Source organism: Arachis hypogaea, chromosome 15 (assembly GCF_003086295.3).
Source record: "Arachis hypogaea cultivar Tifrunner chromosome 15, arahy.Tifrunner.gnm2.J5K5, whole genome shotgun sequence".
Lineage (NCBI taxonomy): Eukaryota > Viridiplantae > Streptophyta > Magnoliopsida > Fabales > Fabaceae > Arachis > Arachis hypogaea.
This window is the reverse complement of record NC_092050.1, coordinates 36,011,267-36,083,355: the sequence shown is the minus strand read 5'-3', so window position 1 is coordinate 36,083,355 and position 72,089 is coordinate 36,011,267. Positions and strand designations below refer to the sequence as shown.

General features: G+C 35.0%; 2 protein-coding genes and 2 non-coding genes across 5 annotated transcripts; 3 read left to right on the top strand and 1 right to left on the bottom strand.

Annotated features, from left to right (window-relative positions):
* Positions 1–9,467: 9,467 nt before the first annotated feature.
* LOC112750178 (protein NRT1/ PTR FAMILY 4.6) lies at positions 9,468–18,655 on the top strand. 2 transcript variants are annotated; one of them, XM_025798764.3, is made up of 5 exons: positions 9,468–9,828; positions 9,922–10,030; positions 10,350–10,567; positions 14,617–15,051; positions 16,881–18,655. In XM_025798764.3, the coding sequence occupies exons 1-5, from the start codon at positions 9,826–9,828 to the stop codon at positions 17,874–17,876; spliced, it is 1,761 nt and encodes a 586-aa protein (XP_025654549.1). In that variant the 5' UTR covers positions 9,468–9,825; the 3' UTR covers positions 17,877–18,655. The 2 variants fall into 2 exon arrangements, with proteins under 2 accessions (XP_025654549.1, XP_025654550.1); XM_025798765.3 differs by lacking the exon at positions 10,350–10,567 and having other exon boundaries at positions 9,520–9,828.
* Positions 18,656–33,357: 14,702 nt separating this feature from the next.
* Positions 33,358–37,243, bottom strand: LOC112750177 (pectate lyase). The gene is made up of 4 exons (XM_025798763.3): positions 36,899–37,243; positions 35,893–36,553; positions 35,574–35,816; positions 33,358–33,693 (listed from the first exon to the last, which is right to left on the bottom strand). Exons 1-4 carry the CDS (start codon positions 37,126–37,128, stop codon positions 33,472–33,474), a joined length of 1,356 nt encoding a protein of 451 aa, XP_025654548.1. The 5' UTR covers positions 37,129–37,243; the 3' UTR covers positions 33,358–33,471.
* A 12,834-nt stretch (positions 37,244–50,077) lies between these two features.
* LOC112752458 (small nucleolar RNA R71) lies at positions 50,078–50,185 on the top strand. The gene has a single exon (XR_003176894.1). It is a non-coding gene; the product is annotated as a small nucleolar RNA R71 (small nucleolar RNA).
* An 8,999-nt stretch (positions 50,186–59,184) lies between these two features.
* Positions 59,185–59,292, top strand: LOC112752457 (small nucleolar RNA R71). The gene has a single exon (XR_003176893.1). It is a non-coding gene; the product is annotated as a small nucleolar RNA R71 (small nucleolar RNA).
* The last annotated feature ends 12,797 nt before the right edge of the window (positions 59,293–72,089 follow it).

The window sequence follows — 72,089 nt, the reverse complement described above, 5'->3', positions numbered from 1 at the left end:
AAATAAAATAAATTAAAATAAAATAAATAAAAATAGGTGAAGATTTTCGAAAAAATGAGGGGAGAGAAAGTGGTAAGGAAGTTTTGAAAAAGATATGATTTGGAAAAGATTTTAAATTTTTTAAAAAAAATTTGAATTTTTAAAAATAATTTTCGAAAATTTGTTTTAAAATTAGAGAGAAAAGATATTTTTGAATTTAGTGAGGAAAGGGAAAAACAATAAAATAGCACAAGACTTAAAATTTTTAGATCTAATGCTCCTTATTTTTGAAAATTTTTAGAGAAAACACCAAGGAACACCAAACTTAAAAATTTTAAGATCAAGACACAAGGAAAACTCAAGAACACTTTGAAGACTCACAAGAACACCAAACTTAAAATTTTTAGAAAATCAACTAAAATTTTCAAAAATCAAAGGGAAATCAACAAGAAAACACCAAACTTAAAGTTTGGCACAAAATTTAATAGATAAAATATTATTTTGAAAAAGATTTTAAAAAGAGTGTACCAAACTGCCACGGACTTAGACCAACGCTCTAGCCAATTAGGCAGTAAATGTAACACTTGTTTTGAAGAAGGATATTTTTAACTAAGAACAATAATAAGAGACTCTAAACCAAAAAGAAAAATTTTCCTAATCTAAGCAACAAAATAAACCGTCAGTTGTTCAAACACGAACAATCCCCAGCAACGGCACCAAAAACTTGGTGCACGAATTGTGAATCACACTTTTCACAACTCGTACCACTGACCAGCAAGTGCACTGGGTCGTCCAAGTAATACCTTACGTGAGTAAGGGTCGAATCCCACGGAGATTGTTGGTTTGAAGCAATCTATGGTTATCTTGTAAATCTTAGTCAGGAAGTCAATTATGTTTATCAGTTGAATTGCAAATAAACAATAGAGCATGGATCAAAGGTTACTTGTTATGCAGTAATGGAGAATATGTTGGAGTTTTGGAGATGCTTTGTCTTCTGAATCTCTGCTTTCCTCTGTCTTCTTGTTCACGCACGCACGTCCTCCTATGGCAAGCTGTGTGTTGGTGGATCACCGTTGTCAATGGCTACCTTCCTTCCTTCCAGTGAAAACTACGCTCACGCGCTCTGTCACAGCACGGCTAATCACCGGTTGGTTCTCGATCCGGTTGGAATAGGATTTACTATCCTTTTGCGTCTGTCACTAACGCCCAGCCTTCAGGAGTTTGAAGCTCGTCATAGTCATTCAATCCTTGAATCCTACTCGGAATACCACAGACAAGGTTTAGACTTTCCGGATTCTCATGAATGCCGCCATCAGTTCTAGCTTATACCACGGAGATTCTGATTAAAGAATCCAAGAGATACTCATTCAATCGGATATAGAGCGGAGGTGGTTGTCAGGCACACGTTCATGGTTTGAGGAAGGTGATGAATGTCACGGATCATCACCTTCATCACAGTTAAGCGCGAATGAACATCTTAGATAGGAACAAGCGTGTTTGAATGGAAAACAGAAATACTTGCATTAATTCATCGAGACACAGCAGAGCTCCTCACCCCCAACAATGGGGTTTAGAGACTCATGCCGTCAGAGAATATAAAGTTTAGATCTAAAAATGTCATGAGATACAAAATAAGTCTCTAAAGGTTGTTTAAATACTAAACTAGTAGCCTAGGTTTACAAAAAATGAGTAGACTATGATGGATGATGCAGAGATCCACTTCTGGGGCCCACTTGGTGTGTGCTGGGGCTGAGATTTAAGTGAGTCACGTGTAGAGGCCATTTGTGGAGTTGAACGCCAGTTTTTGTGCCAGTTTGGGCGTTCAACTCCAGCTTTTGATCCTTTTCTGGCGCTGAACGCCAGAATTGGGCAGAGAACTGGCGTTGAACGCCAGTTTACGTCATCTATCCTTGTGCAAAGTATGGACTATTATATATTGCTGGAAAGCCCTGGATGTCTACTTTCCAACGCAATTGGAAGCATGCCATTTCAAGTTCTGTAGCTCCATAAAATCTACTTTGAGTGCAGGGAGGTCAGAATCCAACAGCATCAGCAGTCCTTTTTCAGCCTGAATCAGATTTTTGCTCAGCTCCCTCAATTTCAGCCAGAAAAATACCTGAAATTACAGAAAAACACACAACTCATAGTAAAGTCCAGAAATATGATTTTTTCCTAAAAACTAATGAAAATAGACTAAAAACTAACTAGAACATACTCAAAACTATATGAAATTAACCCCAAAAAGCGTATAAAATATCCGCTCATCAGCGACGCAATTTCTGTTTGTTTTGTTTATCCTTTGTTCAAGGCTCCTAGTTAAGCTTCTTTTCATATATATATATGTACATATTTTGACTTTTAGAGGTCGTAATACCTCACCACTTTTGATTTATGAACTTAAGCGTAAAGCTCTGCGTGGTAGGATGTTACAACCTATATTATAAATATATTTTCATCTTTTGAACTCATGCACAAACACTCTCCAGACTATTCCTTCCTTGCGTGTTTGGATATGCTATATATCCATGTCTTAATCCATATTCTTCAAATAAATTTGATTTTAAGTCTAATCTTTGTGTATTTTTTGGCTATTCTCCTAACTACAAAGGTTATAAATGCCTCACTATATCAGGTAAAATTATCATAACCAGGTATATTTTCTTTGATGAAAAGAAATTTTCATACAAAAACCCCTTTCTCAATGACAAACCTTCTCAAAAACAATAATTTTCACATGAATCTTTCTACTCAGACACAATCTTTCATTCACACTCATAATTCTAAACCTAATCCTAATCATTCTTTTTCTCAACCATCTAATCCTACCACTCATACTAAATCTGATCTTGATTATCCAAATCTTATTCCCCTCTTAGGGATACAAATCCAATTTGGATCCAATCCCACCACCTCTTTAACTAGTAACAAGTATCCCATGATCACTAGATCAAAACTTGGGATCACTAAACCAAAAGCCTTAAACACTATTGTTGCACCAAATTCTGATTTAATTAATGAAATTTCTTACAGTGTTTTTGAACTAAAATTAGATTGTAAAACTCAAACTTGGTCTATTGTTGAACTAAAATTAGATGCTAAGGTCATTAGCTGTAGATGGATCTTTACAATCAAAAGGCACCTGAATGATACCTTTATAAAATACAAGGCTCGGCTTGTGGCTAAAGAAACCATCAAATTAAAGGAGTGGACTTTGATCAAGTCTTTGCTCTAGTTCTAAAATTTATAACCATTCAAGTTATTATTACCTTAGCTCTTTCCTTTAAATGGTAAATTAGGCAATTCGATTTTAATAATGTCTTTTTCAATGGGGATTTGAGTGAATTGGTTCTCATGAAACAATCACTAAGCTTCCATTCGGGTGAGTTAAATTAGGTTTGTAAATTGCATAAATCTTTTATAGCCTTAAGCAATCTCTTAGAGCTTTGTTTATTAAATTGACTAATACACTTGTTGAGTTTGGCTTTCGTAAAGCTAAGTCTAATCATTGTCTTTTTATAAATCATACTTGTGATTTAAAATTATACATACTTGTCTATATTGATGATATATTAATAACTAGTACTGATCCAAAAGCTATTCAATCCACCATTGATAATTTATATAATGTTTTATCATTGAAAGATTTAGGTGAATTTACATATTTCTTTGGCATTGAGGCTGAAAAACTACCATCAGTAGCATACCATCTCTCTGAAACTAAGTATGTCAAAGACTTACTAATCAAGGCTAGGATGACTGAAGCTAAAGGAGTTCCAAATCCAATGGTTACAATAGTAAAATTGTTAAAAGAGGGAGTAGATATTTTCGAAAACCCAAAATTATATAGATTTATTGTTGGTTCTTATAATATGCAACTTTCACTAGCCCTGAGATTGCTCATTCTATGAATAAGGTTAGTTAGTACATGAAGAATCCTTTAACATCTCATTGGAAGTGTGTTAAGAGGATTCTAAGGTACTTGACAGGGACAACAATTAAAGGTTTGATTTTTCAACCAAGCACTAATTTCATATTATTTGGCTTTACTAATTCAGATTGGAGTTCCGATGTTGATGATAGGAGATCTACTGTTGACTTTCACATTTAATTTGAATCGAAGCGGGTTTCATGGTCTAGTCAAAAACAATTTTTCAATGAGCAAATCAAAGTACAAAGGCTGAATACAGGGGCTTAGCTGTAGCTAATTCTGAGGTTATTTGGATATAAAATCTGCTTCAAGAATTGAAAGTTTATCAATCAACAGCTCCAAGTCTTTACTGTGATAACATCAGTGCAGTACTCTTAGTATCCAATCCTATTCTTCATAGTCGTACCAAGCATTTCAAACTTGATTTTCACTCTGTTTAAGATAGAGTTAATCAACAAAAGTTGCATGTTATTCACATTAGATCCACTGAGCAGGCTGCTGATATTTTTACAAAAGCATTGTCTATACTATAAGAAAAACTCCGAGTACTGTGGGATTCACTGTCGGATTCATAAAATAAATCTGTTGGAAATAAAGTTATCGCCAAATTTACCGTTATCCTAGAGTTGACGGTATAAACATCACCGAAAGTTACTTACTGGCGGATTTTTTTCATCCGACGCTAATTACGGCGGATTTTTTGTCAGTTTTTTAATAAATTTGTCAAGACTGAGTTGATGATTGCCGTCGGATTAATTCGATGGTAACGTTGGCACCATTTCACGTGTTTAGGCGCCAATCTAATGGTAAATCCTATGGTATTTTTATTTTTTTGGCATAGTTAAGCCACAATTAGTAGTCAAATTAAAACTCTTGTTAATAAAATTGTTAGCAAAAATCTAAAATTAGCAGAAATGAACAAATTAACTTATTACAAATAAATGGTCTGAATATAATAAAATGTCACAAAAAAAGAATACAATGAAGTAGATAAACAAGAAAATGAAACCCCTACGGATCCCGGCAATCGTGGTTGTCATCGTGGTCCTCCTGCTGAGGTGGCGGAGTAAGTGCTGATCCCCACCAGCATCATTCTCGTTGGAACCAGTAGTGTTGTTGCCTCCAATGCTGCTGGCTCCAGCTCGTATCTGCTGGGTGTACTCTTCCATCTACTCTCGCAATCGATAAAGTTGCTCCACCTTCTTCGTTAGGTCCGAGCTGATGGCAACGACTCCTCCCACACGTGCAAGAAGGTCATTGTACCTGTGCTCAGACTGTTGTGCTTGCTGGCAAAGCACCTGTGTCAGCTTCTGCAACTCCTCCCTTAAGTCGACAACTTCCTGGGGATCGGCAGGGCCAGTGGCAGAGGTAGAGGAAGCCGCCAACACGGAGGCGGAGGCCGCTGGAGAAGAATGACCCCAATCCAAAGCGGTGATTCTTGTGGGGCTCAAAGATGGTCTCACGCTAAATCTAATCAGGATCTACCACTGAGGTCTCAAAGCCAACTTCATCTCTCCCAATAGGCGGCTGAAATTGATGGGTCGCGGCCTCCAACCTCTGCATGTAATCCTCCTGTGTCACACGCGTCGTGATTAGAATAATAGTTAATTAATTTAAACTCACATAATGGGCCACTAACCGCTCGTCGGCAAATCTCTCCTGGCCTTCAATGTATGGGTATAATTGAAGGTCTTGCCTCACAGTCTAATGACTTAGACTTCAAATTAATATATCAAAGAATAAAATAAATGAACAAATTAAACAACTAATGCAAGTAACTACTAAAATATTAAACAATGACAAAATTCTTACTAGTCTGCTCTTCGTCTTCATGAAGGTCGCTGACCCACCCGTAGACTTTGACGACCTGGGCGAAGCCCTGTTAGCGACATTCGTTAGACGGCAAAGCTTGAGCCCCTCATTATGAGTAAAATAGGCCTTCAGTTCCTTCTTGATGGCTGGACGGATCCACGACGTTAGGTGGTTGCGCCCCTTACGAACATCGCTCTTCATCTACTAAAAACGTTTACCTGTCGGGTGGTCGTAGATCTTCCTGATCATGAGATTATACTCCGCATCCCATATAAATTTTAACTACGCAAAGTGATTCAGCAACATTAGTTAGAATAAAATATAGATCAAATATAGTTAATTAATTCAAGATTATTGGGTTCTTACCACCCACTTCTAAAATCATCGATCTCTGGTCTCAGCCAGAATTTGCGTGTAGGTTGGCCACGGGTGGTCATACATCGACTTAATAATGTTGGAGATCTCTTGTGTGCAAGCATTGGGATTTGGTGTAACATAGCAGAGAAAAAACCTAACATTAACAAACACATAGAAATGCATAAAGTTAAGATTAACAAACGTAAGATTAAAAAATTGTATGTACTCAACCCTACATGCCATCAGGCCAAATCCTCAACTGAAAGACGGGCGGTTGTGGAGGGGCATTCTGCTGTGGGGCACTGGAGGAATCACCCACCGCGGGCCCTGTCATTGCTGGATCTGCAGGGAGAGTAGCAAAAGGAGGTACGTAATTCGAGTTTGGAACCATGATGAAATGTTGATCCGATGGATCCGCCTGTGATGTCATAGGGTCAACGGGGTAGTCAGGATAGATGGCAATGACTGGGCAGTCCTTAAAAATTCGGTGGAAGCCCATCACGACCAAGTGACCTACTGGACCTACCTCTGTTACCTGTCGTCAAGTCTGCATAGCGAATATATTACTAACACTAATGAAAACATAATTAAATTCACCAACTCTAAATATATTAATACACTCAATACAGTAAACATATTAATAACATGACAAACACCAATAAATAATAACATAAGAAAAAACTCAAGAAATAATAAATAATTATAACAAATATGAGAAAATGTATGAATAACAAATAACCCAAAACACTTAAAATAAGAATTTTAAGGAGGAACCAATTCATGTCACAATTAACACAAATATGTATCAACCTTAAACATAATTCTAAGACTTCCAATCTCACAATTTTAATTTTTCAATTTCACTCAAAATCTTATAAAAAAATTCGACTGAGTCTCCTAAAAAATTCGAATTTCTCCACCCCCTTAAGGGTTCCATCCAAACAAAATATCCATCCAAACCAACATACAAGGGTTGGAATCCTAATCTACCCACCAAGAAGCTTCAATCATTTTTACTAATCACTCAAATACACAGTATATTTAATAGATATTCAAAGCAATCTAACTTTGTAAAATAAACAAACACTAAATCATATAATTTATTTTAATTTCTTCTCATTAAACCAATTTTAATAACAAGAATAATCAACACAAATCTAACATAATCAACACAAATCATATTTTATAATAACTAATAACTAAGAACAAATACGGATAAAACCTAAATTATCATTTGATAACCAAAATGTAAATCTTACGTTAAGTTAACCCTAAATCCTAAATTAGCATATAATAATCAAATTCTAAATTCCTAAATTAACATATAACTAATCCCTAAATTAACATGTAAATAAATTTTAAATTATAATTTATATAAGAGGGAGATTCATGAAACTTGATGGCAACCGAGGGAGATGCAGCGGCGGCGGTGCGTTGTTGGACGACGACGACGGTGTGGTGCGACGACGGGAAACTGGCTGATTTCTGTGAGAGGGAGAGGCGGCGGTGAGAGACCAGGGCTAGAGCGGCGACGGCGGGAACGGGTACAGAGAGAAACGAAGAAGATGGCTTGAGAGAGAGAGAGAGAGAGAGAGAGAGAGAGAGAGAGGCTTTTCGAAATGAATTAGGGCTATTACTGTCGAATAAATCCGACGGTAACTCCTTGCATGTCACCAAAACGCAACGTTTAACTTAAATAGCTTATCGTCAGATTTTACCAACAGTAAATCCGACGCTAAAGTTCTCTCCCATTTTTCACCAAGTATTACCCACAAATTTACCGTAAAAAAAGTCAATCCACCGGTAACTCTTTGACGTAATAAATTTTATCACAAAACCTTTCATAAATCTATTGATAAAGTTGACGGTAACTTGAGACGCTAAATTCGATAGTACTCGACATATTTCTTGTAGTATATGAAGTCGTTTGATAAATTCAAATATAATCTTAAAATAACTTCTAAAAAAGTGACATTAAATTTGAGGAAGGCTAATAGAGTAGATAAACAAATTGATCAAGATTAATATAAGATCACTTTATTATCTTAAAAAGTGTTCTTAAGTATAAGAAGTTAGTACTAATAAGAGAATACAGTTATTTTTTAATTGTTTTTGTTACTCATCCGATCCACTTGCTATATATAGTATCAGAATGTAAACTATGGAATAATTTTGACTTATAATGTTGCTTATAATTTTTCTCAATTTCTTTACACTTTCACTATATTTTCTTATCATTCATATATGTTTTCTTTTAAATTTAAACCAACGACCATTAATAATAAAATAAGAATCAATTTGATTGGTCTCAATTTATTTGTTTACTAAAAAAATTATCAACAATTACAATAATTTATTGGCTAACACAAGCTTTTAAATAAAATTTAGATTTGTGATAAATTAATCCAAAATCTACTAAATTTGGAGTAATATAGGAAACCAAAAAAGAAGCATAATAAAATAAGCATATGATGCCCATTATTTGACATGCATGATAATACTCTATACAAATTGATTTGAGTGTTGAATTATTTTTTACAAATATCTCTACTCTTTTTTTGGTACTATATCCCTACTCTGATTTTATTCAATTGTCGTCAAGAACTTACGATTCTCTGATAAAATAAAAAAATAATATTAAAATTCATTTTAATATAATAATATTATATTCATTTGTATATTATTCATGGAGTTTTATTTCTATATTTTAAATTTGATAATACTTTATTAATTTAACTTTCAAACTTATTACTTCACTAGTGTTGAGTCAATTGGAGCAACTTTTCTAAAATAAAAAAATTAATAAAATAATAAAATGAGAAATTAATTATTTTTAAATTAAATTAATAAAATTTATATATAAAAAAATTATAAATTTAATAATAATTAATTTTTTATTTTATTATTTTAGTAATATTTTCAGAGTGATTTTTTTAATCAACTAATTAGTTATCCATATCATGTTTATTTTTTTTTCAGATTTAATTATATCATCTTCAATTGGGTTTGGGTCCCTGAAAAATGAAGCAATACAAGAAAAAAAATATAGAAACAATGAAAATACTAAATAATGTGAACAATAAATATATCGGATATTTATTTTATTAGGTATACGAATAGTTATTTTAATATTAACATTTAGGTAGGTAATTTGGAGATATAATATATTTTTATTTGATTGGTAGTTATTTATGTTATTCAAAAAAGTCATTATTTACCTAGCACTTCCCATACAAGAATAAATCAAATTATTTAATGCCTAATTTAAGGCATTATTCGAACCTCCCAGATGACCATATATATATATATATATATATATATATATATATATATATATATATATATATATATATATATATATATATATATATACTCCCAACCATAATAGAGAAAAATATCTAGTGTTGTGGAATATAATATAAACACTTAATGACGGAGGCACAGGGGCAGAGCTAACAAATTAAAATAATGGAAATACTGTTAGCTAGGTAATGTGAAACGGATGAAGATTTAGAAAGTCAAATTGTTGATTGTTAGCAGTGTTACTTAATACCTAGTGCGTGTAGAGAGAGAGACCACCGTATAGTTCCCATCTTAGCTTCTTCCTTACCCTTTCTTTCTTTCTTCATTTCTTGGTTCCTTCTTTCTCCTCCCACCTTATATATATATCCCTTCTCTCCCAACCACAAAGAAACCACCAACCCTCCAAACTTAATATTCTCTTCCTCTCTATCTCTTTCTAGCCACCCATGGTAACTAACTCATCACAAATACATTATTATGTTAATAGAAACACTGGTTTTGTCATGAATCTTGACAAGTAGAAATTGTTATTGTGGTTGCAGGAACTAGAAGCACAGCAATCCAATACATGGGAAGGCTATGTTGATTGGAGAAACCGTCCCGCTCTCAGAACCCGCCACGGTGGCATGCTTGCTGCTTCCTTCGTTCTCGGTATGTAATTCTTTTCCTCCAATTAAAACAACACTCAAACACAACCAAAGACTTTCATTTCCTTTTTAATTATCTTCCTCACATTAACAAAGTTGAATCACATGGGACATGGGACTAATTTAGTTTATTTTAATTAATTAATTAATTAATTTATTTTTTCAGCTATATATCATCAGCCTAATAATACAAAATTGCTTATATCTCTGCGTACTATGTAGTATATAGTAGTACGTACAAGATGATGTATGTATGATGTAGCAAGCACTGAATCCAAGAAGTATGGATGAAGTTATTTTTTTGTTTAAATGTGCGTATGTAGTGGTGGAGATATTGGAGAACCTAGCGTATTTGGCGAATGCAAGCAACTTGGTGTTGTACCTGAGAGAGTACATGCATATGTCTCCATCTAGATCCGCTAACAATGTAACTAATTTCATGGGAACTGCCTTCCTCCTCGCACTTCTCGGCGGTTTCTTAAGCGACGCTTTCTTCACAACTTATCATATCTACATCATAAGCGCACTTATTGAGTTCCTGGTAATTAACTATTTATTATTACTTTCAGTCACATACTACATATGTCTATGCGTTCCTTTCTATCCATGTGATATCATCATCATCATATCTTATCTCTCCCTTTAATTATGTGACTTTCTCTCACTTCACACTTATACTTTTTGCACTTGTCATTCTTCCCCTTCTTTTTCTCTCTTTCCAACTTACCCCCATACTACTACTATATGCAATTTTGCAGTTTCCATAGTTAAAAAAAAAGGTGGCTACTCCAATGAAGATTTAATGATTATCATCATGTGAAGATACATCATTTTGACCATTGGATGATAGATTGTAGGGCTTGATTTGATTTGAAGTAAAAGTGTTACTTTTATTTAAAATGTTGCTAAATAAATAAGTTACACTTTTTGAACAAGGATCATCATGAGAAGATGTTTTTGCCATCTTCATGGGAGTAGTTGCCAAAAAAAAATGCTCCTTTCTATATAATTCAAGAGTAAAAAGTTCTCTGTCAATTCAGTAATAAATAAAGCATTTTGCATATGTTTTTTAAAATTAAATTAATATAATTTTGTTTTGGAAATTTTAAAAAGGAAAATTAATATATCAAAGAAATTCTCACAAAAATTTGCTTGAATATATCAAAGTATGAGGGCATATAAGAAGGACTTGAATATTATTGGGTATCTTCAAGAACACGTGTCTTGCAAAGAGCATGATATTTTAATAATAATAATAATAATAATAATAATAATAGTCAGAATCAAAGTAAGTTGCAAAAAGTTTAACAACTTGGAGATTAAGAGTGAGGTTGAATAAAATAATGCAACCAAATCAAATTAAAAGAAAGAAATGGTGAAATATGATGATATTAAGAAAGTTCTTAGTATCTGATAGTAAAATTTATATGTAGTTATTGTTTTTATATAAAATTAATAATTAAAAATTATTTAATAATAATTTAATTAAATATATTAAATTATTTAATAATTTTTAAATTTCAACTTCACATAATAATTGTACGTGAATTTCTACTTTTTCTGATATATATCCATTTCTATCTTCCCTTCAATACACATATATGATTCCATCTCCTTTGCATAGCATTCCCTCTTCCACTTGGCCAGTTGGCCTCATTACAAATCCTCATGAATTTCATGAAAGAATGGCCACTAACATACTCCAACAGCCAAGTCAATTAATTAATCTAACCATAAAAGGATAATCATAGAATATTAAGATTATAATATACATTAATTATCAGTATATTTTATTAATTAAACTTGAACTACACAATCTTAAATATTAGTGGTGGTCACTGGGGCAGGGAAGAAAAAGGAGGGGTTTTTTCATAGAGACAGTAAAGTGATTCATGATTCACATAATTAATAATTAATTGCATATATATAAAGTATAAACTATATATGTTGATATTATCTTGTGTGGTCAGCATCTAGCAACATCATTTAAATGGGAAGGGCACATAATATGGCTCTTAATTTCCGACGACTTAATCCTTTTGCTTAATGGAGTGGTGGATGACCTAAAATAATATATATATATATATATATATATATATATATATATATATATATATATATATATATATATATATATATATGTTGTTCGTGGAGGGAGATTTTATTTATTTATTTTTATTTTCATGCAATATATAGGGTTTTCTTTGTGCATGTTACATACATGAAACACAAGAAGTGAGAGAGAGAAATTATTAAACATAATAGAGAATCAAGAATCAATTAATTGATCAAATTAAGGAGGACCCACATTTTTATTTATACATGCAACGTTATTTAATAATTTGCTCAATGCCTAGGACCTCATGTTGTGGTTTAATAAAAACAAAAAAAAAACCGTTCAATTGAAAATTAGACTAAATTGATTTTTACTTTTATATTGCAACAGTACCGCTCCTTAAAGATAAATCATTTTTTTAGTCAAACTACAATACAACACATGTGATGAATCGTTGAATATGTAAAAACAACTCTAACTATATTTATACAACTCATTACTATTTATTTGATGCATCAAAACTTTTTTCATTGTTTTGGCTCCTCAATAATTCTCCCTTTTAGTTAGTTTGTCTCTTATGTATACTTTTTCCCTCCTTAATTTTTTAATTAGACACTTAACTTCCACATAAATAATAGCTTTCTATTATGGGAAATGTTAAAAGAATTACTCTTTTTTATTAGTGGAAGAAAAATAAAAATAAGATAAATATAAAAGACATCTATGATTTTCCTTTTAGTATTATATCACAGTCTTAAAAGTTGTTTGCTTTCTATGAAATTACTATTAAAATAATTATAGGGACTTTTTCAAAAGAGATCGAACGAAAAAGTACAGTTGGCAAGTCAACCCTCTGAACCGATCACTGTATTATAACACTACATGAACATATAGGACAAAATAACATTTGTTTGAGGATTTTGATTTATACAAATTATGACATTTTTTAAACTTCCCAAATTCCAAATGTGTGTCATACCTCTAGTGCGTGGTCCCTAAGATATTGTGGTTATTAAAAAGAACTTCTACTAGTTTCATTATACGCCAGAAGGTTTTAATTCTTTTAATCTGTGATAACTCTAGAAGGCTTAATAAATAACATAAATGGCAAGTTTTCGCATATAATTTAAGTGATTTTTTATGGCAACAAGGGAAGTGAAGGGGGTTCATGAAACCACGTGTGTGGATGTCGTTTTGATAATGCATTATAATTATTCATTCACCGCCACCACCATTGCAAATAGCAATAGGCACATATACCATGCTTAAAATGCCAACACTCCCAATTGACATTTCGATAACAAGCTGTTAAAACTTAAAAGAAAAGAAGTGGAAATAACACAATTCAAGTCCTTTTCTAGGCTACGGTCCAGGGTTTTGGGGTGGGGATCAAGTGATAGACACGTGGCCAAGACCCACTTGCCTGTTTGAATTTGCACTTTTCTCTGTAGGGAAAACTGAACCATTCATTAACTATGGTCAATATTTGAGGAATTGGTAGGGCATGCTTCCTTTGGAACAAAATCCTTTAAAATAAAAAATCGATAAAATAATAAAATAAAAAATTAATTATTTTTAAGTTAAAATAATGAGACACATATTTTGTAGAAATTATAAAATTAATAGTGATTAATTCTTCACTTTATTACTTTATCAACTTTGATTTTTTTAGACATATGGATTGACAAATAGATTTTGTAAGTAAATTAAGAGTAATTTTAATTATTTTATTTTTAATTTATTATATAAGTAAACTAAAAAAGAATTAATTGTGATTACCTATAAATTATGTATTAAATATACTCTAAATGACTAAAGTCATCCTAGGATTCTCCACAGTAATAATGTTTGTGTCATTTTGCGTGATAGTGTCTTGTTGTTTTTGTGTAGTCCAAAAATGAAAAATCATTATCCCCGGCTGGCGAAATTTGTGAGGTTTTATTGGTTAGGATTTCGTTTTCTGACCAAAAATAGAGGGAAAACAAAGGAGCTGAGGAGAAAGAAAAGGATGGGTACTGGGTAGGTGTCACACATGTGTATTTAATGCTTTGTCTATGTGAGTAAAAATTGGTGTTCCCACCACTATGATATTTCTTGCTGCTTAGGTTTTTGGTCTTACATCATATTGGGCCCCATAGATGGCCACAGTTTGGGCCTTAATGGGTAACCTTCTATTACAAGCCCTAGTCAGAATAATTGTTGGACTAGATATATAGTCCGACCAAAAAGAACATGCACTAGGTTATCATGAGATCCTTTCCTTCTTAACCAAAAATAAAATAAAATAAAAATTTAGATGCAGTTAACTTCACATTTGATAGTTGAGAGACGTTAAATGATTTGACTGATTTGACTAAATTTTCATCTAATGACTTTTAGTTATCAACTTCACGTGAAATATTTATTCACGAAGTTGACTGTACTTGAATTTTTACCTTTAGGAGTAATATTTATTCAAGCATGTACACCAAAAGTGAGTTACAAAATCAGAAAGTGACATATAATATACATTTATGGAATGTTACATTGTGCAGGGTCTAATAGTACTAACAATACAAGCAAAGGTACCTTCGCTAAAGCCCCCACACGAATGTGATTCAACGGCAGCGTGCGTAGAAGTCAACGGTGGAAAAGCAGCAATGCTATTTGGTGGACTGTATTTGGTTGCTCTTGGAGTTGGAGGGATAAAAGGGTCATTGCCATCGCATGGTGGTGAGCAATTTGATGAGGCCACACCATCTGGGAGGAAGCAGAGATCAACATTCTTCAACTACTTTGTGTTTTGCCTCTCATGTGGTGCACTAATAGCAGTTACATTTGTGGTGTGGGTTGAGGATAATAAAGGCTGGGAGTGGGGTTTTGCAATATCTACTATCGCCATATTTGTGTCTATTCCTCTCTTCTTAGCTGGATCTTCTGCTTATAGGAACAAGATCCCTACTGGAAGTCCACTCACAACTATTTTAAAGGTAATTTTTCTCACTTGTATTACCAAAATACACTCAAATTATTTTGGCATTCAAAAAAAATGCTTTCAAATTTTATTTATCGACAAAAATGTTTTCAAATTATCTAAAAACACCACAAAAGTACTCAAAAAGAATATTATTCTTAAAGTGACAAACCAATTTGTATTTGCATTGACAAACTACTTATTATACATTTGATTCAAAGTTTTATAAAAATATTTAAATAACTATATAACAAACATAAAAAAAAACTAGATAAAAATTTTATTTATAGATTTTTTTATGTTTTACAAGTATTATTGGTTGTCAACAAAAAATCACAAAAAATATATATTTAGCAAAAAATATCAAATTTTAAAAATCAAAATATCTTATTTTTTAATTATACTTGTAAAAACTCACATCAAAATTTAATTTCTAAAGTATTTTTTGAGAATACATGCATATTTAATGTTGGATATCTTTGTGGCGTTTTTAAAAAATTTGAAAATAATTTTGTCGATAAAAAAATTCGGAAGCAATTTTGTCAACACCAAAATAATTCGACTCCATTTTTGGTGGGTTACCCAACTGCATAACTATCTTATTAGTTGTTTTTTGTTTTTTTAGAGTAAATTAAACTACTAAAATAGTATTCAAAAATTTATGTCGCTGACAAAAATAACCCTAAAAGATGTTAACGATAAATAAGTCCCTAAAAACTTTAAAATGCAACAAAAGAATTAGATATTAAATATATATTCTAAAACAAGATTTTAAAGATCATATTTTGATGTAATTTTTTATAAGTATCATTAGAAAAATAAGATATTTTTATCATCAAAATTTTATAGTTTTATGTCAAATGAATTTTTTTTATTGTGAATGACTAAATTTAATTGAAAAATAAAAAGAAAAATTTAGAGTTTAAATTTTGTGCTAAATTATTTTTGTGCAACTTCTAAATATTTAATTATTTATTTAAACGTTGGCACGAAAATTCAGATTAAATGAATAAGACATGTGTTAAATATAAAATTTGTTTTATTATTTATAAAAAATATAATATTTATTAATTATTTTTGTCACATTTTTAAATCATTCAAGAACTAATTTGTGGTAATCTTTTTATCAATACCTAAATCTTTCGAATATCAAATTGGTGGTTGGTTTTTTTTTAGTATATATGCTTATTGAGTAACCTCTAATCTTCCTCTAAAAAATATTTGCAACGTTAAATTTATTATTTTATTGGATAAATTCATTTTTCAATATCATTTTGTTGTAGTAGATCATGATTCCACATTCAAAAAAGAAAAAAAAAATATTCATATAGTTAGAAGATAGGAATATACTTTCCAGCATTCTAGCTTTAGTAAGAGAGATGGGACACGAAATTGTTGTAGCTTTTCTTGCACCCTGTCGATAAGTACATTCTACAGCGAAAAAATATATGTGAAGAGATGAAATTTTTCTTTCTTAAATTGTTGGATATTTATCATACAGAATTATATTATTTTACTTTTGTTAATTTTCAAAATAAGATTAAGTACTTTTTTGTATTCTGTGCATATAAAAATCTCTTTATCTTAAAATTAGCGGTATTCGTATCGATAAATATAGGTATTTTTATTGATTTTTCTTTAAATTAATAAAATTACTAATCTATGACCCTTTCTCAAGGATAAATTTGTCATTTTCAATTCCAACAAATAACTGAATTCTTTATGATTAAGATCAAGAACAAGATTGTAGTAGGTTTACTCAATCTTATTTATACATTAATAATTAACACCTATAGTAATAATACCATTTTTCTCCTAGGATAACATTTTCTGAAAATTGAGCAGGTTCTTGTTTCTGCAACACTTAACAACTGCATCTACAAGAACTCAAGTAGTGCTGTTGTGAACATGGCTCCAAGCCCTTCAAATACACACTCATCAGGTAACAGAAAAGAATCAGAGGAAGCAGAAACATCAAAATCAGTAACTCAACATGATAATGAGACTCTGACAGCTTCCCTAAGATTCCTCAACAAAGCAGTTTCAAACTCATCATCATCACTACAATGCACAGTGCAACAAGTTGAAGATGTCAAAATAGTACTAAAAGTGCTTCCAATATTTGCATGCACAATAATGCTAAACTGTTGCTTAGCTCAATTATCAACATTCTCAGTAGAACAAGCTGCAACAATGAACACAAAGCTTGGTTCCTTAAAGGTTCCACCAGCATCACTACCAGTTTTCCCCGTTCTCTTCATAATGTTCATAGCACCAATCTATGACCACATTATAATCCCATATGCAAGAAAAGCCACAAAATCTGAAATGGGTATCACTCATCTCCAGAGAATAGGAATTGGGTTGTTTCTATCAATTGTTGCAATGGCTGTGGCTGCAGTTGTTGAAGTAAAGAGAAAAAGGGTAGCCACTAATTCAGGCCTAATTGATGAAAACAATGGAGCAACAACAAAGCCATTACCTATAACATTCCTTTGGATTGCATTTCAGTACTTGTTTCTTGGTTCTGCTGATCTTTTCACACTGGCTGGGTTGTTGGAATTCTTCTTCTCTGAGGCACCAATTAGGATGAGATCATTGGCTACTTCACTTTCTTGGGCTTCTTTGGCAATGGGGTATTATCTGAGTTCAGTGATTGTGTCAATAGTGAATAGTGCAACGGGTAGCTCTAACCATAAGCCATGGTTATCTGGTGCTAATCTTAATCACTATCATCTTGAGAGGTTCTATTGGCTAATGTGTGTGCTTAGTGGGTTGAACTTCCTTCACTACCTGTTTTGGGCTACGAGGTATAAGTATAGAGGGACATGTGCCAATTAATGCATCACATTTAATTTTTCAAATTTCGGTTGTTTCAAAGATAAATGTCATTTTGACCAAGTGAATATATTAATATACTACATCTTCTATTCTTTTTGAAGATATATCAAATCAGTCAAAATGACATTTATTTTGAAACATAAAGATAATATTTTGTTTGAAAAAATGCTGAAATTGAGTTGTTAAAGTTCGTGATATGTCAAAATAAGAAATCATGTCAAGGTATTATTTTTCTGTGGTGGTCTTTACAATTTTGTAGCTACTTAGGTGGTCACATTGTTCGAACCAATAGAAGAGGAACAATGTGTGACACCCTTTGACACTAGAGGGGGATAGGCTGACTCTGTCAATGACACGGTAACTGAACTAAAAAAGTACAATAAAACATTTGATGCATTAAATTAGATTATTAAGAATTGAAAATTCTATTATGCAATTTTGTGTAAAAATGTATGAAAAAACGAAGAACTCATGAGTGAAAAAAACAAGTAGGGTTGTAGTTGCGATTGTGGTTCAAACATTGGAATTCCGAGCCCTGCAAGTCCCGGCAGCAAGTGATTCATTGGCATCTATTGAGGAGAATAGTGGAAGGAGTTGCGGCTGGCTGTTGTCTTAGTTGGAGGTGTGCGATCGGCAGAGGAGCAGCTCACACATTCACACTCGCTTCTTTTCCCCTCCTTCAAGGGGAAAAAATACAAAAACACAGGAGATATGTTATGTATATAACAAATTTATATTGGAAATGAATAATAACATAGGGAAACAAGGAACTTGCATCAGTTTCTGCTATTCTTTTTTTTTTCTTCATTTTTTTTGTTTCTGACGATATTTTTCAACTCAACAATGAAGAACTAATCTGCTACTTTATTGAGATCTATTTAGGGGTTTATTGTTGACCAATGAGTTGCTACATGCACAAGGGAGAATTCGAACCCTCAATACTTATTTAAACGAATTAATGAGCTATTTTTTTTCTTTTTTTTCTTTTTATTCACTTGATATTAATAGTGTTAATTGAGCCCAAAATTTTACAGCTAACTATAAACCCTTTAACTTAATTTCGGTTCACACTCTAACATTACAAAAACATATTTTACAAGGTCTTAACATTAGTGTCATGACTAACAATTAACATGTCATCAACATAAAGCAAGAGAATATAAAATCACTATAAGAGAATTTCTTAACATACACACAATGATAAGAAGTCTTACTATACCCATGACCTTCCATGAAAGAATCAAACTTCGTGTACCACTGTCTTGGCGCTTGCTTCAGCTCATATAAGCACTTCTTCAACTTGCATACAAGGTGCTCCTTTCTTTTAATCTTGAAACCCTCTGGTTGCTTCATATAAATTTCTTTATCTATGTCACGGTGAAGGAATGCAGTCTTCACATCAAGCTGCTCAACCTCTAAATTCAAGCTAGCTACCAATCCAAGCACAACTCCAATAGAGGACGTCTTCACAACTGGAGAGAAAATCTCCTCAAAATCAATACCTTTCTTTTGCTCAAAGCCTTTCACAACCAATCGAGCTTTGTACCTTGGTCGTGAGATATTTTCAACCGCTTTCAATTTGAACACCCATTTATTCTTAAATGCTCTTATACCCTTCGGCAACTTCACCAATTCAAACGTATAATTTTCATGCAAGGATTTCATTTATTCTTGCATGGCCTTCAACCAATCTTCCGTATGCTCATTAGACATAGCTTCCTGGTAGCTCTCTGGCTCCCCAGTCTCAGTGTTCATCACATACTCATGAGGAGAGTATTTCTGAGAAGGATGACGCTCTCTAGTAGATCTTCTCAATTCAGGCTCAACTGGTGGTTCAGGTAGAACTTCAACATCTGGTAGAACTTCTGCATCTGGCACCTCAGGTTGAGGTGTATGTCATCATGCAAATCATCACTATCGTTATTAACTTGTATATCTCTCTCATAAAAAAGAAGTCTAGTGGAAGGACCAGGTTCATCATTAGCAGAATGTCTAATAGGTATTGTTGGCTTATCTGTCTTCTCAAGGTCTTCAATAGTTTGGTCTTCAAGAAAAATCACATCTCGGCTTCTAATTATCTTCTTGTTCACTGGGTCCCATAATCTGTAACCAAAGTCTTCGTGACCATAACCCATGAAGATACACTGCTTTGACTTTTCATCAAGTTTAGACCTTTCATCTCTTGGAATGTGAACAAAAGCCATGCAGCCGAACACTCGCAAGTGACTATAGGATACATCTTTCCCTCTCCAAACTTTCTCTGGAACATCACCATTTTGTGGAACTGAAGGAGAAAGGTTGATCAGATCTACTACAGTTCTCATTGCTTCACCCCAAAAGGATTTAGGCAACTTTCCATGAGAGAGCATACACCTGACTCTATCATTGATAGTGCGATTCATTCTTTCTACAACTCCATTATGTTGAGAGAAGTCTTAGGAACCGTCTTCTCAATCTTGATCCCATGTCCTTTACAAGACTCTTCAAATGGACCCCTGTATTCACCACCATTATCTGCTCGAACACATTTCAATTTCCTTCCTATTTCTTTTTCAACACTTGCATGAAAGTGTTTGAAGATTTCGAGCACCTGATCTTTAGATTTCAAATCAAAAGCCCACACTTTTCGAGAATAATCATCAATAAAAGTAACAAAATATGATGCACCACCTAGTGTCTTAGCATCTATAGTGCAAATATCAGTGTGAACTAAATCTAGAACATGTGATCTCCTATGAGGTCCAGAACTATGAAATGATATTCTAGTATGTTTTCTAACAAAACAATGAGTACAAGTATTTAAAGTTGTACCTTTCACAGAAAGTGAGTGCTTCTTGGCTAAGACGCTTATTCCTTTCTCGCTCAAGTGACCAATACGTATATGTCACAAATCAGAAGAGGAATCAATAGCTACATTCACCTCTTCTTTGCACAACTTTGCTTGCAACTGGTAGAGAGTAGTAAGACTATTGTTTTCTCTACCAACAATGAGAGCCCCTTTGGTAATCTTGCATTTTTCACTACCAAAGGAAGTGTAATACCCCTCTTGATCCAATGCCTTTACTGAAATGAGATTGAACCGCATATCTAGTGCATGCCTGACGTTCTTCAACTGCAACTTGCATTCTATGTTGGTTTCAAGCCACATATCACTCATACCAATGATATCACACACTCCTTTATCTCCCAATTTGATCTTACCAAAATTTCCAGCAGTATAAGAAGTGAAAAATTCATGTTTCGGAGTGACATGACATGAGGCACCAGAATCCATAATCCAAGTAGAATCATCACAGACAAGATTCACATAATTTTCATCATATGTGATAAGAACATCTTCATAAACAATAGTAGCAGTTTCTTTATCACTATATTTACCTTTGTCTTTGTTTTTTTTCCTTGATTGTTCTTTTTTCAAGAACATACAATACCTCTTGATATGCCCCCAACTTGCCACAATGGTGACAAATGAACTCTTTTCTTGGCTTGTACTTTCTTCTTGACTTGCTTCGACTCTCTAACTTGTCAGAACTGTGAGGTTTTCTACTTTGACTTCTCCCCTGTGACTCTGAAACAAGTACTTCTGACTGGGAGGAGGCATTAGTCAAACCTCGTTCTCTTCTTCTAGCTTCTTCATTCAACAAACTCTCTTTATCCATTGTTAATGTCAACTTTCCATTTGGAGCTGAGTTAGTCAGTGTCACAACCAGAACTTTCTAACTATCAAGCAAAGAGCTCAACAACAACAAGGCTTGCAACTCATCATTCAAAGTGATTTTATTATTTGTCAGTTAGTTCACCGTCTCCTGAAAAGTGCTCAAGTGCTCCGGCATTAATTTGCCTTCAATATACTTCATATTAACAAGCTTCCTAATCAAAAAATGCTTTATTTTGCATATTCTTCCTCTCGTATAACTCTTTCAATTTATTCCACATCTTCTCGGCATTTGTTTCGGTATCAACATGTGGATACACGCTAAGATCAAGCCATTGTCTAATCAAAGCAACTGCCTTCCGATTCAGCTTCTTCCATTCTACATTGGATTTAGTACCTTTGGATTTATCCCCTTCCACAGGATCATACAAGTCCTTGCTATACAACATATCTTCCATGAGAGTCTTTCAAATTGAATAATTTTGGGAATCCAATTTGACCATATTCGATCCATGAGTATTTTCCTCCATTTAATCAGCACAGAGATAAACAACCAAAGCTATAGATACTACTTTGTTGGAAAAACTCAACAAAGGTTCAAACAAGAACATATCTAATAGCGAAAGTACCAAAAATAATTTTTTCACAACCTGTGCAATTAAATGGGCAATACCAAAGATACTCCAAACAACAAATATAATGACTGAAATTAAATAATCAGACATCAAAATTTTAACGTGGGAAAACCCCCAAAAGAGGGACAAAAGACTAACGGGACCTAGTCTAGTAAAATCTTCCACTATCAGAATAATGGGTACACAAACAGTCTTCCTAGTGACACTAGGGCATCTCAACAATCAACAAAATACATCATCAAAACTAATGGAATCAACATATTGTGGGTATCTCAAATCAGCCAAAAGAGAAGGCAATACAACTAGCAAGTTATATTCTAATGTTCATCTCTACACTAGGAATAACATATTAAAATTTCATAAGAAATGGAGTAAGTTTACCAGTTCAATCGGATCAAAATGGCATTACTCTTTTCCCCCAATTTTCTTCTTCTCTTCGGTGTTGAAAACCCATTCTCTCCCCTTATTGTTTCTTTTTTTTTCTTTTTCAAAGAAGAGAGCCTTACTCTCGTTCTCTCTCCCTCGTGGCTTTATGCCACTTCTTTTCTTCTTTTTTTTGTGGGCCCCACTAATACTTAGGGACCAAAATCGTACTTAACCCCTTTTTTTCTATATTACAAAAAATTGTATGAATCTCAAAAGTAATACCGGCTTTGGTGTTATACACAAATATTGGAAAAAATCTAATTCGAACAATTTAAATTAAAGGTTAGCATCTTTTAAAATTTGAAAAATAAGAAATAGTGGTCTGTTTTGTGAGGAATGAAAATGAAAGTGAGAGGTGAGAGTAATTGAAGGAGAGATGCAGGTATGAGAGAAGAAATCAGACAGTCTTATTTTTTGGAAAAAGAAAACGCATGGTTCGATTTTCTTAATGGTGTTTTGCAGCACAATAATTTGGTATTACACCAGACACATCCAATAATAAAGGTGCATGACACTACCCTTCACCCCATTCTTAAATTAATTTTTGCACTAATTACGATTGTTGTATGCATCCTTAGCAGAATAAAATTTGTAGAATATGTAATACTTGTAATTACTATATACTTAAACATGACCAAGAATATGAAAAAAGTGAAAGAAAGAATCCTTAAGAAATGTGAGCAAGAGGGGCCAATTTCTATTGTACACAAAAGAAAACTTTTCGAAATGTACTGTATAATAGTGATAATTATACATATAGTTCAACTTGTTTGAAAGTATGGATAATTTCATCATTGGGCCACTTTCTAATGTATTATATAACATCTCAAATTTTAAGAAATAATAATTTTAATATAAATTTAGTATTTATTTATTCTAGTTAAAAATATTTTTTATTTCATTGGAGGAAAATATTAAGCTTAATCTGATATAAATAGAAGAAAAATAATTGTACTTTCGACCTTCGAAATTTTTTATAAATTATAAATAGATCAGCTTATGTTATAATTTCAAATAATTGCTACTTCATGCTTGATGATTAAAATTAAGTGAAGATAAAATAAGAAAAAATTGGCTTAGTTCATTATACGAATTCAAATTCGAATTAGACAATTCGGTTTGTTGAAAGGAGAACTTTTTGATGCCGATAGAACTTCTGCTAAATTTGTCTAAAAGTAGTATTGGAATAAGGTGAGACTCACCCCTTTATTTTTGAATCTTACAAATAAATTTTAGGCATAGTAGAAGAGACTTTGTTAAAAAAAGCAAAATACGATACAAAATATCCAAGGGTGAAGTTTTTCCTCCCTCTTGTGTGCACACATACTCATCTTTTTTCTTTCCTTTATTTCTTCCATTTTCTCCAAGAAGCTAAATGGAGAGTGATGAGTGAGAGGAAACTCAAGAAGGAGCAATAGCCATTCTCACCATATTTGAACTCTCATCATCATCCAAGATCACGTTTTAGCATAACCATCAAGTAGATCATTCATGTCTAAATGTGTTAAGTCATGTGTTCAACTCTAGAAAAAGAGTAAACTACCATTTCCATCCACGAAAGTTGAAAACGCTGACATATCTACCCATAGAAGATGAAAAGTACCATTTGTATCCATAAAAAAAATAATTTTTTGTAAGCAAAATTATCCAAACCCTAAAAAATTAAATAAAATTCTTAAACTACCATTCTCTCCACCACTATCATCTCCTCCCTTCTTTCTCTCTCTCTCTCTCTCTCTCTCTCTCTCTCTCATTTTTCTCAGCCACCCAATTCCAACATCAACCACATACCACCATATCACCCTCCTTATCACTATTCACCCCCTTCTCCGCCAGCAACGTCGCAGACCTACGCCGAGCCCAGGAGCACCGCGCCAGCTTCTCCTCACCACCATTACCATCGGCCTCGAACCAGAGCCTACTGCGTCAGAGACCCTCCTCTTCACGCTACCTTATCGCCGCCATAGCCAACCCTCTTCACCTCTTTCTACGTCGTAGAACCACCACCATCGTTGCCTAATCCCTACCGTTGTTATATCTACCTTTTCCCTGATTTTCTTTTGCTTTGTTCTTCATTACAGGTTCATGAACCAACCCATTTTTTGCAGGTTCCGATGGTGTCTCCCCGCAGGTGGAGCATCAGGCCTTCACCCCCGAAGAGGATGATACCATAATCAGAGTTCACGCTCGGTTCACGGATGAGACATTTTCCAGTGAGTCGCGGTATTGGAGAGTGATTAATAGCGCGATTGTGCTGCCGAGGGATTCGGAGTAGAGAAAGGAAGGAAGAGAAGGATCGAAGCGAGAGCGGAATTCGTCGAAGAAGGCGATGCAGTCGTCGACGACGAGGTTGATGTCAGGGATGTGGGTGATGAGGCCGTCGGAGAAGCCGTGGCCCTGATGGTCAATGGCGCAGGTGGCGAATCCGGCCTTGGCGAAGTAGATGGCGGTGAGCTGGAGGAACCAGCTGGATTCGCCGGTAAATCCGTGAACGATAGCGAGGGTTCCGGTGACGGTTGCAGAGGGTAGCGGGAGCCACCATTGAGTGAAGAGGTTGAGGGGTGGTGGTGGGTGAAGGGAGTGGTGGTGGAATTTGATATTAGAAAGGAAAAGAGGGGTGGTAGCAGGGTGAAGAGGATTAGGGTTAGAAAAGTGATTGGGTGAAGGAGGTGGTGTGGTGGTGAAAATAAGGATAATTTAGGGATTTTAGGTAATTTTTTAGTTTTTGGATAATTTTGTTGTGCGTAACCCATATTTCATGGGTAGAAATGGTAATTTTCTTTTTCTATGGGTAGATATGTTAGCGTTTTCAACTTTCGTGGATATAAATGGTAGTTTACTCCTAGAAAAATAGTAATGTTTATGCTTGCATGTGATGAATATGTTAGTCAATAAGTATAAGTATATTCAAGAAAGGGTAAATTGAATATAAAGGACAATTACAAAAGCTAAAAAGGTTCAATTTGAGACTTATGAAGTTCCCAAACTACTCATATGATCTTAGAAGCAGAGTAAGAATATGAAAGTGAAGAAGTGCTAAGAGATGATCACTTTGTTAAGATCTTTGTAGAATCTAAAATCCCTTAAGCTGATTTGGGTCCCTTACAAAGGTCTATTAATATTTGCATTGTCAATTACTATAGTATAAAATATGTTGAAGTTTTACTTTTATTAACAAAGGAAAGGAATTTTTGTAAGAACCAATATCTTTGAAAATTAAATAATAAGTTACTTATGGCTTATTATATCTATTTAAAATTATATTTTCAGATATTTTTATATATAAGTTGGACGATTTCTTATTTATTATTTAGAGTTTTAATAATTAAAAAAACGAGAATTTTATATATTTTAATTTAAATATTTAACTTTATTTTATGAATAAAAAATTAATTTAATTATCTCTAATTATTGAATTAGAATATTTATTTGAAAATAAATTTTAAGTTGATAGTTAAATATTATTTTTATAAATATTATTATTGGATTAAAATTAGTTTTTAATTACTCTATTATCCCTAATTTTATTAAAATTACCTAAACTACCAAAACCCTAACCCTAAAACTCAACACACACAACTATAACCCTAATTTCCCTTCCTAGCCACTGCCATATCCCCTTTGTTACACCTCCACACGGCAGAAAGGGAAAGAAAGAAAGAAGCGAAGAAAGAAAGAAAAGAATAGGGGGGTCGGAAGGAGAAGGGAGATCGGGAAGGGAGAGGGGGACTGCACCGCGTCCTCCCGCCGCGCCACCATTGTCAGAGAGAATCGAGGAGAGAGAGAGAGAGAGAGAGAGATCCAGAGGGAGCTGCTACGAGCTCACTGTCGGAGGAGTCGTTGTCACGCCCAACCACCATCGTCGCTGTTCAAGCCACTGGACTGTCGCATGCAAGGAGCTTTCTGTTTCATCGTCGTCGTGTCGCGCCATGGGAGAGAGCGCCATTGAGAGAAGAGACGCCATGACAGAGAAACTGTGCCGTAAAGGACGAGACCGTTGTCACTGAGGCTCCGTCCGCCGCTATCTCCGAATCCCGTGACACCGTCGTGATGGTGGTGTGGACTTCGTAGAGAGAGAAAGATGGCTCAGGGAGAGAGGATGCGATGAGGAGGAGCTAGGTCCGTTCCTGCCGTCACTGCTGGGGCCAGCCACCATCGCCGAGCTCCACGCTGCCGCTCTGGTCACCAAAGTCAACGGTTGGAGTTGCGGCTACTCAGTACTAGGTTCCTTCTTTGTACTGGTTGAGCTTTCGAGGTTGCATGTAGCAACTAGAGTTGTTGCGGTTGTTGCAGAAAGGGTATGGAGCTGGAATTGCGGCTGCCGCTGCTGCAGGCCAGTAGAAAGGGGTTTTGATGCGTTTGGTTTTGTGAGTTTCGACGAGTTAAGTTATAGGCGATCTCTTAAACTCAATTTACTATCAAGAATTGTTACAAATCGATATTAATGCGAAAAAAGTATTTTTATGATTTTCGTAACTCTTATGGTTTGAATTGAATTATTTTGGATGACTCTAATCATTTGTTTGATTGAATTATTGATTGGTTATGGTGGCTAGAAATTAAGATTCTTAATTGATTATGTTGAAGTTGGTTTAGATTGTGATTTACTGGAACTGATTTGATTTTACTGGTAGTGAATTAAGATTTGGAAATGATTTGAAAAGAGTTTGAGAAATGGTTTAGATGGGACGCGAGAAGGGTGGCAAAAGTCTGAGTTTTAGAGAAAATGCTACCGAAATTTTATGAGAAATTGGAAGTTTTGTTTTGTTTAATTTGATTAAAGAATTATTTTACTTGATTTTGGTTTTACTAAAGAAAGGAGTATGTTTTGGAGGAGTTTTAGTGAATTTAAAAGTATTCAAATTTGATTTAACAAAATGGAATGGTTTCTGAACTTTTGTGGGAATGTTTGAAATTTAAGAATGAATTTTAAATGGAGAATTATAGAAGTTAGCTCATTATCCTATAAAGTGATTATGATTTTTAAGGATGATTAATATATGAGTATGATTGATATTGTAAGGACGGTGGTCTTGTCCCGCTCACGAATTTGGCAAGTTGAGGATGAAGGATTCTTTCTCTTGTCATAATATAGATGTGGAGAAGGTGGAAAGGCACTCTCCTTCATATTGTTTTCCCCTACTATTGAAACCAAACTCATTGGAGGAAATTAAAAACAAATTTCCAGTGTTCATCCTCAAAGTGTCCTAGAAGATGGTTTTTAGCAAAATCTTTCAACTCTTTCGGAACCTAATTGGTGGCGATGTTTGTAAGGCAGTGCAGAGCTTCTTTACTAGTGGAAAGGCAGTGCATAGCTTCTTTACTAGTGGAAGAATGTTTAAAAATTTTAACCACACTCAGATTTTCCTCATTCCAAAAGTACCTGACGTTACAAACATATCTCAAATAAGACCAATCAACCTCATTTTAGTTGTGTACAAGGTTATCTCCAAAATCATTCCAAAGGTATTGTTGGTAAGCTGATTATTAGCCCAAACTAGAGCACGTTTCTCAAAAAAAAGACTCATTTCCGATAACATCCTAATTGCTCATGAATGCATGCAAGATATGAAATTAAAAAAGTGGATTGGAGAAATCAAGATAAATATAAGCAAAGTGTATGATAGGATTGAACGAAGTTTTCTTTGGTTTATGCTGGAAAAGATGAGTTTTATTCCCAGGTGGATATATAAAATAATGGTGACCACTATTTCTTGCTTTGTGATTGTAAAAGGTCAACCATTTAGGCTTTTTATACTAAGTAGAAGTATCAAACATGACGACCCTCTATCCCCTTACGTTTTCTCTCTTTTGTGCAAAAAGTTTATCAATTTTGTTTTATAAAACAAAACAAAACAAACTCATCAATGGTATTCAGATCAACAGAAGAATCCCCATAATAAACCACCTACTATTCACAGACGATTCAATCCTCTTTTATAAAGCTAATAATGATAGTTGTGACAATATTTTTAATCTGCTTGATTCTTATGAAAGCTACAGTAGCCAAAAAGTGAACCTAGATAAATCAACATTATTTTTCAGCAACAATTCTCCTTCTAACACACAGTTATCCCTTGCTGCAATTCTTAACATTAGGTATATTAGAGCACAGGATAAATATTTAGGATTATCTTCTATTATTCATCGTTTCAAAAAAGGCTACTTTTGCATTGATTAAAGAGAAAGTGAAGAATAAGGTTCAAAGGTGGAAAGACGTCTTCTCTCCACTACGGTAAAGCATATCTTAATCAAAGTGTTTGGTGAAATCATACCTATATACTATCTATCTTGTTTCTTATTGTCTGACATTTTAATTAGAGAAATTCACGGTATTATTGCTCAATTTTGGTTGAAACAAAAAGGAGCTGAACAAAAGATGGTGTGGGTTAGTTGAGAAACAATGTCAAGGCCTATAACTAAAAGAGGTTTGGATTTTAAGGATCTTCACGCTCGGAATATAGTCTTATTGGCCAAACAATTTTGGAGACTCAATACTAAACCAAACTTTCCAGTAGCTAGAATGCTTAAAGATAAATACTTCAGATATACAAATACTCTAAATTCTAAGGTAGAAAACTCACCTTCATGTGGGACTAGAAGAGTATATTGGAGGGGTGCAAAATTATTAAAAAATGTTTGACTTAAAAGATTGCGATTGCAAACACTATCAAAGTCTTATCCTCGGTTTCCATCCCTTCACATTTTTCAGATTCCGCTAAGTGCAATCCATTTTCCCAAATGGTATTAATTAGAGAATTTTGTCAAAAAAGATTGGGAGAGGGAAAGATGAAATTATTTGGGTGCATAATAAGTTTGAAAAGTATGATGTTGCTGGTGGGTACAAAATAGCTTACTATTTTTTCGATGATCTAATTGAATTTTGTTTTGATTTGCTTTAAGACCAAGCTTTGTGGAAGGAACTTTGGAGACTTTAGCTTCCCCCAAGGATCTTGTTCTTCATTTGGTGGGCCACTCATAAAAAACTCCCTGTTTTCCAAATGCTTCACCAACGCATCTCTCACATCCATCCGAACTAACCCAAAGCGTCGAAGTGAAGTGGAATTAATACATCATGGCTTCTTCCTCTACTCAAATTTAACTGAAGTTTGGAGAAAAGCTAATCTCCAGGACATTAATATTAGGTCCAATCAATAAAACTTCTTTCAAGTTTAGAATCATACCAAGTTAGTCTTCAACTTTTAGTTAGATGGTGCATACTCTCAGCTTTTTTTCGCTGTTCTCAGCTAGAACCTGTGGAAAGCTTGCAACAACTCCATTTTCCAATAAGAGTCGACAACACTTGAAGTCATAATAGCACCCTCGTTCAAGCTTATCCAGGAACTAGGCTTTGCACTGCCTAATGAAAACTCAATTTTCTTCTTCTTAATTATGTCATGTTCATTTACTCATGTTTGAGTGTTTTAGGAGATCTCCATTATTTTTGTTACATATCCTTTTTTAAGGGTCTGTCTAAAATCAGCTAAAGTCTTTTGAGCTTATCTGATACACCATGAAATTTAAAGCATTGGATTAAATTAATAAATGGTCTAATGGTTTAGATTTAATTTATTTATAATTTATTAAAAATTACAATAAAAGATACAAAATTTTTTATATTTTAAAATTGCCCTCCTATAAAATTTGAGAACTAAACCTAACTGCATGTTGCCTTCTTCCTCTTCGTGATGACCCTCTACCTCTCATCCCTCAAATCCTTCTTCATCCCTTCCTCCTTCGCCTAAAACTGTCGATGATGTCTGGAAAGATATGATCCTAACCCACCCTCACAGAGACTTACCTCACCATAATCACCACCCGTTCGAGAAAATGACCCTTGAGGCTTTCTTCTAAAAAAACGCTACCGTTACTGATGACGACGCGTCACCGCTGTTGCTCCTCTTCATAATCATCATCCGATTTCTCATCAGTTTTCGTAGGTGCCCGCCATTGAAGGCTCATCGTCCTCCACAGCTGATCCTTTTGCCAATGGGATGCTACGGTGGCAAGTGGAGTCCCAACACTCTCGTTATTATCAAGAGGAGGCAGTGGTGGTGGAGGAAGAGGGGCAGCTACGGTGGCAAAGGAAAAGAGAAGGGCGGTGGAGGAACCAGTGGACAAGGCCACTTTTCAGAAGCAGAGACACATGATCAAGAATAGTGAGTTTGCTGCTAGGTCCAGGGAATGCAACAGGTACTTACCCCCTTTTTTAAATTTTTATTAATAAAGTTTCATTTTTTATATATTTTTATTTGATGTTTAAAAAATGGAGACTCTTATGTGGTAAGTGAGGTTTACTATTCCTGGAAATCTCACTATTGTGGGCTATAATTGTTGAGTTGGAAGGAACAGGAACTGAATTAAAGTTGATATTTTTCAATCTTATCTCTATAACTTTAAATTTCTTGTTGTAGCTTCTTGAGTTCGTCATTCTAGTATCTAGTTGTGAAAGTTGGTACAAAAGATCAATCTTTTATTGACTCTGTTACGGTGATGTGAAAATTGTTAGTTGGATTTAGATCTAATTGATTATTGAATACCCGTGAGCTATCAACAGTGAGGGAATAGATCCAAAATGTATGTTGATGATAATATATATAATATTGATGTGACACTGAATGTGCAGGAACCAAGGTAAATTACATGCTTTCTTTCACTTACTTTTAGCTGAATACAAATGGTTAGTCAGGGAGGAATAACTCCTCATGGGATTGTCTAAAATCAGCCCACCTCTTATGAGCTTATCTGATGCACCATTAAATTTAAAGCGTTAGATTAGATTTACAAACGATCTAATGGTTTATATTTAAATTATTATTAATTTATTAAAAATTACACTTAAACATAATAATTGTTTTAATATTTTACAATTGCCCACTATAAAATTTTAGAATTAAACCCTGCTTGCTACAGTGATGTGCCCCCAACCTCTTCCTCCTCCTACTTCCTCTGTCTTCTTCGTCAAACGATGAACCTCCGTTTTTTCTTCTACCTTCTTTCCGTCTGCCTTCTTCCTCTTCGCGTCGTCCCTCCGCTTCTTCCTCCACCCACTATCCTCTGCCTTTTTCACATCACGATGAACTTTCTTTTTTTCTTCTACTCCCTTTCCGTCTGCTTTCTTCCTCTTCGTGGTGTCCCTATGCTTCTTTCTCTACCCACTGTCCTCTGTCTTCTTCCACAACGACTCCATGACCTACTTCTTCAAATCATGGCTCAAACTCTGTTGCTCGTGTGTTGTCTTTCTTCTCAAATTTCCCAAACCTTTTTAGGGTTTTAGTCAAAAGAGGATGACCTTTAATGGAGCCTCCAGTTGGGAACAAGTTCCGTATCGGTCGAAAAATCTGTGGCGGATCCTTTGGAGATATCTATCTCGGTGAGCTTTCTCTTTTTAGGATTTTTCAGATTAATTTATTTTAATAATTTTTGTGTGGGTACCAATATTCAGACAAATGAAGAGGGTGCGATTAAGCTTGTAAGTACTTTGATCTAACTGTGTTAATTTTGAAAAAGAAATAGTAATAATCAGGAGAGGCAGCTGCGATGGCAAAGGGGAAGAGAAGGGCGGTGGAGGAACCAGTGGACAAGGCCACTCTTCAGAAGTAGAGACACATGATCAAGAGTCTGCTGCTAGGTTCAGGAAACGCAAACAGGTGCTTACCCCCTTTTCTAAATTTTTGTTTAATAAAGTTTCTTTTGTTATATATTTTGATTTGATATTTGAAAAATGGAAATTCTTATATGGTAAGTGAAGTTCATTATTGTTGTGAATTGTTTCTTTTTACTAATTTTGTGTAAAAGGGCATTGTTTCTTTTTACTAATTACTGAGGTAGAAGCTATGCAAGGGAACTGGGAATTGGTAATCCATTGAAATGTTATGTAACTAATAATTAGCATATAGAATAGTGTGTGAAGCAGTTAATAGCATGTTCATTCTCACATTTCACATTCTTACTTCAATCAAATAGTGCCTGGAATATTGATCATGCTTCCCATTTGATTTCACCTTTCAGACATACATTCCAGAAAGCTTTGCTGATGCTACCAGAAACTTGTCTCAGCAGAATCTCAACTTCTAGAAATTTCTATTGAAGGAGTTGAGTTAAAGCCATGAATAAAGAGCTAGAAGATGCAAAATATGAATTGAGCTCAAAAGAGTGTTCTTCCTGCTGCTATAATGGCTAGATTTAGCATAGAAGTCGAATCAACATTTGGTTGGCAGACAGAAAAAAGCCATAGGCATTGACCGTTTTGGAGCAAGTGCTCTAACAGAAAAGATATACAAGGAATTTGGTATCACCAAAGAAGTTGCTGCTGCAAAAGAACTTTCATAAATCCTCTGACTTTTCTTAATTTTTATTTTTTCTTATTCAGAACTTTTAAGTTTCAATAGTAGTATGAATTTCAATTTAAATATATTTAAATATTCATGATATTCATGTTTGATTTATCCATCCTTAATAATCACTGAAATTTTAAAAGATTTATTATATAGATTATTATACTATCCTAAATTCTACTCGTAACTACTTTAAGATACTTTTTACTATTTTAGAAGAATTACGCTGATTTGAATTTCTTATTGCATGTATCTCGTATTTAAGTCAATGAGCGACGATAGCAATAGAAATTCCAGCATATGGCATATGCTTTTTGAAGCGCAAGTTTTTTTTTTTTTTTTTGGATGTCCGAAGCGAAACTAATTTGATTAACAGTAGGATTATATTTAATTATTGTTAAAATAATTTGGAGACGAAGAACCAAAAATAAAATGAAGCTAGCTCTGAAGCCTTTATTGTTGTTTTCCAAATTTATGATGAAGCATACAAGAAAGTTAAAATGGAGCATCATCTGAATACATGATTTTCACAGATGGTAAGGTTAACAAGGTCGACCATACCTACATCTAAGTGCCCCAGCAAATTCTGTTAGGGAACTCACAAATCTGCCAGGTATTGCTTTCAATATGTCTTCAGGTTTGAATAGGTGGCTTAGCACTAGATCAGGTCCAGATTCCTTAAAAAATGCTCCATTAATAAATTCATCGTTGATTGATTTCCATTGCCATAAATTTAGTCCAACTAGTCCGTTCCTCTTTGTTACCTTCATCAATTATCCAACAAAATGTTTTGTTATGTAGTAAAAAATCAAATATGTGATTAGTGTATATGACTAATAAAATTTATTATTTTTTATTAATATTTTAAATTTTAAGTATTAAATTTTACATCTTAAATTATAAATTCTATTCTTAACAATATAAAATAAAATGTTGGTTTAAATATTAACTAATATTAATAAAAAATATTAGTCTCCTAACATTTTTCAATAATAAAGCTGCTTCAACTTCTCTCCTTTTCTTATTTGAAACATGTTAACTAACAGTTTTTTTAAAATAAATAATTGAATATTTTATTTATAAATATAATTAATTATGAAAGTATTTACGAATTTACACCTTGTTATGAGAGTATTCAAAAGGTTGATATTTTAAAAATAAATTGTTATAAATTAATAATTGGAATAGGCAGCAAGAGTAAACTACTTAATACAAATGCTTGTATAACATTAAATTATTCATAAAACTACATTTAGTATGCGATTTAAGAGAGAGATAGAGAAAGTATGTGTAATACTAGCAAAATAAGTATTTATTTGTTTTTTTTTAAATAAAATACTTTTATAAAATTTTATGCATGCTGAATACATATTTTAAAAAAAGTATTTTTATAAAAAAACAAATTATTTATTTTTTTTAAAAGTTAAAAATATCTTACTTTTTTAAAAAGTAGAAGCAAAAAATTTTTTTAACTAGTTTTTACTAAAATATCCTTGATTATAGTAGATAATTACAATTATACCCATAATCCTATTTTTTTAAAATATTTTTTTTCTTCAAATCTTAATTTTCCTTCACATTTATATTTATATAATATATTCCCCCAAGATTTTTTACGTTTATCAACATTTTAATTTAGGATAAAAACAAGCTACGTTCCACTGGTAACACATCTTCCAAGTACAATGACGCAAACACATATAATTGAACTATATTTTTCAATTGATTTTTCTTTATTTGAAATAAAAAATATTGTACATTTTTCACATGTTCATGATAAAGTCTATCACAAAGAAAGTGAATACTGTTTACACTTTACAAGCTTATGAAAGTAAGAAAAGACAAAAAACAAAAAAAAGCTGAGAGAAAACATTGACTAAGAGAATTTTTTTAACATGTTTTTTTTATGTAATTTAACTAATTAAAAAATGTTCTTTCCTATTCATCCCAATGAAACAAAAACTATTTTTAATATTTAAAAATTCTTTTTGAAAATCGAATAAAATGTGACATAGGTTTTCTTATCAAAAGAATTTTTTTAAAAAAAATAATAAAAATAAATATTTTTTTCAAAAGCAAATTCAAATGGATCCTAAGTGCTTTCTCAATACTATTTTTTTTAAATGAAAAAAATCTTTTATCTATTTTTTTTCAATCTTAGCCTAATATAAAAAATTTTCATAAACAACACAAAAATTTTGTCAAAACTAACACTAAAAGTTCTTAAAACCAACACAAATTTTTGGAAAATAATGTGAAAATTATAATGAAACAATTGAAATCTTGTACAAATAACGTAACATATATAATATGAAGTGAAGAAATAAGTAGAAAAGTGGCAAAAGGAAGAAGATGTAGGAGAAGAAGAAAAGTGTTGAGAGAGAATAAAAGAAGGAAATAGGAGGAAGCAGGGAAAGAAAGGAAGAAGAGGAATGAAGAAAACTGCAAAAGAAGAAGACCAACAAAAACAGAATAAAGAGAAGACGATGCAGGAGAATAAGGAGGACGAAGGAAGAATGAAAGAAAAAGCTTAATAAGGTGAATATGGGTGATCGATGACTTAGTTGGGGATTTGGTTGAAAAAGAATATCTTGACCTAAAATTGGTGTAAATTAATATATAAAATACTCATATAGTTGCATACCTCTTTAGCAGTGCTGTCATTAGAAGCCATAAATCGATTACCCTCACTAATAATGATAGGATGCATGCTACCCCCAATAGCATACATTTCCCAATGAGTATAGTCATTATTTACCAAATGGAAAAATCCAAATCTACACCTTGGCATTCTTTGCACTAATCTTTTACCAAAGTGGTTAAAGGCCACTGTGATTTGCATTATTTTATCATCGGGAGAAAAATCATTAGCACCAAAAAGCATCACCTACAAAATTGATCAATGTAACACAATAAACAAAAATTGAATGTTGAAGTGAAATTTAATGAAAGTGAATTGATACCTTATTATGGTCTGTAAAATGGCAATTGGAGATGGTAATTGCAGTGGAACCTCTAATAGCATCAATGAGACCATCAGTGCAATTTCTCATGGAAACATGGTCAATCCAAACATTGCTAGAAGCATAAATGCTAATTCCATCACCATCACTACGTGTCCTAATATGAGTCTTCTCTCCCTCACCGTACCTAATACGTCCACCAACACCGGGTTTAATGTCATATACCTTGATCCCATGGATGATTACATTTTGGGCGTAGTTAATAGTGATGCCACATCCCTTACTAATGTGAACATCAACTCCTCTTCCGTCAATGGTCTTGTCACTTGACACCAAGAGCTCCTGGGTTAGCTTAATGTTCATGTTACGTGAAAAGATTATCCACAAGGGTCTATCCCTAGTCACTGCATATCGCAGGGTACCTGGTTTTGGATTAACAATGTCGTCGTCCGAAGGATCGGTAACCGTATAAAACTCACCACCTTTTCCACCAATAGTATTTTTTCCAAAACCCAGAACACAAGTTGCAAGTTTTTGGCGATCTTTTTCCCAGTTAGGATCACATCTCCAACATCTATCAATGGGGTTCGTTGCCGTGCATGGAAGCCCTGCCCTTTTCCCTTTCAAGCTTCTCCTTGTGTTATTGTGCCCTTCTACGTCTCTATACATCCAAGAATGGAAAAATAAAAAGTTTAGATTTTATTTTCAATTTTATTGTTTTCTATTTTCATAAGAAATATATTAATTGGAAATGATAATATCACCCATAAACCAAATAAATTTATGAGTTATGCTACGTGTACACTAAAATCAGCTACCAATATAAAATATATGTTGAAATATAAATACACATTAAAAATAAATTAAACCACACATATATTTATACGCAGATATATTGGTGGCTAATTTTAGTGTAAAAAAAAATGTATGCATGTGTAAAATGGTAATAAGACGACATGAAATTTATAATTTTTTAGAAACAATTGTTTAATATAGGAATACTCACTCCGCAATGATAGAAGTGAAGTTTTTAGAGACTTCATATGGGTTTGTAAAATATGCTTCTCGGTTGGTCTTTTCAGCTCTTGCTTCCATTTCCTGCCAAAGTTTTTCTTCTATGTCTGAAACTTGGAAATCATCTTTCAAATATGTAGTATTCTCTAACGAATTGCCATTTAAGGTTGGCAAAATGAGAAGAAGAGATAGTGAAATGAATAAATTGTATGCTTTCATCATTATATTCGTCTATTGATTTAAGACCTAAGGGCCTAGCGTTAAGCCTAATCTAAATTAAAAGAAAGAATCCTTGAGGAATACGAAAGGGTTCCTTACCCTAGAAGGGTTCCCTCAATCATATTGAGGAAAGTATGCAGGTTATATACATGGCAAGATTACAAATCTTGACCAAAAAGGAATGCCAAGTTGGACAAATACATAATAATGGTTGATCTCTTTTTGCCGTTGAAGCGATTTAGGCTGAAACCTACCTATTATTAAATTTATTTTACTATAAAACTCTATATCCTAAAAATATATCAACTAAAAAGCTCTTGAATATTATTAGAACAAACAAAATGTCTCTTTTTTGTACAATAACGTTTAGCCAACTAGGTATCCAAGTAATAGTTTTCTCGTTCTTATCTTTTTGGCCTCTGCACGCGTCATCTACTCGACCGTGGTTTATTTTCTACCTTCCCTCCCTTTCTTTTTATATTTTTATCTCCTCCCAGTTTTTCTGTTCCCCAACATACGATCATAAATAACATTAATCACCCATATACTAAGTCTTATGCGGCACATTACGTATACTCTAAAATATATGGCTTAATAAATGCATACCAAAATAACTAAAATGGGTGATCTCCTAGAATGTCTTTATATTGCACCTCTTTAATTAATTTGATCTAATCATCAGTTCACTCAATCATTTAAGTAAATATCAAAAGTTTAAATTGTATATGCAACAATTTAAGTTAATCAAAATTGTAAATAAAATTCACATCCATAATAAATTAATATTTAGTCCGCCAGACAAAAAAAAAAAAAAAACAATTGTGGAAAAAAATACATACAAATATTGCACATACTTTAAGCATTATGTATTTTCATCACGTAAATATGTGCATTTTAAGAACATAAGGTGTCCCTTCCTATGTTAAAAAGTCTATTGATATAGAAACTAAATAAGTATAATTTGAGTCTATAAGTATGTAGATTTTATTTGGTATTTGTTTTGATACGATGATAAATTTATATGTACCGATACGATAAAAATGTAGATAAATTAGAACATGATACGTGGATTCTATTTTTCACGTCAATAATTAATTTTTTTAAAAATGTATATCATATTAATACTTTTACTAAATCACCCTTATACTTCAATAAAAATAAAAATATTTTTTATTTAATTTTACAAAAAGACTTAAATATGTTTTTATATTAGACAAAAACTACTCTATCCCTTTTAATTTAGACAAAATTCAATTAATTTTAATTTTATATTTTTAAATTTGAAACAATTTAAAAATCAAAAGTTCAAAACAAAAACATATATGAAAAATAAAAAAATTAAAAACATTTTTTTATCTTGTTTAGGGTTCAGTGTTCTTTCTCTCTGTGCAAAGAAAAAGAAAGTGTCTTCGTCTCCTCTATGCTCTTCTTTCTTCGAAGCTTTCTTCGTCTCGGCTCCACTCTGTTCTTCTTTCTCTCAAGCTCTGTTCGTCTCGTTTCTGGCCAAGAAGAAGACGAAGATCTATTTGAATCGGCTCCTCTCTATGCCTATTTGTCTCTAGCAAAGAAGAAGAACACAGTTTCTCCACGATTTCCGTGTCAATTTTTTGTTCCTCCACGACCTCCCCGTGTACGCGCTCAACCCATGGGAGGAGTTCTTGCTGGTTGCTGGAGTCTCCACTGACAAGAACCTCGGCCTCTTTTGCTTCAACGAAGGCGACGCCCAAGCCTGCTCTGCCAGGTTTCTACGGTCGACCCCTCGCCTGTGTGATGGCTCCAAAATTGTTCCCATTGCACTCAACAAGGTTCTCCTCTCTCTCTCTCTCTCTCTCTCTATTCACCTTATGATATTTTACTGATCCACTTTATTGAATTGCTTGATAATAACTTTTATTGATGACCTTAATTCTATACATTAATCTAAACTCACTGTCGTTATACTTTTGTGTGCTATGAATGATTGACTTTATTGAAAAATCCAACAATAAATTAGCATTTAGAAAATTGGTGGTCAATACTATCAAACTTTTTTATGATTTTGTGCTTTTGAATCCAAATCATGCTCCTGTTGGGACAGTGAAATACTTTTATACGTGTATAAAACATATGTCTATTTAGGGTGTTTTGGTTTATTATTCAGATTTATCTAGAATAGGTTTTGTAAGTGTTTGAATATTACATCTACTGCTTTAAAAGTTTTACAATAGAGTAACACATAGTTCGGTGATAATAATAGTAATGCAAGAAAATAATTGCAGGACACTCCTTTGAATTCTAGTTTATATACATCCGTCTGAATTATTTTACATATGCAATTTTAACATTCTCTAATTTGGATAACTGAATAAAGTAAAGTACAAATGGATGTGCTAAAGAGTTTTGCACATATTCTCTGCTCCCTACGAATTCGTTTAGAATAAGCATTTTGCTAAGGACTAAATTTCCTTATATGAAAACACTAAAATTTTCAATGTTCTTTGTATTAAAAAACTGTAGAAGCAAATCAAAGTTTTAATAATTAAGAAGTTAAGAAATTATAAGTTTCCGTTTTGGCCGAAATATGTGCAGAGGGAGTGGATAGCTTCTTGAAAAGCAAAAGTATGTATAATTGGGTGACTGAATAGAGGTTCAATTTGAATTTGAATTGGTTAAAGTCAATTTATTCCTTAATTATATGCTAATTTTCTCCTTTTTTTTAATATGTTAATCTCAGGTGCAAGATTTATAATTTATTATTCCTGATTATTTCGTTTAAGTGGGACAGTAATACACCCTCTTTCTTATCAGCAAGTTAGTATTATGTACATTAAGATTGCACATTCATGTATATTCTAATATACTGGAAACCATGAGTAGACTATTAATTGTTTCTTTATTAGGCACATATATATATATATAAAGATAATGCTCCTAGATATATAGATAAAGATGATGCTCCTTACTAATACGTCAGATCATTTTTATTTGAATGCGTTGTATTCTTGTTTTCAAAAGAAAGAACGTAGATAGCTAATAAGTCAGAGAATTTGTTTTCGTAACTCTTGGTTATCATAAAAATAACATTCTTATACACTAATAACTCTTAGTTTTCGTAGAATTTGATTGGCCAATAATTTTAGTCATAAAAGACTGAGTTCATTTTGCTTATTCCATTCTTCTAGCATCTATTTAGTAGCTAATTAACATGTTATAATTGTAAGTTCAGTCATGGAGAATGATGGCAAAGAGTCGTATAAGGATGGTAATCACTCTGAATATTTAAATTTTGAGTATGAGTATAGATCCGATGAAAATGATGATATAATGGATGTAACTATAGATAAGGCAGAGGTAGATACAATTAATATTGATAGTTTTAAAAAGTTGATAACTGATTTGACCATCGAAAATATATGGTGATTGGTGTTTGATACAGAATCTCAAGTTTGTGAGTTTTATGCCAAGTGCTATAGATTTGTATCCCAAAAAGACTTGAAGACAGTAGATGCTAATGGAAACATTAATACAAGATAATTAGTTTGTAATAAAGTAGGAGAAAGACATTGGAAGCACCTTTAAAAGGACAATCGGCAAAGGGAGCTTAGGACAATTACTCGTGTCAATTGCAAGGCTAGGATTCGTTTCATTCGTCACTATAGGTCGAGTAAGTGGAAAATCAGTGTCTTTGAGAGTGAATACAATCATCCACTATGTCCACCTAAGTATAGACATCTTATTGTTGCGAATCGTGGGCTTAATGACACCGATAAAACACAAGCAGATAGCTTGTGAGCATGTGGTATTAAAACCTGTCACATAATGGGTTACATGATTTTCCAAAAGGGTGAATACGATAAAGTAGGTTTTACCAGCAAAGATCTAAATAACCACATTAGTAAGACTAGGCGTGACAAAGTGAAAGATGGTGATGCATTTGCTGCATTGGCTTATCTATTGTCCAACACAAACAGTGACCCATAGTTTTTAGGAAAATTCACCTTAAAAGATGGTAAGTTGGATAATTTGGTATGGACTGATGGAGAAAGCGTTGTTGATTATGAATGTTTTGGCGATGTACTGGTTTTTGACACCACTTACAAGAAAAATGTCTACAATATGCCCTTAGTCATATTTTCAGGGACCAACCACCATGGCCAAACAACTATCTTTGAAAATCATGTCAGGCAAACTACCCAGAGGCGTTGTGACAGACGGGGACCGCGCTCTGAAAGAGGTCATCTTAGAAGTTTCTTTTGTTATACCACACCGCCTTTGTACATGGCATCTCTATAATTTAGTATGGACTGATGGAGAAAGCGTTGTTGATTACGAATGTTTTGGCGATGTACTGGCTTTTGACACCACTTACAAGAAAAATGTCTACAACATGCCCTTACTCATATTTTCAGGGACCAACCACCATGGCTAAACAACTATCTTTGGATGCGCCTTACTTTTGGATGAAAGGTCTGAAACTTTTAAGTGGGCACTGAAAGAATTTTTGGAAATCATGTCAGGAAAACTACCCGGAGGCGTTGTGACAGACGGGGACCGCGCTATGAAAGAGGTCATCTTAGAAGTTTTTTTGTTATACCACACCGCCTTTGTGCATGGCATCTCCATAATAATGCGGTACAGAATATAAAAAACAAGCGTCTTGGGGATGGCTTTAATGTATTATTGTATGGACAGATTACTACAAAAATATTTGAAAAGAAATGGAGCAATATCATATAGAAATATGGACTTGCTAAGAATGAATGGGTCCAGGACATTTATAATGACAAAATGAAGTGGGCTACCACATATTTGACAGAGCACTTCTTTGGCCGCATAAGAACTACATCACAGTGTAAGGAAATTCATTCATTATTGAAGAATTATGTTGATAGTAAAACCAGTCTCCTTGAATTCATGCATAAATTCAGTGAAGTACTAAGACATTACCGAAATAACCATCTTACTACTGACTTTGATACCTTTTATAAGTGTCATGTTTTGGCTACGTGCTTGAAAAGTTTTAAGAAACAAGCTACTGAAGTTTATACTAGAAATATTTTCAAACTTGTAAAAGATGAGATAGAAGCAGCAGGTGTCTTAAATGTGACTGAATGCCCAAACAATGGAGATATTGATGAGTGCAACACGAGTGAGTATTTTAATCAACAATTGACTATTTAAAGTATCTTATAATAAATACAAGGACCTATTTGCATGTGAGTGCAAGCTATTTGAGACTCGTGGATTACTATGCTCCCACATCTTTGGGGTTTTAAAGCATCACAATGTAAAGTACGCCCCTAGATCTCTTATCTTGAAAAGATGGACAAGAGATGGAAATAGTAGTTTTATATGCTCAATTGGAGAGCAAGACTCTGCTGATGATATAGTGCACACACTTAGATGCGGTGCAATGGCTTCAATTTGTTGGAAGCTTTGTGATATTTCTTCAAAAAATTCAGTCGACTATAGAAAAACCTCAAGTGAGTTACTTAAGCTAATTTCAAAGGTGCGTAAAAAAAAAGTGATGCACAAGCGAGTCTTTCCCCCACGTCAACGCTAATAGGTGATCTAGCTGTTGTGAAGTCATAAGGTGCTCCAAGGAAGGTTCTGAAAGGCTAAAAGAGGCGAAGATATGTACATTGTTAGTCAAGAAAAGGTATTTCATTAGGAATATCCATTACTTTTCAGTGAGGACTCACCTACTAAATACTCAAATACAGAAGATGAACTAATGATATTACGTTAATGCTTTTTTTTATTAGTTACTTTATTCTTATCTATTATTTTAGTGTCTTTTGTAGAACTATCAAATAATGCTATATTTTGAGCAATTTTTTCTTTTTTTGGCAAGTTGAGGAATGTGAGACTAGTAAACAGACTCATTCTCAGGACACAAAATCAGTTAAAAATTCATGGATGCACAATAACAACAATTTTAAAGTAAGCACTTGTCTATGTTATACCATGTATCAATTTTATCATCATTTCAATCCAAATTTGCAGTAGATTATTCGTCGACTTCTCTCACGTTTATTCATTGAAATTGTATGTTTTTATAATTTCTTTTTAATTGTACTTAAATGACTAAAGCATACTTTTTGAGGCCTTTAACTGATTAATTTATTTCACTTTTGACTCCATTCGATGCCTTATATGTATGTTCAAGTGTTTTAGGACCTATAGGACAAGGATGGTTTGGAAAAGTGAAGAAGAGGGCATGCAAAAGCAAGGAATCATGAAGATTTGAAGTTTGGGAGTTTTAGTAGTCTCGTGTATGTGAGATATCGCCACGTATGCATGATGTGAATTTTGGTAATCTCGCACACGCAGACCTCTGCTGCGTGTGCAGAACACCAAAAGTGTGCCTCATTAAAGGAACACGTGAGTGGCGATTTCTGGAGCTCTTTGGACCCATTTTCAAGCCCAAGCTGAAGCTAATTGACTGGGATATGGAAGGAGATGGACACTGGTGTACGAAATTGTGATGTCCAGGCTCGAACAATCCCTGGTAATGGCTCCAAAGCTTGGTGCTTTGATCTTAATTCATAATTGTCACAACTTCGATACAACTAACCAGCAAGTGCACTGGGTCGTCCAAGTAATACCTTACGTGAGTAAGGGTCGAATCCCACGGAGATTGTTGGTATGAAGCAAGCTATGGTCACCTTGCAAATCTCAGTCAGGCTGATTTAAACATGATACTTTATTAGATTAAAATAAACAATAAAAGGGATAGAGATACTTATGTAATTCATTGGTAGGAATTTCAGATAAGCGAATGGAGTTGCTTTCGTTCCTCTGAACCTCTGCTTTCCTGCTATCTTCATCCAATCAGTCTTACTCCTTTCCATGGCTGGCTGTATGCAAGGGCATCACCGTTGTCAGTGGCTACATCCCCTCCTCTCAGTGAATAATATGCTCACGCACCCTGTCACGGCACGGCTATTCATCTGTCGGTTCTCGATCATGCTGGAATAGGATTCACCCTCCTTTTGCGTCTGTCACTAACGCCCAGCACTCGCGAGTTTGAAGCTCATCACAGTCATTCAATCATTGAATCCTACTCAGAATACCACAGACAAGGTTTAGACCTTCCGGATTCTCTTGAATGCCGCCATCATTCTAGCTTACGCCACGAAGATTTTGGTTAGGAGATCTAAGAGATACTCATTCTAGCTTAATTCATGTAGAACAGAAGTGTTTGTCAGGCACGCGTTCATAGGGGAGATGGTGATGAGCGTCACACATAATCATCACCTTCATTACGTTCTTGGGTGCGAATGGATATCTTAGAAACGAAATAAGAAGAATTGAATAGAAAACAGTAGTACTTTGCATTAATCTTTGAGGAACAGCAGAGCTCCACACCTTAATCTATGGAGTGTAGAAACTCTACCGTTGAAAATACATAAGTGAAGGTCCAGGCATGGCCGAGATGGCCAGCCCCTCTGATCTAAGAACCAGGCGTCCAAAGATGCCTAATACAATAGTAAAAGGTCCTATTTATAATAAACTAGTCACTAGGGTTTACATGAGTAAGTAATTGATGCAAAAATCCACTTCCTGGGCCCACTTGGTGTGTGTTTGGGCTGAGCCTGAGTGTTGCACGTGCAGAGGCCATTTGTGGAGTTGAACGCCAGTTTCTGTGCCAGTTTGGGCGTTCAACTCTGGTTTTGGATCCTTTTCTGGCGCTAGACGCCAGATTTGGGCAGAAGGCTGGCGTTGAACGCCAGTTTACGTCGTCAATTCTTGGCCAAAGTATGGACTATTATATATTTCTGGAAAGCACTGGATGTCTACATTCCAACGCAATTAGAAGCGCGCCATTTTGAGTTATGTAGCTCCAGAAAATCCACTTTGAGTGCAGAGAGGTCAGAATCCAACAGCATCAGCAGTCCTTTTTCAACCTCTGAATCTGATTTCTGCTCAAGTCCCTCAATTTCAGCCAGAAAATACCTGAAATCACAGAAAAATACACAAACTCATAGTAAAGTCCAGAAATGTGAATTTAACATAAAAACTAATGAAAACATCCCTAAAAGTAACTAGATCCTACTAAAAACATACTAAAAACAATGTCAAAAAGCGTATAAATTATCCGCTCATCACAACACCAAACTTAAATTGTTGCTTGTCCCCAAGCAACTAAAAATCAAATAGGATAAAAAGAAGAGAATATACTATAAATTCCAAACTATCAATGAAACAGAGCTTCAATCATATGAGCGGGACTTATAGCTTTTTGCCTCTTGAATAGTTTTGGCATCTCACTCTATCCATTGAAGTTTGGAATGATTGGCATCTATAGGAATTTCAGATTTCGAATAGTGTTATTGACTCTCCTAGTTCAGTATGATGATTCTTGAACACAGCTTCTTTATGAGTCTTGGCCGTGGCCCTAAGCACTTTGTTTTCCAGTATTACCACCGGATACATAAATGCCACAGACACATAATTGGGTTAACCTTTTCAGATTGTGACTCAGCTTTGCTAAAGTCCCCAATTAGAGGTGTCCAGGGTTCTTAAGCACACTCTTTGTTTTTGCTTTGGACCTTGACTTTAACCGCTCAGTCTCAAGTTTTCACTTGACACCTACACGCCACAAGCACATGGTTAGGGACAGCTTGGTTTAGCCGCTTAGACCAGGATTTTATTCCTTTAGGCCCTCCTATCCACTGATGCTCAAAGCCTTGGGATCCTTTTTTTTATTTACCCTTGCCTTTTGGTTTTAAGGGTTATTGGCTTTTTGCTCTTGCCTCTTGGTTTTAAGAGCTTTTGGCTTTTTCTGCTTGCTTTTTCTTTTTCTTTCTATTTTTTTTCGCCTATTTTTTTTTTCTATTTTTTTTTCTGCAAGCTTTGTTCTTTGCTGCTTTTTCTTGCTTCAAGAATCATTTTTATGATTTTTCAGATTATCAAATAACATGTCTCCTAGTCATCATTCTTTCAAGAGCCAACATATTTAACATTCTTAAACAACAACTTCAAAAGACATATGCACTGTTCAAGCATTCATTCAGAAAACAAGAAGCATTGTCACCACATTAATATAATTAAACTAAGTTCAAGGATAAATTCGAAACTCATGTACTTCTTGTTCTTTTGAATTAAAACAGTTTTTTCATTTAAGAGAGGTGATGGATTCATAGGACATTTATAACTTCAAGACATAGTTACTAACTACTAATGATCATGTAATGAAGACACAAACATAGATAAGCACATAACATAGAAAACGAAAAACAGAGAAAGCAAGAACAAGGAATGAATCCACCTTAGTGATGGTGGCGTTTCCTTCTTGAGGAACCAATGATGTCCTTGAGTTCTTCTATGTCTCTTCCTTGTCTTTGTTGCTCCTCCCTCATTGCTTTTTGATCTTCTCTTATTTCATGAAGCATGATGGAGTGCTCTTGATGTTCCACCCTTAGTTGTCCCATATTGGAACTCAATTCTCCTAGGGAGGTGTTGATTTGCTCCCAATAGTTTTGTGGAGGAAAGTGCATTTGAGGCATTTCCGGAGTCTCATGGAAGTGAGCTTCTTGCGCCTCTTGAGCTCCATGACTGGGCTCTCTTGCTTGCTCTATCTTTTTCTTAGTGATGGGCTTGTCCTCTTTGATGAGGATATCTCCCTCTATGTCAATCCCAGCTGAATTGCATAGGTGGCAAATGAGGTGAGGAAAGGCTAACCTTGCCATGGTGGAGGACTTGTCAGCCACCTTGTAGAGTTCTTGAGGTATAATCTCATGAACTTCCACCTCTTCTCCAATTATGATGCTATGGATCATGATGGCCCGGTCTATAGTAACTTCAGACCGGTTGCTAGTGGGAATGATTGAGCATTGAATAAACTCCAACCATCCTCTAGCTATAGGCTTGAGGTCCAATCTTCTTAGTTGAACCGGCTTGCCTTTGGAGTCAATCTTCCATTGAGCTCCTTCTACACATATGTCCATAAGGACTTGGTCCAACCTTTGATCAAAGTTGACTCTCCTTGTGTAGGGGCGTGCGTTCTCTTCCATGTATGGCAAGTTGAACGCCAACCTCACATTCTCCGGACTAAAATCTAAGTATTTCCCCCGAACCATTGTAACATAGTTCTTTGGATCCGGGTTCTTACTTTGATCATGGTTCTTGGTGATCCATGCATTGGCATAGAACTCTTGAACCATTAAGATGCCGACTTGTTGGATGGGGTTTGTTAGAACTTCCCAACCTCTTCTTTGAATTTCATGTCGGATCTCCGGATACTCATTTCTTTTGAGTTTAAAAGGGATCTCAGGGATCACCTTCTTCTTGGCCACAACATCATAGAAGTGGTCTTGATGGGCTTTGGAAATGAACCTTTCCATCTCCCATGACTCGGATGTGGAAGCTTTTATCTTCCCTTTCCCTTTTCTAGAGGATTCTCCGGTCTTAGGTGCCCTCAATGGTAATGGAAAAACAAAAAAGCTATGCTTTTACCACACCAAACTTAGAATATTGCTCGCCCTCGAGCAATAAACAAAAGAATAGAAGAAGAAGAAGAAGAAATATGGAGAGGGAGAGGGAGAGGTGGTTTCGGCCAAGGAGAGTGTAGAGGGGTGTGTTGTGGGAATGTGGTGAAGAATGGAGGTCTTTATATAGGGAAGGGAGGGGGGTATTGGTTCGGCCATATGGGTGGGTTTGGGTGGGAAATTGGTTTTGAATTTTGAAGGTAGGTGGAGTTTATGAGGTAGGTTTATGGGGAAGAGTGGATGGATGTGAGTGGTGAAGGTTTAGTGGGGGAGAGAGATTGAGGTGATTGGTGAAGGGTTTTTGGGAAGAGTGTTTATGGGGTTGTGTGAAAGAGAGTGGTGAGAAGAGGTGAGTGGAGGTAGGTGGGGATCCTGTGGGGTCCACAGATCCTGAGATGATCCTGTGGGGTCCACAGATCCTGAGGTGTCAAGGCATTTACATCCCTGCACCAATTTAGGCATGCAAAATGCCCTTGCACACAACTCTGGGCGTTCAGCGCCAGGTTGGTGCCCATTTTGGGCGTTCAACGCCCATTTGCTGCCATTTTTGGCGTTGAACGCCAGAACCATGCTTGTTCTGGGAGTTCAGCGCCAGAATGCTCCCATTCTGAGCGTTCAGCGCCAGAACTATGCTCTGTTCTGGCGTTTGAACGCCAGACAGATGCTCCTCCAGGGTGTGATTTTTCTTCTGCTGTTTTTGATTCCGTTTTTGATTTTTTTGTTTATTTTGTGACTCCACATGATCATGAACCTAAGAAAACATGAAAAACAATAAAAATAAGAATTAGATAAACATTGGGTTTCCTCCCAACAAGCGCTTCTTTAATGTCAATAGCTTGACAGTGGGCTCTCAGGGAGCCTCACAGATGTGCAGAGCTTTGTTGAGACTCTCCAACACCAAACTTAGAGTTTGACTGTGGGGGCTCTGGTTGACTCTGCTTGGAGAGAAGCTTTTCCTGCTTCCTCTCCATGGTTGCGGAGGGAGATCCTTGAGTTTTGAATACAAGGGAGTTCTCATTCCATTGAAGGACTATTTCACCTCTGTCAACATCAATCACAGCTCTTGCTGTGGCAAGGAAAGGTCTTCCTAGGATGATGGATTCATCCTCTTCCTTTCCAGTATCCAGGACTATGAAATCAGTAGGTATGTAAAGGCCCTCAACCTTTACTAATACATCTTCTACTTGTCCATAAGCCTGTTTTCTTGAGCTGTCTGCCATCTCTAGTGAGATTTTAGCAGCTTGCACCCCATAGATTCCCAGTTTCTCTATTACAGAGAGGGGCATGAGGTTTATCCCTGAACCAAGGTCACATAGAGCCTTAAAGATCATGGTGCCTAAGGTGCAGGGTATTATGAACTTTCCAGGATCCTGTCTCTTCTGAGGCAATGTCAGTTGATCCAGATCACTTAGTTCATTGATGAACAAGGGAGGTTCAACTTCCCAAGTATCAATGCCAAATAATTTGGCATTCAGCTTCATGATTGCACCAAGAAACTTGGCAGTTTGCTCTTCAGTAACATCCTCATTCTCTTCAGAAGAGGAATACTCAGCCGAGCTCATGAAGGGCATAAGGAGGTTCAATGGAATCTCTATGGTCTCTAGATGAGCCTCAGAGTCCTTTGGTTCCTCAGAGGGAAGCTCCTTATTGACCACTGGACGTCCCAGGAGGTCTTCCTCCTTGGGATTCACGTCCTCTCCTCTCCTCTCAGGTTCGGCCATGGCGCTTATGTCAATGGCCTTGCACTCTCCTTTTGGGTTCTCTTCTGTATTGCTTGGGAGAGTACTAGGAGGGATTTCAGTGATCCTTTTACTCAGCTGGCCCACTTGTGCTTCCAGATTTCTAATGGAAGACCTTGTTTCATTCATGAAACTTACAGTGGCCTTAGATAGATCAGAGACTAGATTTGCTAAATTAGAAGCATTTTGTTCAGAGTTCTCTGTCTGTTGCTGAGTTGATGATGGAAAAGGCTTGCTATTGCTAAACCTGTTTCTTCCACCATTATTAAAGCCTTGTTGGGGCTTTTGATCATTCCATGAGAAATATGGATGATTTCTCCATGTTGAGTTATAGGTGTTTCCATAAGGTTCACCTAAGTAATTTACCTCTGCTATTGCAGGGTTCTCAGGATCATAGGCTTCTTCTTCAGAAGATGCCTCTTGAGTACTGTTGGATGCAGCTTGCATTCCATGCAGACTCTGAGAGATCATATTGACTTGCTGAGTCAATATTTTATTCTGAGCCAATATGGCATTCAGAGTATCAACTTCAAGAACTCCCTTCTTCATAGGCGTCCCATTATTCACAGGATTCCTTTCAGAAGTGTACATGAACTGGTTATTAGCAACCATGTCAATGAGTTCTTGAGCTTCTGCAGGCGTTTTCTTTAGGTGAATGGATCCACCTGCAGAAGTATCCAATGACATCTTAGATAACTCAGACAGACCATCATAGAATATATCCAGGATGGTCCATTCTGAAAGCATGTCAGAAGGACACTTTTTGGTCAACTGTTTGTATCTTTCCCAAGCTTCATAGAGGGATTCACCTTCTTTCTGTCTGAAGGTTTGAACATCAGCTCTAAGCTTGCTCAGTTTTTGAGGAGGAAAGTACTTGGCTAAGAAAGCCGTGACCAGCTTATCCCAAGAGTTCAGGCTGTCTTTAGGTTGAGAATCCAACCATAATCTAGCTCTGTCTCTTACAGCAAAAGGGAAAAGCATGAGCCTGTAGACTTCAGGATCTACTCCATTAGTCTTAACAGTATCACATATCTGCAAGAATTCAGTTAAGAACTGAAAAGGATCTTCAGATGGAAGTCCATGAAACTTGCAGTTCTGCTGCATCAGAGAAACTAATTGAGGTTTCAGCTCAAAATTGTTTGCTCCAATGGCAGGAATGGAGATGCTTCTTCCATGTAAATTGGAATTAGGTGCAGTAAAGTCACCAAGCATCCTCCTTTCATTATTATTATTTTCAGCTGCCATCTCCTCTGCCTGTTCGAAAATTTCTGAAAGGTTATCTCTGGATTGTTGTATTTTAGCTTCTCTTAATTTTCTCTTCAGAGTCCTTTCAGGTTCTGGATCTGCTTCCACAAGAATGTTCTTATCCTTGCTCCTGCTCATATGACAAAGAAGAAGGCACAGAAAAATAATAATAATAATGGAAATCCTTTATACCACAGTATAGGGATCCCTTTGTAAGTAGAAGAAGAGGGGGAGATAAAGGATGTGATGTAAAGGAAGAAACACAACTGTACCAATGGAAGAGATGTGAGATGAGATGTTAGGATATGAATGAATAAATAGAATGAGATGAGGGAGGGATAATTTTCGAAAATTATTTTGAAAAAGAGTTAGTGATTTTTGAAAATAGTTTTTGAAAATTGTTAGTGTTTTTTTTTTCGAAAATTTTTTTAAATTAAAAATAAAATTAAAAATAATTAATTAATTAAAAAGAAATTTTGAAAAAAGGGGGAAGATATTTTCGAAAAATGAGAGAGAGAGAGTTAGTTAGGTGGTTTTGAAAAAGTTAAGAAACAAACAAAAAGTTAGTTAGTTAGTTGAAACAAATTTTGAAAAGATAGGAAGTTAGGAAGTTAGAAAAGATATTTTGAAATCAAATTTTGAAAAAGATAAGATAAGAAGATATTTTTGAAAAGATATGATAGAAATTAGTTTTGAAAAAGATTTAATTTTTAAAATCACAATTAATGACTTGATTCACAAGAAATCATAAGATATGATTCTAGAACTTAAAGTTTGAATCTTTCTTAACAAGCAAGTAACAAACTTGAAATTTTTTTGAATCAAAACATTAATTGTTATTGTTATTTTCGAAAATTTGGTATAAAAATAAGAAAAAGATTTTTGAAAAATATTTTTGAAATTTTCGAAAATAACTAAGAATTTTGAAAAAGATTTGATTTTTGAAAAAGATTTTGAAAAAGATAAGATTTTCAAATTGAAAATTTGATTTGACTCATGAGAAACAACTTGATTTTAAATTTTTTTGAAAAAGTCAACTCAAATTTTCGAATTTGATGAGAGAAAAAGGGAAAGATATATTTTTTTTTATTTTTGAAATTTTTATGAAAAACATGAAAAATATGCAATGCATGAAATTTTTAGATCAAAACATGTGATGCATGCAAGAATGCTATGAATGTCAAGATGAACACCAAGAACACTTTGAATGTCAAGATGAACATCATAGACATAATTTTGAAAAATTTTTAATGCAAAGAAAACATGCAAGACACCAAACTTAGAATTCTTTAATGCTTACGCACTAAGAATTCAAGAATGCATATGATAAACATGAAAAGACACAAAACAAAAAATCATCAAGATCAAACAAGAAGACTTACCAAGAACAACTTGAAGATCATGAAGAACACTATGAATGCATGATATTTTCGAAAAATGCTAGATGCATATGCAAGTGACACCAAACTTATAACATGACTCAAGACTCAAATAAGAAACACAAAATATTTTTTATTTTTATGATTTTCTAATTTTTTTTGGATTTTTTTTTTCGAAAATAGTATGAAAAAGAAAAAATAAGGATTCCAAAATTTTTAATATGAATTCCAGGAATCTTGCCATGTTAGTCTAAAGCTTCAGTCCAGGAATTAGACATGGCTCACTAGCCAGCCAAGCTTTCAATGAAAGCTCCAGTCCAAAACACTAGACATGGCCAATGGCCAGCCAAGCTTCAGCAGGTGATCATGGATCCGCAGCGGGTGGATGAGCAACAACTAATTTGCTCTTGATAACAAATTGCAAGCCTCAGTCCAAATAAATTTAGACATGGCTTTACAGCCAGCCAGGCTTCACATGCTTCATGAAACACTAGAAATCATTCTTAAAAATTTTGGATAAATTTTTGAAAACAATTTTATTTTTTTCGAAAACAGATGAAAATTTTTTTGAAAATATTTTAGAAAATTTTTTGAAAAGAAAACAAAAAGAAAATTACCTAATCTGAGCAACAAGATGAGCCGTCAGTTGTCCAAACTCAAACAATCCCCGGCAACGGCGCCAAAAACTTGATGCACGAAATTGTGATGTCCAGGCTCGAACAATCCCTGGTAATGGCTCCAAAGCTTGGTGCTTTGATCTTAATTCATAATTGTCACAACTTCGATACAACTAACCAGCAAGTGCACTGTGTCGTCCAAGTAATACCTTACGTGAGTAAGGGTCGAATCCCACGGAGATTGTTGGTATGAAGCAAGCTATGGTCACCTTGCAAATCTCAGTCAGGCTGATTTAAACATGATACTTTATTAGATTAAAATAAACAATAAAAGGGATAGAGATACTTATGTAATTCATTGGTAGGAATTTCAGATAAGCGAATGGAGTTGCTTTCGTTCCTCTGAACCTCTGCTTTCCTGCTATCTTCATCCAATCAGTCTTACTCCTTTCTATGGCTGGCTGTATGCAAGGGCATCACCGTTGTCAGTGGCTACATCCCCTCCTCTCAGTGAATAATATGCTCACGCACCCTGTCACGGCACGGCTATTCATCTGTCGGTTCTCGATCATGCTGGAATAGGATTCACCCTCCTTTTGCGTCTGCCACTAACGCCCAGCACTCGCGAGTTTGAAGCTCGTCACAGTCATGCAATCATTGAATCCTACTCAGAATACCACAGACAAGGTTTAGACCTTCCGGATTCTCTTGAATGCCGCCATCATTCTAGCTTACGCCACGAAGATTCTAGTTAGGAGATCTAAGAGATACTCATTCTAGCTTAATTCATGTAGAACAGAAGTGTTTGTCAGGCACGCGTTCATAGGGGAGATGGTGATGAGCGTCACACATAATCATCACCTTCATTACGTTCTTGGGTGCGAATGGATATCTTAGAAACGAAATAAGAAGAATTGAATAGAAAACAGTAGTACTTTGCATTAATCTTTGAGGAACAGCAGAGCTCCACACCTTAATCTATGGAGTGTAGAAACTCTACCGTTGAAAATACATAAGTGAAGGTCCAGGCATGGCCGAGATGGCCAGCCCCTCTGATCTAAGAACCAGGCGTCCAAAGATGCCTAATACAATAGTGAAAGGTCCTATTTATAATAAACTAGTCACTAGGGTTTACATGAGTAAGTAATTGATGCAAAAATCCACTTCCTGGGCCCACTTGGTGTGTGTTTGGGCTGAGCCTGAGTGTTGCACGTGTAGAGGCCATTTGTGGAGTTGAACGCCAGTTTCTGTGCCAGTTTGGGCGTTCAACTCTGGTTTTGGATCCTTTTCTGGCGCTGGACGCCAGATTTGGGCAGAAGGCTGGCGTTGAACGCCAGTTTACGTCGTCAATTCATGGACAAAGTATGGACTATTATATATTGCTGGAAAGCCCTGGATGTCTACTTTCCAACGCAATTAGAAGCGCGCCATTTCGAGTTCTGTAGCTCCAGAAAATCCACTTTGAGTGCAGGGAGGTCAGAATCCAACAACATCAGCAGTCCTTTTTCAACCTCTGAATCTGATTTCTGCTCAAGTCCCTCAATTTTAGCCAGAAAATACCTGAAATCACAGAAAAACACACAAACTCATAGTAAAGTCCAAAAATGTGAATTTAACATAAAAACTAATGAAAACATCCCTAAAAGTAACTAGATCCTACTAAAAACATACTAAAAACAATGTCAAAAAGCGTATAAATTATCCGCTCATCACAACACCAAACTTAAATTGTTGCTTGTCCCCAAGCAACTAAAAATCAAATAGGATAAAAAGAAGAGAATATACTATAAATTCCAAACTATCAATGAAACAGAGCTTCAATCATATGAGCGGGACTTATAGCTTTTTGCCTCTTGAATAGTTTTGGCATCTCACTCTATCCATTGAAGTTTGGAATGATTGGCATCTATAGGAATTTCAGATTTCGAATAGTGTTATTGACTCTCCTAGTTCAGTATGATGATTCTTGAACACAGCTTCTTTATGAGTCTTGGCCGTGGCCCTAAGCACTTTGTTTTCCAGTATTACCACCGGATACATAAATGCCACAGACACATAATTGGGTGAACCTTTTCAGATTGTGACTCAGCTTTGCTAAAGTCCCCAATTAGAGGTGTCCAGGGTTCTTAAGCACACTCTTTGTTTTTGCTTTGGACCTTGACTTTAACCGCTCAGTCTCAAGTTTTCACTTGACACCTACACGCCACAAGCACATGGTTAGGGACAGCTTGGTTTAGCCGCTTAGACCAGGATTTTATTCCTTTAGGCCCTCCTATCCACTGATGCTCAAAGCCTTGGGATCCTTTTTTTTATTTACCCTTGCCTTTTGGTTTTAAGGGTTATTGGCTTTTTGCTCTTGCCTCTTGGTTTTAAGAGCTTTTGGCTTTTTCTGCTTGCTTTTTCTTTTTCTTTCTATTTTTTTTTCGCCTATTTTTTTTCTATTTTTTTTTTCTGCAAGCTTTGTTCTTTGCTGCTTTTTCTTGCTTCAAGAATCATTTTTATGATTTTTCAGATTATCAAATAACATGTCTCCTAGTCATCATTCTTTCAAGAGCCAATATATTTAACATTCTTAAACAACAACTTCAAAAGACATATGCACTGTTCAAGCATTCATTCAGAAAACAAGAAGCATTGTCACCACATTAATATAATTAAACTAAGTTCAAGGATAAATTCGAAACTCATGTACTTCTTGTTCTTTTGAATTAAAACAGTTTTTTCATTTAAGAGAGGTGATGGATTCATAGGACATTTATAACTTCAAGACATAGTTACTAACTACTAATGATCATGTAATGAAGACACAAACATAGATAAGCACATAACATAGAAACGAAAAACAGAGAAAGCAAGAACAAGGAATGAATCCACCTTAGTGATGGTGGCGTTTCCTTCTTGAGGAACCAATGATGTCCTTGAGCTCTTCTATGTCTCTTCCTTGTCTTTGTTGCTCCTCCCTCATTGCTTTTTGATCTTCTCTTATTTCATGAAGCATGATGGAGTGCTCTTGATGTTCCACCCTTAGTTGTCCCATATTGGAACTCAATTCTCCTAGGGAGGTGTTGATTTGCTCCCAATAGTTTTGTGGAGGAAAGTGCATTTGAGGCATTTCCGGAGTCTCATGGAAGTGAGCTTCTTGCGCCTCTTGAGCTCCATGACTGGGCTCTCTTGCTTGCTCTATCTTTTTCTTAGTGATGGGCTTGTCCTCTTTGATGAGGATATCTCCCTCTATGTCAATCCCAGCTGAATTGCATAGGTGGCAAATGAGGTGAGGAAAGGCTAACCTTGCCATGGTGGAGGACTTGTCAGCCACCTTGTAGAGTTCTTGAGGTATAATCTCATGAACTTCCACCTCTTCTCCAATTATGATGCTATGGATCATGATGGCCCGGTCTATAGTAACTTCAGACCGGTTGCTAGTGGGAATGATTGAGCATTGAATAAACTCCAACCATCCTCTAGCTATAGGCTTGAGGTCCAATCTTCTTAGTTGAACCGGCTTGCCTTTGGAGTCAATCTTCCATTGAGCTCCTTCTACACATATGTCCATAAGGACTTGGTCCAACCTTTGATCAAAGTTGACTCTCCTTGTGTAGGGGCGTGCGTTCTCTTCCATGTATGGCAAGTTGAACGCCAACCTCACATTCTTCGGACTAAAATCTAAGTATTTTCCCCGAACCATTGAAACATAGTTCTTTGGATCCGGGTTCTTACTTTGATCATGGTTCTTGGTGATCCATGCATTGGCATAGAACTCTTGAACCATTAAGATGCCGACTTGTTGGATGGGGTTTGTTAGAACTTCCCAACCTCTTCTTTGAATTTCATGTCGGATCTCCGGATACTCATTTCTTTTGAGTTTAAAAGAGATCTCAGGGATCACCTTCTTCTTGGCCACAACATCATAGAAGTGGTCTTGATGGGCTTTGGAAATGAACCTTTCCATCTCCCATGACTCGGATGTGGAAGCTTTTATCTTCCCTTTCCCTCTTCTAGAGGATTCTCCGGTCTTAGGTGCCATCAATGGTAATGGAAAAACAAAAAAGCTATGCTTTTACCACACCAAACTTAGAATATTGCTCGCCCTCGAGCAATAAACAAAAGAATAGAAGAAGAAGAAGAAGAAGAAATATGGAGAGGGAGAGGGAGAGGTGGTTTCGGCCAAGGAGAGTGTAGAGGGGTGTGTTGTGGGAATGTGGTGAAGAATGGAGGTCTTTATATAGGGAAGGGAGGGGGGGGTATTGGTTCGGCCATATGGGTGGGTTTGGGTGGGAAATTGGTTTTGAATTTTGAAGGTAGGTGGAGTTTATGAGGTAGGTTTATGGGGAAGAGTGGATGGATGTGAGTGGTGAAGGTTTAGTGGGGGAGAGAGATTGAGGTGATTGGTGAAGGGTTTTTGGGAAGAGTGTTTATGGGGTTGTGTGAAAGAGAGTGGTGAGAAGAGGTGAGTAGAGGTAGGTGGGGATCCTGTGGGGTCCACAGATCCTGAGATGATCCTGTGGGGTCCACAGATCCTGAGTGGATCCTGTGGGGTCCACAGATCCTGAGGTGTCAAGTCATTTACATCCCTGCACCAATTTAGGCATGCAAAATGCCCTTGCACACAACTCTGGGCGTTCAGCGCCAGGTTGGTGCCCATTTTGGGCGTTCAACGCCCATTTGCTGCCATTTCTGGCGTTGAACGCCAGAACCATGCTTGTTCTGGGAGTTCAGCGCCAGAATGCTCCCATTCTGAGCGTTCAGCGCCAGAACTATGCTCTGTTCTGGCGTTTGAACGCCAGACAGATGCTCCTCCAGGGTGTGATTTTTCTTCTGCTGTTTTTGATTCCGTTTTTGATTTTTTTGTTTATTTTGTGACTCCACATGATCATGAACCTAAGAAAACATGAAAAACAATAAAAATAAGAATTAGATAAACATTGGGTTGCCTCCCAACAAGCGCTTCTTTAATGTCAATAGCTTGACAGTGGGCTCTCAGGGAGCCTCACAGATGTGCAGAGCTTTGTTGAGACTCTCCAACACCAAACTTAGAGTTTGACTGTGGGGGCTCTGGTTGACTCTGCTTGGAGAGAAGCTTTTCCTGCTTCCTCTCCATGGTTGCAGAGGGAGATCCTTGAGTTTTGAATACAAGGGAGTTCTCATTCCATTGAAGGACTATTTCACCTCTGTCAACATCAATCACAGCTCTTGCTGTGGCAAGGAAAGGTCTTCCTAGGATGATGGATTCATCCTCTTCCTTTCCAGTATCCAGGACTATGAAATCAGTAGGTATGTAAAGGCCCTCAACCTTTACTAATACATCTTCTACTTGTCCATAAGCCTATTTTCTTGAGCTGTCTGCCATCTCTAGTGAGATTTTAGCAGCTTGCACCCCATAGATTCCCAGTTTCTCTATTACAGAGAGGGGCATGAGGTTTATCCCTGAACCAAGGTCACACAGAGCCTTAAAGATCATGGTGCCTAAGGTGCAGGGTATTATGAACTTTCCAGGATCCTGTCTCTTCTGAGGCAATGTCAGTTGATCCAGATCACTTAGTTCATTGATGAACAAGGGAGGTTCAACTTCCCAAGTATCAATGCCAAATAATTTGGCATTCAGCTTCATGATTGCACCAAGAAACTTGGCAGTTTGCTCTTCAGTAACATCCTCATTCTCTTCAGAAGAGGAATACTCAGCCGAGCTCATGAAGGGCATAAGGAGGTTCAATGGAATCTCTATGGTCTCTAGATGAGCCTCAGAGTCCTTTGGTTCCTCAGAGGGAAGCTCCTTATTGACCACTAGACGTCCCAGGAGGTCTTCCTCCTTGGGATTCACGTCCTCTCCTCTCCTCTCAGGTTCGGCCATGGCGCTTATGTCAATGGCCTTGCACTCTCCTTTTGGGTTCTCTTCTGTATTGCTTGGGAGAGTACTAGGAGGGATTTCAGTGATCCTTTTACTCAGCTGGCCCACTTGTGCTTCCAGATTTCTAATGGAAGACCTTGTTTCATTCATGAAACTTACAGTGGCCTTAGATAGATCAGAGACTAGATTTGCTAAATTAGAAGCATTTTGTTCAGAGTTCTCTGTCTGTTGCTGAGTTGATGATGGAAAAGGCTTGCTATTGCTAAACCTGTTTCTTCCACCATTATTAAAGCCTTGTTGGGGCTTTTGATCCTTCCATGAGAAATATGGATGATTTCTCCATGTTGAGTTATAGGTGTTTCCATAAGGTTCACCTAAGTAATTTACCTCTGCTATTGCAGGGTTCTCAGGATCATAGGCTTCTTCTTCAGAAGATGCCTCTTGAGTACTGTTGGATGCAGCTTGCATTCCATGCAGACTCTGAGAGATCATATTGACTTGCTGAGTCAATATTTTATTCTGAGCCAATATGGCATTCAGAGTATCAACTTCAAGAACTCCCTTCTTCATAGGCGTCCCATTATTCACAGGATTCCTTTCAGAAGTGTACATGAACTGGTTATTAGCAACCATGTCAATGAGTTCTTGAGCTTCTGCAGGCGTTTTCTTTAGGTGAATGGATCCACCTGCAGAAGTATCCAATGACATCTTAGATAACTCAGACATACCATCATAGAATATATCCAGGATGGTCCATTCTGAAAGCATGTCAGAAGGACACTTTTTGGTCAACTGTTTGTATCTTTCCCAAGCTTCATAGAGGGATTCACCTTCTTTCTGTCTGAAGGTTTGAACATCAGCTCTAAGCTTGCTCAGCTTTTGAGGAGGAAAGTACTTGGCTAAGAAAGCCGTGACCAGCTTATCCCAAGAGTTCAGGCTGTCTTTAGGTTGAGAATCCAACCATAATCTAGCTCTGTCTCTTACAGCAAAAGGGAAAAGCATGAGCCTGTAGACTTCAGGATCTACTCCATTAGTCTTAACAGTATCACATATCTGCAAGAATTCAGTTAAGAACTGAAAAGGATCTTCAGATGGAAGTCCATGAAACTTGCAGTTCTGCTGCATCAGAGAAACTAATTGAGGTTTCAGCTCAAAATTGTTTGCTCCAATGGCAGGAATGGAGATGCTTCTTCCATGTAAATTGGAATTAGGTGCAGTAAAGTCACCAAGCATCCTCCTTTCATTATTATTATTTTCAGCTGCCATCTCCTCTGCCTGTTCGAAAATTTCTGAAAGGTTATCTCTGGATTGTTGTATTTTAGCTTCTCTTAATTTTCTCTTCAGAGTCCTTTCAGGTTCTGGATCTGCTTCCACAAGAATGTTCTTATCCTTGCTCCTGCTCATATGACAAAGAAGAAGGCACAGAAAAATAATAATAATAATGAAAATCCTTTATACCACAGTATAGGGATCCCTTTGTAAGTAGAAGAAGAGGGGGAGATAAAGGATGTGATGTAAAGGAAGAAACACAACTGTACCAATGGAAGAGATGTGAGATGAGATGTTAGGATATGAATGAATAAATAGAATGAGATGAGGGAGGGATAATTTTCGAAAATTATTTTGAAAAAGAGTTAGTGATTTTTGAAAATAGTTTTTGAAAATTGTTAGTGTTTTTTTTTTTCGAAATTTTTTTTAAATTAAAAATAAAATTAAAAATAATTAATTAATTAAAAAGAAATTTTGAAAAAAGGGGGAAGATATTTTCGAAAAATGAGAGAGAGAGAGTTAGTTAGGTGGTTTTGAAAAAGTTAAGAAACAAACAAAAAGTTAGTTAGTTAGTTGAAACAAATTTTGAAAAGATAGGAAGTTAGGAAGTTAGAAAAGATATTTTGAAATCAAATTTTGAAAAAGATAAGATAAGAAGATATTTTTGAAAAGATATGATAGAAATTAGTTTTGAAAAAGATTTAATTTTTAAAATCACAATTAATGACTTGATTCACAAGAAATCATAAGATATGATTCTAGAACTTAAAGTTTGAATCTTTCTTAACAAGCAAGTAACAAACTTGAAATTTTTTTGAATCAAAACATTAATTGTTATTGTTATTTTCGAAAATTTGGTATAAAAATAAGAAAAAATTTTTGAAAAATATTTTTGAAATTTTCGAAAATAACTAAGAATTTTGAAAAAGATTTGATTTTTGAAAAAGATTTTGAAAAAGATAAGATTTTCAAATTGAAAATTTGATTTGACTCATGAGAAACAACTTGATTTTAAAATTTTTTGAAAAAGTCAACTCAAATTTTCGAATTTGATGAGAGAAAAAGGGAAAGATATATATTTTTTATTTTTGAAATTTTTAAGAAAAACATGAAAAATATGCAATGCATGAAATTTTTAGATCAAAACATGTGATGCATGCAAGAATGCTATGAATGTCAAGATGAACACCAAGAACACTTTGAATGTCAAGATGAACATCATAGACATAATTTTGAAAAATTTTTAATGCAAAGAAAACATGCAAGACACCAAACTTAGAATTCTTTAATTCTTACGCACTAAGAATTCAAGAATGCATATGATAAACATGAAAAGACACAAAACAAAAAATCATCAAGATCAAACAAGAAGACTTACCAAGAACAACTTGAAGATCATGAAGAACACTATGAATGCATGATATTTTCGAAAAATGCTAGATGCATATGCAAGTGACACCAAACTTATAACATGACTCAAGACTCAAATAAGAAACACAAAATATTTTTGATTTTTATGATTTTCTAATTTTTTTTGGATTTTTTTTTCGAAAATAGTATGAAAAAGAAAAAAATAAGGATTCCAAAATTTTTAATATGAATTCCAGGAATCTTGCCATGTTAGTCTAAAGCTTCAGTCCAGGAATTAGACATGGCTCATTAGCCAGCCAAGCTTTCAATGAAAGCTCCAGTCCAAAACACTAGACATGGCCAATGGCCAGCCAAGCTTCAGCAGGTGATCATGGATCAGCAGCGGGTGGATGAGCAACAACTAATTTGCTCTTGATAACAAATTGCAAGCCTCAGTCCAAATAAATTTAGACATGGCTTTACAGCCAGCCAGGCTTCACATGCTTCATGAAACACTAGAATTCATTCTTAAAAATTTTGAATAAATTTTTGAAAAAATTTTTATTTTTTTCGAAAACAGATGAAAATTTTTTTGAAAATATTTTTGAAAATTTTTTGAAAAGAAAACAAAAAGAAAATTACCTAATCTGAGCAACAAGATGAGCCGTCAGTTGTCCAAACTCAAACAATCCCCGGCAACGGCGCCAAAAACTTGATGCACGAAATTGTGATGTCCAGGCTCGAACAATCCCTGGTAATGGCTCCAAAGCTTGGTGCTTTGATCTTAATTCATAATTGTCACAACTTCGATACAACTAACCAGCAAGTGCACTGGGTCGTCCAAGTAATACCTTACGTGAGTAAGGGTCGAATCCCACGGAGATTGTTGGTATGAAGCAAGCTATGGTCACCTTGCAAATCTCAGTCAGGCTGATTTAAACATGATACTTTATTAGATTAAAATAAACAATAAAAGGGATAGAGATACTTATGTAATTCATTGGTAGGAATTTCAGATAAGCGAATGGAGTTGCTTTCGTTCCTCTGAACCTCTGCTTTCCTGCTATCTTCATCCAATCAGTCTTACTCCTTTCCATGGCTGGCTGTATGCAAGGGCATCACCGTTGTCAGTGGCTACATCCCCTCCTCTCAGTGAATAATATGCTCACGCACCCTGTCACGGCACGGCTATTCATCTGTCGGTTCTCGATCATGCTGGAATAGGATTCACCCTCCTTTTGCGTCTGTCACTAACGCCCAGCACTCGCGAGTTTGAAGCTCGTCACAGTCATTCAATCATTGAATCCTACTCAGAATACCACAGACAAGGTTTAGACCTTTCGGATTCTCTTGAATGCCGCCATCATTCTAGCTTACGCCACGAAGATTTTGGTTAGGAGATCTAAGAGATACTCATTCTAGCTTAATTCATGTAGAACAGAAGTGTTTGTCAGGCACGCGTTCATAGGGGAGATGGTGATGAGCGTCACACATAATCATCACCTTCATTACGTTCTTGGGTGCGAATGGATATCTTAGAAACGAAATAAGAAGAATTGAATAGAAAACAGTAGTACTTTGCATTAATCTTTGAGGAACAGCAGAGCTCCACACCTTAATCTATGGAGTGTAGAAACTCTACCGTTGAAAATATATAAGTGAAGGTCCAGGCATGGCCGAGATGGCCAGCCCCTCTGATCTAAGAACCAGGCATCCAAAGATGCTTAATACAATAGTAAAAGGTCCTATTTATAATAAACTAGTCACTAGGGTTTACATGAGTAAGTAATTGATGCATAAATCCACTTCCTGGGCCCACTTGGTGTGTGTTTGGGCTGAGCCTGAGTGTTGCACGTGCAGAGGCCATTTGTGGAGTTGAACGCCAGTTTCTGTGCCAGTTTGGGCGTTCAACTCTGGTTTTGGATCCTTTTCTGGCGCTGGACGCCAGATTTGGGCTGAAGGCTGGCGTTGAACGCCAGTTTACGTCGTCAATTCTTGGCCAAAGTATGGACTATTATATATTGCTGGAAAGCCCTGGATGTCTACTTTCCAACGCAATTGGAAGCGCGCCATTTCGAGGTCTGTAGCTCCAGAAAATCCACTTTGAGTGCAGGGAGGTCAGAATCCAACAGCATCAGCAGTCCTTTTTCAACCTCTGAATCTGATTTCTGCTCAAGTCCCTTAATTTCAGCCAGAAAATACCTGAAATCATAGAAAAACACACAAACTCATAGTAAAGTCCAGAAATGTGAATTTAACATAAAAAATAATGAAAACATCCCTAAAAGTAACTAGATCCTACTAAAAACATACTAAAAACAATGTCAAAAAGCGTATAAATTATCCGCTCATCAGACACATACACACACACACACACACTCACATACATAGGAAACCTTTTAGTTTTTGTTCTAAGTTTTTTTTTTCGGAGAAAAATTTCTCCTTTTCTCTAGTTTTTCTTAAGGTTATCAATACTTTGCCACTGAATTGTGGTTTGGATCTTGTTTAATTTTAGTTCTCTTCTTAATTTTGTATCCATTACACTCTCAATTACCTAGTTTACTTGTTAGTTACTCATTTTTGTTACTTATGACCATAGTTTGATATTATTGTGAATATTGAGTTCTCTTTAATTGGATTTGAGTTTTATGTTCCTTCCATGTCTAGTATAGCCTTTGATAGTGATTATATGTAGTTGGCAGTTTCAATTTCCATTTATTTTGCAACTTACACATGTCTTTATTTAGTGCACACCAAGTATTTGATGAAATATTTCATTTGATTATGGAGTAATTTTTCACACTCTTGGCCTAGGTTAAGGAAATTAGGTGATCTTGAGTCATTGTGTCTAATTGGATCGATAATGTGGGGTCCTTGTTTGTTAAATTGACACCCATTGACACTAATCTTCTACTAAGTCAATTAGTAGTTAGATTAGGATTTATGGATTGATGTTGACTATCCTATTTGACTTTTCTCAAGTATAGAGGTAAACTTAATGGGATTGATTCCTCACAATTGTCATTACATGATTGTTAGACAAGGATGGTGACCCCTTTTTCCCATACCTTAGCCGAGAGCCTTTTACACTTATACTAAAAACCAAAAACCTTCTTTGATCACTTTTTGTTTTACCTATCTCTAGTTAGTTTAATTAGTTTTTAGAATTGATTTTAATTCATGTCTTGCCTTGTTAACTCCATAATTGCTCAGTTGATAATTCCATCATCCTTACTTTAGTTTCTTGCAATTTAAGTTTCTCGCATATTTAGCTTCATTAGTTTAATTTGTTGTTTATGCTTATCAACCCCGATTATCTCAACCAACTTTGATTTACACAATTGCACATCCTAGGAAAGATGACCCGGGAGTAATACTCTCGGCTATTTTAATTTGAATTGGGTTGAACTTGTAACAACCAAACTAAACTTTGATAGTGCTAGTTACCAGTTTGGAACTATAATTACGACGAGCTTGAGTTTTGATTTCTCGAAAATTCTAAACCAGTCATTAGAAACGTGTCATAGTGCTTATATTATTTCTTCTTTTTCTGTAACAAAAAATTCAAGTGGAGTGAAAGCAAGAAGTTTGCATCTAAATTGAAAGCTACATCGAAGGTTAGAGTAAATGGCAAAAAAGGTTGACAAAAGGTAACATATCACATATCTAATAATTTATATTAGGGTGTTCAAAAAAGAAAATTAAAGTCTTATTTGACTTTAGATTGTCTTAATCCAATAGCATAAGTGAAACTTTGAAATTAAAAGAGAGTGAGATCAAAACTTTGAGAAAGTCTTACATACTTGACTCTAGTTTATCTTACTAGTTTCCTTTTTAAATTTTGTATCGTAATTATTTAAAAATTTTAATTTATTTTCAGACTGAAGAGATCACTCTAGTTTAAGGAACATTAAAAGAAAAGACCAACACACCAGGAATAGAAGTTTCGGAAGTTGTAGGTGCAGCCATAACCAAGAAACTAGGATTGCCACAATATCCTATGCATCATTATAGAGTGGTCCATCCTTATCAACCTTATAGTGGATAGCCCTCCCCATTCCCTTTTATCCTGTTCAAAATGGCACGGCGTACTTCAACTATTATCCTTCAACTGCCAAAATTACATCATATCCTCAGTTTTCCCATGTCTCATCGTATTCTAGTGGACCCAGTGATAAGAATACATGGGTTGAACTTTTAAATGATGTCATCAATAACAAAAAATCATAGAGTTATAATCTATATTATATTTTAAATTTTGTTTTACATTTTTATAGCCTAAGATCTTGAATTATAGATTTTTTTGTACCTTTACTAGTTTAATTTCTAATCATATTCTTTTGTGACATTGAAAGGAATGGACATGACATGAGGCTATTTATTATGGTCGTTCATGGATGTATTTGAATTATTGAGTAGATATGAATTCATTAATGGCCTTTAGCATAAGTTTTCTACCTGTGATTTCTCTCTATCTTTTTTTATTATTTTTTTGAAAAGTTTAAATTGTGTTATGTTTACTGGTACAACTTTTGTCGAGAGTTGAATATTCTGTGATGAGAGCACACAGCACATTATATCCTGCTGTCTTTTTCCAATAGCTGTGTTGAAATGTGTTTTCTGTTGTCCCTTTGGTGTTGGATTGCATATCTTACTGTTGCAATCGAAAAATGCAATCCAGTGGGCCTGTATCAGCAAGCCCCATCACAAACCGGGTTCAGTAGGGTACATGCAGAAGTTAAGGGGTTGGAACAAGAAGCAAGGTTCTTAGAGCTATATTCTTGTTTTTTTATTTTCTCATCGTCAATCATAATGTTCTGGAGCTTTGTTATTTGGTGGTGTTGTTGCAAATTGGTTTTCTTTTTGTTTGTTTTGTCTCTATGTATGTTGTTTACTTGTTAACCTTGTGCTTCTTTTTTCCCTATGTTTTGCTTTTCTTCTTCTGTATATTATGGTGAAATGGTATGTGAAAGTTTTGAACTTTTCTTTCATTGTGATGTCAATATTGTTATAGACAAATTGGTAAACAGTGCTGTAAACTCTGGATAATTAATAAATAATTAGCTAATAAATTAATAATTATTCAAGAAAGTTAGAAAAATTAAATTTTATAGTTTAGAGAAGTAGAAATATTTAAAATACAAATTTTAACACTAATTTTAAAGATTTTGGCCTAAAACCAGGCCAACGGACCGAACCGGTCGGACCGGACCCAAATTGGGCCCATGAACCAATATATAAGAAACCAAACTCAGCCATTTTTCCCTTCATTCACAAAGGAAGCACGCTGAGGTTGAAGAGAAGGGAGCTCAAGGAACCTTAACTTTTTTTACTTCCAAAGTTCAATCCATCATATCTCTCAATCCGCAACTCCGATTGATGAGCTGTCAGCGACCACTCGTTCATCTCAGCATTCTCTTCAAAACCATTCAAACAAAGTGGTAAGAAAAATGCATTTTCTTAGCTAGATTTCTTCTCTTCAATTTCAAAATTTTGGGATTTTGGTATTGACAAATTGAATAATTTTGATGGTTTAGGTGAATTCTAGCAGCGGATAATCTCTGAATTTCATCAAGAATACCAGTGGGTACGATTAAATTGTATGAATTAAAATCAAATTGGTGGATGTTGGATGCTTAATTTGAGCCTTGGAAGTTGAAAAATTCAATTGGTGAGGAGTTAGAGGCTTGAAGCTTGTGGAGGAGAGGATTTTATAGTGTTCCGAGCTTAGGGAGGAATCAGCCTAGGTATGGTTTTAGTTTCTCATAGTTAATGTATAATATTACGTGAAAACTTAGGCTAGTAGATCTTAAGATAGGAATAAACTGAATGAACTGTTGATTGAATTGTGTATGTGGTATATAAATTGTCACAACTAGAAAATTGCTTATTACAGATGGATTTACAGATAGATTTGGTCTTATTATAACGGATTTTTAGTTACCAACGAAATTAATGACAGATTTTGTCTCTCTGTAAAAGCTTTGTCAGAAATTATTTACCAACAGATTTTTTTCTGTCGGTAATTTATCGACAAATTTTTTCCGTTACCGACAAATTTTCTCTCAATAATCATCTCCTCTATTTCACTAAAAACATCAGATTTTTCAACAAATTTTCCGTCGATAATTTACCGATAGATTTGTCTCTGTTACCGACAAATTTTTCCTCGGTAATCGTCCCCTCCATTTCATTATAAATGTTAGATCTTCTAACAGATTTTTCATCGGTAATTTACCGACAGATTTGTCTCTGTTACCAACAGATTTTTTCTCGGTAATCGTCCCCTCTATTTTGCATAAAACATCAGATTTTTTGACAGATTTTTCGTCTGTAACTAGCATCAAATTTTGTGACAAATTTTCTGTAAAGCGTTCACAACTCTTAATACAGACAGATCTTTCGTCTATATATCCATTAGTAAGGTAAACATTTTTTTTTAAATTTTTCTATTGTAAAATGAATACTTTAGATTTGTTTTCTAAATTTACTCCATTAAACACACTGAATTGAAAAAAAGAAAGCCAAAAATAACATAGATAAACATAATATTCATTACATCATACTTGGAAAATTGGGTGTTATTTTTCAACATCATTAGCCAATATCTCACTCAATCTCAATAAAACAAATACCAAAAAAAAAAAAAACAAGATGACCATCCCGATGTTACATGAATCTCCTTTATTAACTAGTGTCACAAATTATACTTAGCACTTAAAGATGGGATAATTTAGAATATTAATGGATAACCATTAAACTATACCAAATCTGGATGAGAATTTGTATCAACAAGGACAACATAACGATTAGGTTGACTTTCAGCATCCCAAATGAGGACCTGAAATTTGGCCAATTAGAAACATACCATAAACCAAAAAATCAAACCAACTGCACAAGAGTAAAAGGTAAAGTTCTCACATCAAGATTGTCTATGAGTTGCCACTATCTTATAGTTCTTTAGCAATTCCCTAATTCTATTCACCTATAAAATGCATCATAGATCAGATCAACCACCACTATCTCATCATTATCAACATAATCAAGTTCAAGTCAAAATATAACAATGACCGTAACTAAAGAAAATAAAGGCAAAAAATAAAGACAGACAAAATTGCATAAGCTTGTAACTTCTTGGAGAAAATAAGGGATCCACTTTTGGATTTTCAACACCAAAGTAAAACCATTCAAAGATAATAAGCTAGATATCACATTCACACAAGATTAACAAACCTGTGTATTTGGAACACTTCCATCAGTCTACCAACACACAAAAAGAATATAGTCTTTTCTTTGTTTCCTTTCAGCACAAAAGAACATAAACACATTACAGTTATTATGAAATACACATCAAGATCGTCAATTGCTCATCACTTAAAAATTGTGTAATTTCAATGATTATGATTAACTTTATTGCTGAAATTTTTTGAAAATTGATTCTTATTGATTGGATTTAGGTTGATTTAGTTTCCTGGTTAGTGTTTTTTGTTTCAATGATTATGGTTGTTGCTGAAAGTTTCTGAAAATTGATTCCTTTTTAGTAGATTTAGGTTGATTTGGTTGCTTGGTTATTATTTTAAGTTTCAATAATTATGATTAATTTTATTGCTGAAAGTTCTTGAAAATTGATTCCTATTTAGTGGATTTAGATTGATTTGGTTGCCTGGTTAGTGTTTCTTGTTTTAGTGATTATGGTTATTGCTTAAAGTTCTTGAAAATTAATTCCTATTTAGTGAATTTACGTTGATTTGGTTGCCTGGTTATTATTATAAGTTTCATTGATTATGATTCCTCTTTAGTGGATTTACGTTGATTCTTGTTTGTGGGTTGTTGGGTTTGCGCTGAACAACAATGCATGTACTCAGGAGATGACCAATGTCATCAAGCTGATGTACGACCATCCCTGGCCCAGCTACATGAAGATCCCCGCTAAGACCAGGGAGCAATAGTTTCATAAAGGCGCAGTAATTACTGTTTTTTTATTTTCAAACTTTTTTAGCTAGTTTATATTTTCTATCTTGCTTAACTAATTTTAAAGTTTCTTTATTGTAGCTGCACTTTAAGTGGGACGCTAAGCACGACCTTACCATTAGGAAGATATTCGACCATAGAATGGGTCAACGGCTCTAGTAGATGCTGGATGATGTTCGTCAGGGGCGAGACCACCAGACGAGCTGGTTCCGACCGGAAATAAAGAAGGCTCTGTTTGTTCATTGGGAAACCAATGCAGAGTTCCAGCATCGGCATCTGACCAACAGAGCTAACAGGACCTCGGCCAAGTTGTCCAAGTATACTCGCGGCTCAACGACCTTCGTGAAGACTAAGGCCAGGATGGTTTGTAAAGTGACTTTAATTATGTTAATAACTTAGTTATATTCTTTTTCATATCATTACTAAGCATCTTAATCATATTGTTTCAATGCAACATGTGTAGTCAAAGTCGTTGGATCGCGAGGCGATATTGGCGGAGACGTTCGCCACTACAAGAGACACGCCGAATAACGGCGGTTTTTTTAGGGATTTGCAGCGATTTTTAACTGCCGCGAAAAAAATTTCAGCGGTTCCACAAGCTTCACCTATTAAGGGGTGGAGATTTGATTTTGCGGAAATTTTAGAAAACCGCTGGCACAACCGCCGCAAATCAGATAATTAATTTTGCGACGCTTGCAAAATCGCCGCTATTTTGGTCAGTGAATTTAAAAAAAATCTGCGGCGGTTTTAAAACCGCCGCAGATTTAGGTGGATTTTTGTTTTATAAATAAAGCTTCAGAAAGCTAATTAAGTATACAATGAGTTAAGATTCAACTAAAGAAAACAAAAAAAGACACTCAAAAAACACAGATATCTCTATCATGAAAATATTCAGGTCAGTAGCACACTTTAATGGCTATTAATTGTTATGAGATAGTTCGCATAATGCATCAACGAGCCGTATGAAATAGTCCGCAATATAAGCTCATAAAGTTCTTCCTAAATGTACAAGAGGAGATCATATCACACACTATAGACTAAGAGGACAATGCATTTAAAATGAGCAATTTCACTATACATTAATAAGGAGCAAAAAGTAAGCTCTACACATTTAAATTTCATTGGCTAGCATAAAGAGGGGAAGATGCCATGGCACAAAGCATAAGCACTGAGGATCTCTTTTCCTCGGTTCCCTTGTATCATTTGATATTTTTTTCTAGTCCCCCTCCCTCTAAAAAAAACATTAAAATAAAACATAAAAAGGAGAGAGAGCCCTATGAGATCCCTTGTGCCATGGGCAAGAGAAGAATATATTGAGAATCTTGAATGCCCAAACATGCATGAACAAAGTTAAAAAAGAGCATATCTCACTAATTCAGCATATTTTCACCAACATAAATCTTCACTTCTTCCGTAATGCCATCTTTTGATCTATCATGGATTCCTGTGACAAGCCTTTTGGTTACTTATTGAAATTTCAAACAAGTGAATCGATAAGAAAGTGGTACTAGCATGCTGTCTTCTTGAAGAAATTTCACTGACTACAAAAGAGTAATCAAATAGAAAAGTAAGTATTGAGAGAAACACCAAAGAAGTCTTTGAGGCATCTGCTTTCTCACTTTCTTTACTCTCCTACTTCTTACAGTCTTAATACTAAATTTTACTAACAAAAAATAGGTGCTTTTCATTCCTTGCGGCCCTTGACTTTCTTCCTAAAGTTATAATAGATGCACAATCATATGTATATTCAATCTTAAATTAAAGATAAGAATGAACTTTCCCACTTTCCTTATTTGGAAGATGGAGTTTCTTTTTATGTATTTATTAAAAAAAAGATAAAAAAAAATATTAAGCAATTCATTCATGAATTTGGTTGAAGTGGCAAGAAACTTTAAGGCCTTATTAAACAGGATGAAGGTAAATAAAGTTTCATAATAAAACCTCCTAAATATACCACCAAGGATGAAATAGAAAATGACACCATGGCAATAAAATAAACTTGTTTCGTCCAATAACTATGTGAAATTACTAAAAGCAATTCAATTAGGTAAACCTGGGAAGAAGAAAAGCTACCACAGGGAGGCCAGGTACGAGTAAGATCACTAACATAACTGTGTAACTCACATCCAACATCCATCAAAACAAGATCTCCCTATTTAATCTACCAAATATATGATAAAAATTGAACAATAAAAAATAAATACTGGAAGATAGCATTTTGTGATGATAACTGGAGAGGGAAAAAAGGAAAAAAAAAGTTGGAAATGGATAATGAGTAGTGAGTGGAAAAGAAAGAACAGCTACAACAGTCCAGTTCACTTATTCAACATGAGCTATAAGAATTATTTATCTAAACAAGAGCATGAAATGGTTCATAGCAGCATCTTTGAACCTCATTTTTCATAAGCATTGTTAGTCCAATAAATTTAACATCATTTCAAAACAACATAGAAAATAAACCTGCTACAAATTGCAGCTGTTATTAAAAGATTCCCAGCAGTCTCTGCAAGTGTCCATCCACCAACAACATTAAAAAACATAGCCTGTTATACCAAGGCAAGACAAGGAAATAAAATATTATAATTAATATAAATATCAAAAACAAGAATTAATTTATTCAATTTTCATTGGCCCTATAATTTAGTTTCCCCTTAAAACTTTTTTATTGCATTTTTGTGGATTTTTCTTCTGGTTGGCAACAGACTAATTATTAAAGAATGTGATTCTTAATCATAGATATTTGAGTTAGGGAGGGTGGGCAAGGTGAAATGGATTATCTAATTTAAGTTGATAATACCTTAATTAGCATTGTTACTACTTAATTACTAGACAATATATAGTGTACCCTTATCTTGTTGTGCAGGGAATATGCTTGCTTGTTCAGATAATGGCCACATAGACATTGCCTCTTCAAAGAAGAATTAGCCACTGACGTTAAGATTTTTGCCAGTAAAGAATTTTATAAAAACAGTCGTGTTGTAGGTATAGTTTCTAAACCAACAGAAATCCCTTCGTACAAACGTTTTGGTTGTTACAAGTAACAAACCCCTAAATAGATTGATAACCAAAGTATTTAA

Excerpts from the sequence above, each read along its gene's own strand:
- LOC112750177 (XM_025798763.3), bottom strand. The coding sequence starts at position 37,128 with ATGATGAAAGCATACAATTTATTCATTTCACTATCTCTTCTTCTCATT. Across the intron at positions 36,554-36,898 it reads TTCACTTCTATCATTGCGGA|AGACGTAGAAGGGCACAATA; the intron begins GTGAGTATTCCT and ends TTGGATGTATAG. Across the intron at positions 35,817-35,892 it reads ATTTTACAGACCATAATAAG|GTGATGCTTTTTGGTGCTAA; the intron begins GTATCAATTCAC and ends TCAATTTTGTAG.
- LOC112750178 (XM_025798764.3), top strand. Across the intron at positions 10,031-10,349 it reads TGCTGCTTCCTTCGTTCTCG|TGGTGGAGATATTGGAGAAC; the intron begins GTATGTAATTCT and ends GTGCGTATGTAG. Across the intron at positions 15,052-16,880 it reads CACTCACAACTATTTTAAAG|GTTCTTGTTTCTGCAACACT; the intron begins GTAATTTTTCTC and ends AAAATTGAGCAG.